This window comes from Sciurus vulgaris (genome assembly GCF_902686455.1).
Source record: "Sciurus vulgaris genome assembly, chromosome: 11".
NCBI classification, from domain to species: domain Eukaryota; kingdom Metazoa; phylum Chordata; class Mammalia; order Rodentia; family Sciuridae; genus Sciurus; species Sciurus vulgaris.
The window spans coordinates 86,695,209-86,767,297 of record NC_136472.1 but is presented as its reverse complement, the minus strand read 5'-3'; the positions used below and the strand labels follow the sequence as shown (position 1 = coordinate 86,767,297).

Sequence of the window (72,089 nt, the reverse complement as noted above, 5' to 3'; positions counted from 1 at the left end):
AGTGATCTGATCTGCTGTGTTATGTTTTCCATTAAATTTTTCATTCATTTTATTTTTTCCTTCATTTCAAGGATTTCTGGTTTTTTTTTTTTTTTTTGAGAATCTCTATCTCTTTGTTGAAATGATCTTTTTCTTCATGCAGTTGCTCTTTCAACTGTTTATTGGAGTGATTGTTTATTGCCTGCATTTGCTCTTTTATCTTATCATTTTCTTTTTGAATCATTTTAATTAAGTATATTCTAAACTCCTTTTTTGCCATTTCTTCTACCATACTGTAACTGGATTCTATTACTATATAATCTTGGTTTTTTGCAACAATTTTTTTCTTTTTTTCTTTTTTTTTTTTTTATGTTGTTCACATATCTCCCCCTCTCTAGCAGTGCAGATCTGGGGTATTCAGTTTTCCCCCTATAGGCTTATAGTGACCCTTCAGGTTTCCAAAACCTCTTCTTTAAGTGGGAGATCAATATTAGCAGCACCCAGTACAGACAATATGCAGCCCTAAACTAATTAGCCCCTATAAAGATATTAACAAATTGTTGTAATAAACAGAGAAGATGAGTTCAATTATTATTACAATTTAACAAATAGATTTGCAATAAGGTCTATAATATCTAAAGGTGGACAAAGAGGATAGGGAGGGATGTAGGATGTGACCATTAATGGAATAAGGAATGAGTATATAGAAGTTCTAGATTGTAGGATGAGTGAAAGTGTAATCAAAAGAAGTTGGTTGTTAGCATGAGAAAAGGGAGAAAGAGACTCTGAGGAAACAGGTAAACAAAAGGAAAATAAAGAGAGTGAGAAAAGTAAGGAAATAAAAATGTAAGAATTTTCAAAAAGGAGAAAAAAATTCTACACTATGACAGTCCTATACTCTTCAAACCTCCAAGTCTTCAGTATCCTGATGCATGAGAGGTACTGGTCAATGAGCTTCTAGTCTCCAGAAGGGGTCTCAGGATGGGATTGGCCCCATCTAAAGATAATGTCAGGATAATGTAAGATGGCTACACTGGTTTCCAAATGTGTTGGGAAATGGGGAGTTGCAGAATGGGGTGTGGGCATCGAGTCCATGTGGGGTGCAGTGGGTCAAGCAGGGTGTTCTGGAGGTGGGGCGTGGTCAGTTGGGCCAGGTGAACTGCAGGTCCTGACTGTTGTCCAAAAATGGTGGCAGCTACATATAACCAAACCTGCAAGTACTGTGACAGTGGACTTCCAGGCAACAGTAGGCAGCTGGCAATCCACTGACTGACTGCGGTCAGTCCAAAGGCTACCAGCAGATGATTGGCAGGTGGATCTTTGGTGGTGGGTGATAGGTAAAAGTCAGGCAACTTTCCAGACAAATGGTCAAATGGTGAATGATAGGTGGCAGTCAGTGAATGATCTGTACTCAAAAAATAGTCAATATGCTGGCAGACTGTGGGTGATCAAGGTAAACTAATGGGGTAAACAGGGGATCCATAGCAGCAAAGACTGCCTCAAAGAGAAACAATTTTGCCTCTTCTTCAAACCCTAGTTATGGAGCAACAAGGAACAGCCTCTCTCTATCCTGCCATCTTGGATCATTATCTTTTTTCTTTTTTAAGGATATTGAAACAATTGCAATTTTTTAAAAATTTTTTTAAATTGAAAATGCAGTGATTTTATAGTTTATTTTTTCTTCTCAGAGATATCCTCACACTTAAATATTTTTATTTTTTCATTCATCATTTTTATCTTCTACTATGGAGGATTCTTTTGTATCTTCTTTTTGGGGGGGGGGGTGGTTACTGGGATGCTTAACCACTGAGCAACGCCCCAGCTTTTAATTTTTAATTAGAGACGGGCGCTCACTAAATTGCTTTGGACCTCAATAAATTGCTAAGGCTGGTCTTGAACTTGAGATCCTTCTTTCTCAGCCTCCCAAGTTGCTGGTATTACAGGCATATGCCACTGCATCCAGTTTTTTAAATCATCTTTATGCCAGGCATGGTGGTGCACACTTGTAATTCCAGAAATTTGGGAGTCTGATGTAGGAGGATTGCAAATTCAAGGTCACCTTGGCAACTTAGTGAGATGTGGTCTTAAAATAAAAAAATGTTTGGTGTGCTCACTGTGAGAATGCTTGCCTAGCAGATGTGAAGCCCTATATTCAATCTTTAGTACTTTAAAAAATCTTTTTTCCTAAATGGTAAATATTTTATTCAAAGTTGTACTTCTTCAAAAAGAGTAACAGTAAAAAAATAATTTAAGAAATATTGGGGATATAGCTCAGTTGGTAGAGTGCTTGCCTTCCTAGCACAAGGTCCTGGGTTCAAATCCCCAGCACTGCAAAAAAGAAAAAAAAAAAAAAAAGAAAGAAAGAAAGAAAGAAAGAAATATTTACAGACTGGAGTATAATATCTTGGATGATAGTTTTTCTACCTCATATATGGAATTTAATTTTGCTCTTAAATTTTAGAACATTTGATCTTTTCTTACACAATCATTATTATTTGTCCCAGCTTTATTAAAATACAGTCATCTCTTGGTATCAGGTGGATCTGTTCCAGGAAGACTGTGGATATAAAAATCTATGAATTCTTGGGTCCTTTATGTGAAATGCTGTAATATTTACACTTAATCTACATACTTTAAACCATCTCTAGGTGGCTTATACAATCTATTAAATATAAAAGCTATAGTTTATTGTTCGGGAAATAATGAAAAGAAAAATGTCTATACATTTTCAATTTGTGCATAGTATTTTTTTTAACCTGAGACTGAATGCATGGATGCAGACCCCACAGGTCCAGAGTGCCTACTGTAACTAGTCTATTGATATTAGTATATTGAGGGTATTTAGAAGATTTACTGTTGAATGTTTTAAATGCTGTCCCATGATAGCCTTCTGTTTTTCAACTTGATTTTAAAGGACAAAAACAATGGTGAGAATTGCAAAATAGTGGCAATAGGGGAGATGAGAAGTCTCCCTGAAATACCCTACACCAGAAATCAGAACCCAAGTGTTTGACCAATGATTTATTTCAAGGCATAATTTTATGAGGCTGATTGACTTTCATTTCATGTATCTTATGTTATAAAAAATTTTCTGGTTAATGATTATGAATAACCTCTGAAGATTATTGGCAATTCCAAGATTTTTGTATTTTCTTCCTAAACTCATCAGTGTTAACAACAGGAAGGTCAACTACACAGCATTGCCAAAATAAAGATTTCAGTAAAGGCATAATTATACATATTTTAGATTAAAATAAATCTTCTCTTTTTATTAAAAAAAATGAAGTGATACATATAATCTTAACTGTGCTCCAATTTTCCTGCCAGAAATCAGGTTCATAATTGTTAGAGTAACAACAAAGTAGGGTTATAATGAAAATAACATGTTAATTTTAAGAATACTACATTGTTCAGCGTTTGTAACAAGCAAGAAATTAATTTAATCCTCAAGAAGATTAAAAAAACAGTCCTAGTTTCTCTCATTTCTTTACCTTGAAAAAAATATAGATTGGTTCAATTTGTTTTCTTTGTTTGGTTCTTTTGGGTGTTTTTCTTTGTTTGTTTTGTTTTACTTTTAAGGAGCTGGGCTTCTTTATCCTGCTCTTTAAAGTTACTTCATAGAAGTTTCTTGCGACCTTCTCATAATTCATTGGCCCAAATAGAGGTTTTCCCCTACTCCTGCACCATTTTGAGTTATTGTAAAGAGGAATGGGGACGATTATGATTCTCTGTAGAGCACTTATGACCAAAGTCCCATACCCACATCCAGAAGATCACTACTCCATCAAATTTCTATTTGGTGGGAGCAGGAACTTGGTGTGGATGGGATGTGATTTATCCAGTCAGAATAATGTCTGATTCAAAGCTGAAGGTTCTCCTTCTTCATCAGTCATTATTTTGTGTCATAGAATGGAGTTTGTCCTGCATTAATAAGAATTTTCAAGAAAATAGAATGCAGTTATTACTCCCCATGCATGCTTCTTCAGAACCTTTTTGCCAAAGCAAGTTCAGAAATGACCTGTTTGTTCTTCCTCAGAAACATGGACTCCTGAATCATGCAAGCCTTTTAGAAGGAAATCACCTGCCCTATCTACATGAAGTACTTCCTAGACCCAATCACCTTAGACTGTAGGCACAACTTTTGTAGGCCCTGTCTCTACCTTGGCTGGCATGACGTCCCAATTCTTGCTCCCTGCTCTGTATGTAAGCAGAAGATAGAGAAGAGAGACTTTAAAACCAATGTCTGTATGAAGAAACTGGCATCCCTTGCCAGAAAAGCCATGCTTTGGCAATTCCTGAGCTGTTAGGAACACATGTGTTGGGCTCATAAGGAGATGAAAAAAAATCTTCTGTGAAGAAGAAAAGAACCTTCTCTGTTTTCTCTGTTCTAACTCCCAGGAGCATGAAGTTCACTGACACTGGCCAACTGAATGTGCTGCTGAACAGCACAGGGTAAGTTATGCCTCTGAAGATCCATGTCTGTAAAGAACATAGAAAATGAACACAGGTCTTTTTCCTTGGGGAATGAATGAATCCTTCTATTTTTCCATTCAGAATCTCTTTTGGGTTCCAAGTCTCAGGCTTTCCAGATTTGACAAATATCTGAAGAGAAAAAAAGAAATAAAAGACCCTGTTCTTTACTTTTTTGAATATTAAAAATCTTTTTAAAAATTTATTATTTATTTATTTATTTTGATTCATTGTACACAAATGGGGTGCAACTCTTTTCCTCTGGTTGTATACAAAGTAGAGTCACACCATTTGTGTAATCATACATGTACATAGGGTAATGATGTTCATCTCATTATGTTATTTTTCCTTCCCCCCTCCTCTATACAATCCATACTTCCTCCATTCTTGCCTCTTTCCCACCCCCAATTATGTATCATCATCTGCTTATCAGAGAGATCATTTGGCCTTTGGATTTTGGGGATTGGCTTATCTCACTTAACATGATATTCTCCAACTGCATCCATTTACCTGCAAATGCCATAATTTTATTTTTCTTTGTGGCTCAGTAATTTTCCATTGTGTATATATACCACAGTTTCTTTATCCATTCATCAATTGAAGGGCATTTAGGTTGGTTCCACAATCTGGCTATTGTGAATTGAGCAGCTATGAACATTGATGTGGCTGTATCTCTGTAGTATGCCGATTTGAAGTTCTTTGGGTATAGGCCAAGAAGTGGGATAGGTGGATCAAATGGTGCTTCCATTCCAAGTTTTCTAAGGAATCTCCACACTGCTTTCCAGTGTGGCTACACTAATTTGCAACCCCACCAGCAATGTATGAGTATACCTTTTCCCCCACATCTCACCAACACCTATTGTTGCTTGTATTCTTTTTTTTCATGTAAAAATCAACTTTTATTGAATACATATGTTTGCTCAATTCCAGAAGTCACAGATATTTGCAAAATGTTTTGAAATTTTGTTTTAAAATTTTCAAAAATATTTCAAATAGATCAATTTATCATCAAATTATTCTCCAAAGTAGTTTTAAGGATATGCCATGGAGGCTTTGCTTACACGTTGTCTAAACTAAAGAATTAAGTTTATTTTTAGAAATTTCATAATCAATGTTTTATAAACACTAAATTTCTTTATTGTTTAATTCAGTTTTGGTTCAATATGTAGTCAGTTAAAGATGAAATTATCACAACTGATACAGTAGACATATTTAGCAAAGTCAGTACTTTGTTAGTTGATTTGCAGAAGGGTTTGTGTTTGAGAACATGTTTGTTTATGCATTATTACCAGCTCATATCTAAATGTTCTTTAGCTTGCAAAACTGCAATGGGAAGTAATTCACATTTAATTACATTTTAACTAATCATTCTCTTGCCACAGGAACCCATGAAATTGGCCTTAAACCAAAGATTTGAGAGGAGTCTAGAAAAACAAAAAGAATATTTGATGAAATTACCAGAATTATAGAATTAGTGTTTAGTTTAAGGGCTCAGTGTTTAAACTATTGAATTAGACTCCTTTTGTTGATAACAATGAGAGTTAATATAGATTAAATTTGCCAGTTAAGAAATATAATTTTCATATCAGATCAGAAAAGAAATTGGCAATTTATTGCATAGAAGAAGCACCAAAGCATTTTGATAAGGGTCACTTGAAGACAAAAGACTAGAAAATATAAAGAAAACAACATTTCTGACTTTCTCCCTGCTAAAATATTATGTGATATAGTCTACCTGGTCTTGGAATCCAGTTGCTAGAGAGGATGAAGCAGGAGGATGTAATGTTTTAAAAATCCTGGGCAATTGATTGAGACCCTGCCTCAAAATAAAAGAAAAAAGAGTTAAGGGTATTGATCAGTGGTATAGTGCTATCTAGCATGCGTGTACCTTTGGATTAGATCTCTAGTACCATTAAACAAAAAAGTTGGTTTTAAAAGGATAGTGTATAATGAAGAATGTTCAATTCAGTAAGGTATTCCAATTCTAAATACAAAAACACTTGAGAGATAGTCTCAAAATTAAAAGCAGAAAATGGATAGAAATGCAGATATCTGACAAACCTCCACTGCATTTGAAAATGAATGTTTACTTATGGGTAAGTCAAGCACACACACACATAAAGTTCAGTAGATATATAAAAGACTAGGAATGGAATCACAGTATAACCAAGCTGTCCCACTTCATGGTATATATCCATTGGCCACTAGGACATTTCTTAATAGAATTACAGTAATGTAAAGTTACTTGCGTTTGTTTCTCAAATTTCTTTGGAAATGGACTAGTGAAGCAGGAAGAAGATGAAAGATATTCAAGCGGCTGGGGTTAAGAGAACACGTGAATGAGCAGGTGATCTTTCTCCAAGATTGAATTGAAGGATCTGGGAGCATTGGCATCTTCCTGTAATCCCAGCTGTTGTGGAGGTTGAAGCAGTAGAATTGCAAGTTCAAAGCAACTTAGCAAGTCTCTGTCTCAAAATTAAAAAAATAAGAAGGTCTGGGAATGTGGTTCAGTGTTTGAGTGTCCCTGGGTTCAATTCCTGGTACAAAATAATAATAATAATAATAATAATAATAATAATAATAATTGGAAGAAATAATTATCATTGATCTCTTTTCCACATTCCATTTCCCTCGGGTTTCTGTTCACTCTAAACCTTCTTCCTCTTTCAAAATGGTACTTCCTTAGGTTTCCACAATTAAGGAAATGCTGAATTTAAACTCTCAACTTAAAGACATCCTTGCCATTTTGAGAAAACAGCCAGAACCCGCCCCTGCCTGACTGAGCCCTGGTCTCTCTAGGACCCCTCAGCCCAACCAATCACTTCTTACCTCCAAGGCCCTCAGACCAAATGACTGTTCCCAACCACCAGGACTCCCAGACTGACTGACTGTGCCCTACCACCAGGACCACCAGACCAATCTACTGTGCCCTGCCTCCAGGACTCCTGCCTAGCCAACTGCACCCCACTTCCAGACCTCCAGCTGACCACACCCGCATCTTCTGCTGAGCTCCCCATTTGCCAAAACATGTGGAAGCCATAATAGCCATCTTGGATTATCCTGGAAGCTGTATCTCCCATCTTTATGTGGGGCAAATATCATCCTGAACCACCTGCTGGAGACTGGAAGCTTATTGTCAGGTACTTCTCATGCATCAGGCTACCGAAGATTAGGAGGTTTGAATACTATATGACTGTTATAGTCTAGATTTTTTTTCTTCTTATTGAAAAATTTTAAGTTTTCATTTTTTTACTTTTCTTGCTCTATTTTCCTTTTGTTTACCTGTTCCTTTATCTCCCTTTTTGCATACTAACAACAAACTTCTTTTGATTATACTTTCATTCTTTCTACGATCCAGAATTTCTATATTTTCTTTTCTTATGCCATTAACAGCTACATCCTACACCCCTTCCCATCATCTTTGTTCTCCATTAGAAACTGCAGACCTTATTACAAATCTATTTGTTATTCTGTAGGTAATAATTAAACTCATTGTTTATTATGACAATATTATTAACATCCTCATAGGTGCTATTTGGTTTAGGGTTGCATATTGTCTGTACTGGGCACTACTAAAATTGATCTCCCCCTTAAAGAAAAGTATTTGGAAACATATAGAGTCACTATAAGTCTATAGGGGGAAAACTGCAACACCCCATATTTGCACTGCTAGAGGGGAACATACATGAATAACATGAAAAAACAAGGGAAGAAAATGATCCAAACAAACCTAGATTTATATAAATAGAATCCAGTGACAGCATGGTAGAAGAAATGTCAGAAAAGGAGTTTAGAATATACATAATTAAAATGATTCATGAAGCAAAGGATGAGATAAGACAGCAAAGGCAGGCAATGAATGATCACTCCAATAAGCAGTTGAAAGAGCAACTGCAGGAAGTAAAAGAACTTTTCAACAGAGATAGAAAGGTTGGAAAAAAAAAAAAAACCCAAAGGAAATCCTTGAAATGAAGGAAACAATAAGCCAAATAAAAAACTCAATGGAAAGCATCACCAACAGATTAGACCACTTGGAGACAGAACCTCAGACAATGAAGACAAAATATTTAATCTTGAAAATAAAGTTGCCCAAACAGAGAAGATGGTAAGAAATCATGGACAGAATCTCCAAGAACTATGGGACATCATGAAAAGATTAAACTGAAGAATTATTGGGATTAAGGAAGGCACAGAGATACAAACCAAAGGAATGAACAGCCTATTCAATAAAATAAAATAAAAAAATTTCCCAAACCTGAAGAATGAAATCGAAAATCAAATACAAGAGGTTTACAGAACACCAAATGCACAAAATCACAACAGATCCACACCAAGGTACATTATAATGAAGATACCTAACATACAAAATAAAGATAGAATTTTGAAGGCTGTGAGAGAAAAGCATCAGATTACATATATGGGGAAACCAATACAGATATCAGCAGATGTCTTAGCCCAGACTCTAAAAGTTAAAAGGGCCTGAAACAACATATTTCAAGCTCTGAAAGAACATGGTTGCCAACCAAGAATCCTAACCCAGCAAAACTAACCTTCAGATTTGAAGACTAAATAAAATCCTTTCATGATAAACAAATGTTAAAAGAATTTACAAATAGAAAGCCTGTACTACAAAATATTATCAACAAAATATTCCAGGAGGAGGAAATAAAAAACAACAATGTAGGTTAGCAAAGGGAGGAACTACCTTAAAGGAAAAACCAATCAAAGGACAAACAAAGTCAAGTTAAAAAACAAAAATGAGCCCAAATGACTTGGAATACAAATCAAATCTAACTAATAACCCTGAATGTTAATGGCCTAAACTCATCAATCAAAAGACATAGACTGGCAGATTGGATTAAAAAGAAAGAACCAACAATATGCTTCCTGCAAGAGACTCATCTCATAGATAAGGACATCCACAGACTAAAGGTGAAAGAATGGGAGAAAACCTACCATGCACACAGACTCAGTAAAAAATTGGGGGTTTCCAATCTTATTTCAGATAAAGTGCACTACAAGCCAAAGTTAGTCAGAAGGGATAAAGAAGGACATTTCATTCTGCTTAAAGGAACCATAAATCAGGAAGACATAATGATCATAAATATGCTGCCAACAATGGTGCATCCATTACATCAAACAAATCCTTCTCAATGCCAGGAATCAAATAGAGCACAACACAATAATTCTGTGTGACTTTAACATACCACTGTCACACTGGATAGATCTTCCAAACAAAAACTAAACAAAGAAAACAGAACTCAATAACACAATCAGTAACTCAGTCTTAACAGATATATATATATAATATATATACATATATATGTGTGCGTGTATATATATATATATATAATATTCCATTAATCAATGAGTGAATTCACTTTTTTCTCAGCAGCACGTGGAACCTTCTCTAAAATAGACCATATGTTATGCCACAAAGCAGTCCTTAGTAAATGCAAAAAAATAGAGATACTACCTTGTGTTCTATCAGATCATAATGGAATAAAATTAGATATCAGTGACAAAAAAAATACCAGAAATTACTCCAACACCTGGAGACTAAATGATATGTTACTGATGAAGCATGGATAACAAAAACATCAGGGAGAAGATAAAAAAATTCTTAGAGGTAAACGAGAACGATGATACAACATATCAAAATCTATGGGACACTATGAAAGTAGTAAAAAGAGGAAAATTCATTGCATGGATCACATTAAAAAAAAGAATAAAAATTCAACAACTAAATGATGTAACATTGCAGCTCAAAGCCCTAGAAAAAGAAGAACAGAACAACACCAAAAGTAGTAGAAGACAGGAAATAATTAAAATTAGAGCTAAAATCAATGAAATTGAAACAAAGAAACAATTCAAAAAATTGACAAAACGAAAAGTTGGTTCTTCGAAAAAGTAAACAAAATAGACAAACCCTTAGCCACACTAACAAAGAGGAGAGAGAAAACTCAAATTACTAAAATTCATGATGAAAAAAGAAATATCATGACAGACACCATGGAAATACATAACATAATGAGAAGCTACTTTGAAAATCTATATTCCAACAAAATAGAAAATATTGAAGACATCAACAAATTTCTGGCGACATATGATTCTCCCAAAGTGACCCAGGAAGACATACACAATTTAAACAGATCAATATTGAGCAATGAAATAGAGGACGCCATCAAAAGCCTACTAACCAAGAAAAACCCAGGACCAGACGAATTCGCAGCTGAGTTCTACAAGATGTTCAAAGAACTCATTCCAATACTTCTCAAAGTATTCCAGAAAATAGAAAAGAAGGGAACCCTACCAAATTCATTCTATGAAGCTAATATCACCCTCATACCCAAACCAGGCAAAGACACATCAAGGAAAGAAAATTTCAGAACAATATCCTTGATGAATATAGATGCAAAGATCCTTAACAAAATACTGGCAAACCATATCCAAAAACATATTAAGAAAATCGTGCACCACGATCAAGTGGGCTTCACCCCAGAAATACAAGGTTGGTTCAACATCCATAAATCAATAAACATAACCCAACATGTCAATAGACTTAAGGATAAGAATCACATGGTTATTTCAATTGACACAGAAAAAACCTTCAACAAAATACAACACCCATTCACACTCAAAACACTATTAAAAATAGGGATAGTAGGAAAATACCTGAACATTGTAAAGGCTATTTATGCTAAGCCCATGGCCAACATCATTCTTTTTTCATTTGTTTGCTTTATTTGTTCTTTTTATATATAAATGCCAATAGCGTGTATTTTGACACAGTGTACATACATGGAGTTTAACTCATTCTGATTAGGATCCCATTCTTTTTTTTTAATTTATTTTTATTGTAAACAAATGGGATACATGTTGTTTCTGTTTATACATGGAGTAACAGCATACCATTTGCATAATCATACATTTACATAGCTTAATGATATTTGATTCATTCCGTTATTTTTTCCTCCCCCCTACCTATCCCACCTCTCTCTTCCCTCTATACAGTCCCTTCTTCCTCCATTCTTGCCCCCCTCCCACCCCCCATTATGTGTCATCATCCGCTTATCAGTGAGATCATTTGTCTTTTGGAATTTTGAGATTGGCTTATCTTACTTAGCATGATGGTCTCCAATTTCATCCATTTGCCTGCAAATGCCATAATTTTATTATTCTTTATAGCTGAGTAATATTCCATTGTATATATATATGCCACAGTTTCTTTATCCATTCATCAATTGAAGGACATCTAGATTGGTTCCACATTCTGGCTATTGTGAATTGAGCAGCTACCAACATCGTTCTTAATGGAGAAAAACTGAAAGCATTCCCTTTAAGAACTGGAACAGGACAGGGATGCCCTCTTTCACCACTTCTATTCAACATCACCCTTGAAATACTAGCCAGAACAATTAGACAAACTAAAGAAATTAAAGTGACATGAATAGGAAAAGAGGAACTTAAGCTGTCACTATTTCCTGATGACATGATTCTCTATTTAGAGGATCCAGAAAACTTCTAGACCTCATAAATAAATTCAGCAAAATACCTGGTTATAAAATCAACATGCATAAATCTAAAGCACTTTTATACGTAAGCGATGAAATATCTGAAAGGGAAATGAGGAAAACAACTCCATTCGCAATGGCCCCCCCCCCCAAAAAAAAAAAAGATTAGGAATCAATCTAACCAAAGAGGTAAAAGATCTCTACAATGAAAACTACAAATCATTGAAGAAAGAAATTGAGGAAGATCTTAGAAGATAGAAAGATCTTCCATGTTCTTGAATAGGCAGAATTAATATTATCAAAATGGCCATACTTCCAAAGGCACTATGTGGATTTAATGCAATTCCAATTAAAATCCCAATGACATTTCTCATAGAAACAGAAAAAGCAATCATGAAATTCATCTGGAAGAACAAAAGACCCAGAATAGCTGAAGCAATCCTGGGCAGGAAGAGTGATACAGGAGGTAGAACTATACCAGACGTTGATCTCTACTATAGGGTAATATTAACAAAAACGGCATGGTATTGGCACCAAAATAGACAGGTAGATCAATACTACAGGATGGAAGACATGGAGACATACCCACATAAGTACAGTAAACTCATACTAGACAAAGGTGCCAAAAACTTACAGTATGCAGTAAAACGAAATTAAACCCCTATCTCTCACCCTGCACAAAACTCAACTAAAATGGATCAAGAATCTAGGAATTAGACCTGAGACCCTTCACCAAATAGAAGGAAAAGTAGGTCTGAATCTCTATCACCTTGACATAGGACCATACTTCCTTAACAAGACCCCCATAGCACAAGAAATAAAAGCAAGAATCAATAAATGGGATAGATTCAAACTAAAAAGTTTTTTCTCTGCATAGGAAACAATAATGTGAAATGAGATCCTACAGATTGGGAGAAAATCTTTGCCCCACAATCTTCAGACAGAGCACTCACCTCCAAAGTTTATAAGGAACTTAAAAAACTTTACACCCAAAATGCAAAGAACCCAATCAATAAATGGGCTAAGGAAATGGGCAGACACTTCACAGAAGAAGATATACAGGTGATCAACAAATATAGAAAAAAGTGCTCATCATCCCTAGGAATTAGAGATATGCAAATTAAAACCACTCTAAGATTTCATGGAACTCTAATAGAATGGCTATTATCAAGAACACAACCAATAATAAGTGTTTGTGTGGATGTGGTGAAAAAGGCACACTCATATATTGCTGGTGGAGTTGCAAATTGGTGCAGCCACTCTGGAAAGCAATATGGAGATTCCTCAGAAAACTTGGAATGGACCCACCATTTGACCCAGCTTTCCCACTCCTTGGTTTATAACCAAAGGACTTAAAATTAGCATACTACAGTGATGCAGCCACATCAATGTTCATAGCAGCTCAATTCACAATAGCTAGATTGTGGAACCAACTAAGATGCCCTTCAATTGACAAATGTATAAAGAAACTGTGGTATATATACACAATGGAATATTATTCAGCCATGAGAAGAATAAAATTATGGCATTTGCTGATAAATAGATGAAGTTGGAAAATATTATGCTAAGTGAAATAGGCCAAGCTCCAAAAACCAAAGGCTGAATGTTTTCTCTGATAAGTGCATGATAATATATAACAAGCGGTGGTGGCAGGGGGAAGAGAAGAATCAAGAAACTTTGAATGGTGGAGGAAATGGGGTGGGAGCGGGTGCAGGCAGATAGTAGAATGAAAAAGACATTATTTCCCTATGTATTTGTATGGTTGTATGAGTGGTGTGAATCTACATTGTGTACAACCATAGAAATGAAAAGTTATACCCCAGTTGTATACAATGAATCAAAACGCTGTCTGTAAGAATAAAAAAGATTTTAATAAAAAAATAACAGACATCCTTGTAAGTTTCTAAATTCTCAATTGGTGAGAACTTGAGATTCAAAGAAGTATATGTTTAGCTGACTTGTCTCAGCCTTTTCTTCTTTTTTCTTCACTCTTCCAAATGAAAGACTTCAAGCTGATAAATGAAGGAACTGGGCCTGCAGCATCAGTAGGGTGCTTCTATACCATATATGTAAGGCTCTGGGTTCAATCCCCACCACTACCAAAAAATAATGAGAGATTAAAGTTAATAAAATCATAGAGATTTGACACAAATATTTTCTCATATTTAATTGGTACACTATAGTTTTACATTATTAAATGTTTTTAAATGTACATTCTATCTGTTAAATAAAATGGATAGGGGTCTAATGATTTGAAATAGTCCTCAATAGTCCAAATTAAAAGTGAAGTCACTTGTGCTAATGTTTCACGTGACTAAATGAAAACCAAGTTGTTTATTTGACTTTTTGAGAAACCAGGAGAGCACTGCCAATCATCTAAACAAGCCAGTTTTAGCTAACCCAGTGAGAATATTCTGTGCCTTATTCCACAAGGAAAGTAAGGTTATGTTAATCAGTTCACTTTGTTTCTGCCCTTCCCTAGCTTCTGCTCAAACTACCTTATAAAAACCAACTGTTCTGTTGCACTGGAATTGTGCCTCTCTATTTCTGTTTTTTAGTTTCTTTTTGCACCTCTTTATTTTTAGACAAGATGAAATTCATGAGTTGCAAATAAAGTAAATTAGATTTATTTAACCGAATTGGTTGAAATTTAATCTTTTAATGTACCAAAGAAAAATCTTAATTAAATTCAGAAATATTTATTTGAGCAATTATAAATAAAACGGAGCAATGCAAAACAAAACAAAAGCAGTTCTCAAATAGAAAATTCCCAGAACCAAAACAAATTCAGGGAACTATGACCAGGACTTCATCTAACAGCATTTATAGAAAATGGAAGTGAGGAATAGCCATTAACTGGTTAATGGGTTACAGTGTTCTGTGATTAATTGAAGCTCAGATAGTGTGGTAAACTCTGTAATGACTTGGTCTGATAGTTTCTCTCTTTTTTTAAGTCCTGAGAATTGAACCCCTTTCAAACCACTGGAATTACCAGCATGGGCCACAGTGCCAGGTTTCTTCTGTTAGGCTTAATTTGAGAGCTCAGTCCAAATCAATGGCCTCCCATGAATTTTATTTTACAGACATATCCAGAGGTATAAGAAAAATAAAAAATAAAAAACAAGAGAAGTGAAGAAATTCAAACCCGGTAACACACACACACTACCAGTAGTTCAGCTGGAAGCGAAAATAACATTTCTGATTTGAAAGCAGTGCAGTTTAAATCATCTATGACATTAACACATAATCCTGAATGAGGTCATCAGCAATGAATCAAAGTAGAGATGACAGCAGGGCAGTGGGAAGACATTCCTCTTAGTCCACAGGCTCCTCAGCCACAGTGGGAGCAATAAACTGGATACTGCTAGTAATAGGGAGGGCTCACCACAAGCACTCAAGTTGTACTCTTAATATTTCCTTTGCTTGATTTTGCTACAGTTTTCTTTTTGCTAGTATATTTGCCAACTCGATTAATTCTTTGATGGTCTGTTTTTCACAGTGTGTCCTTCTTGTTAGGAATTTATCAGCATTGTATCATGGGGGATGTTCTTTTTCAATTCGTCACTCTCCCTTTTAAAATTTCATATGCTTTGTTAAAACTCCACACACAGCTATGTTCTCCACATCATTTTTTTTCACTTCTATGAAGAGTTAAACTTCTGCCTAAAGATAAAAAGAAGTGAATGGGTAAACAACACGGAGAGCCTTGTATCTTTGATGTAATTGGCAAGGATTCCAGTGTTCTCACCTTGATTTCACTTCTTTGTTGTATATCCCAGTTTATAATAATTCTAATATAGATCTTCAAAACTGAAAAATAGAATAAGTAAATGTGACAAACTGGGCATAGGGGTGCACACCTGTGATGCCAATGACTTGCGAGTCTGAAGCAGGAGAATCACAAAATTGAGACCAATTTCAGCAACTTAGTGAGGTGCTGTCTCAAAATTAAAAAAACAGAAAGGATTATGGATATAGCTAAGTGGTCAGGTACTCTTGGGTACAACAAAAATGTTTAAAAAGCAAATGTAATTAAATATTTTCAGAAGCATCATTAAAGTTGGAAATTCTTGTTATAATGGTTCTAAAAATTTACCATACAGGGCTCGGGTTGTGGCTCTGGGGTAGAATACTTGCTTAGCATGTATTCAAGTATGCTAAGCACTGGGTTCAATTCTCAGAACCACATAAAAATAAATAAAGGTATTTGTCCTTAAATAACTAAAAAAATTAAAAATTTACCAAATAGATACATAATTTTCTCTTCTTTTAAAATCAAAGGCACAACATAAATGTCCCTATTACCTAATTTTCCCTATTTGAATAAGCAAATACAAGTTAAATAAAAATATTAGCTATGAAATTTCTTTGAAAAACAGAAAATATTAGCATTGAGAAGATGATATTTAGGGTGCAGTGGCTGTTGTTTATTTAATTTTAGTGTCAATAGAAAGCACATGGGAATGTTAGAGGAAATGGGAAAGAGTGTACAACTGGAGTCTCAGAGGTTGAAATTACATAATCTGAGCTCACTTAGATAGAAACAACTAGTCAAAAAAAGCTAGTGGTTGCTGGGCATGATGGTACATGTCTATAATCCCAATGACTTGGGAGGCTGAGGCAGGAGAAAGGCAAGTTCAAGGCCAGCATGGACACATTAGCAAGACCACCCCCTGCCTCCTACTGTGTCTCAAAATTTAAAAAATTAAAATAATAATGGACTAAGGATGCAGCTCAGTGGTAAAAACTTCTGGGTTCAGTCCCAAGCACCAACTCACCACTCCCCCAGAAAAAAAAGAAACACTAATAATAAACACCCTTTCTTAGTGTTGTGGTTTCTTGCCCCCCATGATGGGAGCAACTTCCCTCTGCTGGGCCCTTCCTGCACAATGTTCTGCCTAACTCTTAGCCTAGAGCAGTGGAATCAGCCATCCATGCATTAAGACCTTTGCAAACAAATAATAAACTTTTCCTACTCTAAGTAGTTCTTGTGAGATATTTTGGTTACAGTGAGGGAAAATTTTACTAAAACACTTTGCTAATAAAGGATTGCATAAAATGAATGGGAGGAGTCGGAGAGAGACAATTATGGAATCTAGTTGGTACAGACAATAAGAATAAAGAAATATTTCTGATAAGAATTTTCATAATTTGGACAATTTTCCCTGTTTTAGTCATCTATTTGGGAGATCAAAAACAAGTAAGCTTCTCCTTGCCATGTGACTCTCACTTAGCCAGGCAATAACTAAGGAAACACTCAGCAAATCAACATGGTTGAAAAGCAGAGTTTACTCACTCTGGAATGTAATTCACTCCTGGCTGAAACTGAAGGTATCCACGTATCACTGATTAAAGATTACATTACTCTCAGCTGGGCACAGTGACATACACCAGTAATCCCAGTCACTTGGGAGGCTAAGGCAAGAGGATCACAAGTTCAAAGCAGCCTCAGCAAAGTGTTGAGACCCTCAGCAACTTGGTGATGTCCTGTCTCAAAATAAAAAATAAAAAGGACTGGGGCTGTGGCCCAGTGGTTAAGAGCTCCTCGGTTCAATGCCTGAAATAAAACAGAAAGAGAAAAAAAAAAATTACCTTACTTGCACTGAACATGAACTCTTCAGTATTCTCTTGGACCTGTCATTTAATTTTTTCTTCTAAATAAATAAAATAAAGTCCCCATCATTGTGTATCCAGCATACCCAGAAATATCTTGCAGCTTGGTGTGCCATAAGGATAAGTTTGAACCCATAGGATGGAAACAGACATGATGTGGAAAACACCAAGCCATTTCCCAATTCAGGCCCTCCTGCTCAGGATACTCTTCAGCTTTCCTACTGGATGGTACATGGCAACAAATTGCCCTTTTTTTGCACACATAGATAAAAATCCAGTTGTTGAAAATCTTCCTTTTGACTATCTCCTCTATTTGGAGAAAGCATTGAGAACACACTGTCCAATCCCTTTAAAATTGGCTTCTGTCTTAAGGCAGATTGGCCTGTGCCCTAACAGATCCCATGAGAGGCTTTAATATACACTGAGTGTCTGTGAGAAACAAACTCTCAGGCCACATGTTCACACCTATAATCCCAGCAGTTTGGAGACTGAGGAGCACAAGTTTGAGGCCAGTCTCAGCAGCTTAGTTAGGCCCTAAGCAACTTGAGACCATGTCTCAAAATAAAAAAATTAAAAGAGCTGGGGATGTGACTCAGGGGTAGAGTACCCCCTGAGTTCAATTCCCAATACCAATGTGAAAGAGAGAGAGAGAGAGAGAGAGAGAGAGAGAGAGAGAGAGAGAGAGAGAGAGAGAGAGAGAGAGAGAATAACCCTCAGTTTGGTGGAATCGAACCTATTATAAATGATACAATTTCTCTACAAATCATTATTTTCCTCATGGATATACCCCCAAGATAGATATTTTCTTTATTAATTAAATAGACATAGATATCCCATTCGTTTTAAAAATATGTTTTCTCTTTCATTTGTATTAGTCTTTAAAATGTAGGAGCATTTTATGTTTGCTACAATAAAGGAGATTTATATCACCTTAGACCTAGTGATTTAATAATATGTCAATTGATTTGATTGTCTCCATTATTGTAAGTTCCATTTTATGCTTTCTTATCACTAGAGATCTTCATATTCCACTGGTACATATTTTTGTCCCTAGGGAAATTTCAATATCAATCTTATAGCACAAAATAAGATAATAATCTCAAATTTCAAAATATGGACCCTCCTTAACCTTTGAATCTGGAAATCTCTCTCTCTTGGCTTTCCTTAACATTGTTCTCTAATATTTTTCTGTCCTCTTATGTTTGCTACACTTTGAAAACTTTCCTCAAGCTAGCATAATATGACTATACTATGCTTTTGTTCTAATGTGAGAAGGGGAATAACAAAGACTGTGTAGATCTAGGACATAAAAATTCATCTTAAGCCTAAAGCAGTAGTTTCATAAATATGTACTCTACATGAAAAATATAAAGTAACTTTAAGTTTCTTTATTTGCATACAATTGAAATGCAGTAATGAAGCTACTGTCAAGGTGAATACATGAGTATGAACATGAATGTAAGAAACTGCATAAATTCCATTTTATTAGCAGGGTAGGCTGCAACTTCATGTACTGAAAATAAAGAAGTTAGACAGGGCTTGCTGGTAACCCTTGAAGTTGCACATTAGCCAGTGGTAGGAAGGAGTGAGTAAAATGCATATCAAGAAAACTAAAGTAGGACTGGGTTGTGACTCAGTGGTAGTGTTAGTCGTAGAGGCACTGGGTTCCATTCTCAGCACCACATATAAGTAAATAAATAAAGGTCAATCAACAACTAAAAGTTAATTTAAAATTTTAAAAAGCTAAAGTAGTAAATCATTTCTATTAATAACATTTTAATATTTGTGGAAAATATTTATTTTTGTATACTGTTAGGTACTAGAGTAAACTCTACTTGCATTATATTATATCATCTCACAGTCATGGGAATGAATGTTGGTCTATCACTTGAGCTGATTCACATGAGAAGAAACAGAGAATTCAAAGTTAAAGCTCATTTGGAGATCATCACCTTCTTTCAAGTCTCTTAAATTCCTCCTGTCTCAGCTTCTTCTTCATAATTATTATAGTATAGGTGGTTTTCTTGTTTTGTTTCATCAATACTGGGTATTGAATCCAGGGTACTTTACCATTGAGCTGCACACCCAACCCTTATTTACTTGATAAGTTGCATAGGACCTCACTAAATTGATAAAGGTAGTCCTGAGTTAGAAAGCTTACTACCTCAGCCTCTGAAGTCGCTGGGATTACAGGTTTGCTCCACTAAGCCCAGCAGTATAAGTGTTTTTGTATTTAAATCACACAGGATATATTTATATGTAAGCCACACAATGTGTTTAATAAATGGAAATGCCATAAGTCTTTGCACCAGGACTGATATGTAATGAAACTGGCAAAGTGAATGTAAGTAACTTCAAGGTTGCATAGTGAACACTCTTTCCCAGGTATGGCAGACAGCAATGTCTACCAAGCTTTACATTTTAATTTTTTATTAACAAACATTTGTTGATTTCTATAATACATTGAGGAAGAACATTTGATGGCAGAAGTATGTCAATTAATATATCATTAAGTATGGTATGAAAGCAATTAAAAATCAATGGATTATTACCTGATGGTGAGATGGAAAAGTCAGTAAGGACAAGTCTATATTGCATTTTTCTATCCTCCCACCTCTTGCCTCATGCCCTGGGAGATTATTGTAAATCTTAAATCCTCCCACACCTCCACCCCTGCTAGAAATGAAACCCTGAATGCTGGACAAATATTCTACTACTGAGCAACAGTCCCAGCTCCTTAAATCAACATAAAATTTCTGCGTGCCCAATATGATTTTAACACACACACACACACACACACACACACACACACACACACCCCTATACTATGTTTTCCACCCTTAGGGTGAACTGATTCATAGCACTTATCAAGAGGGAGATTTCAAACTGATGGGTGCATTATAGATAGTCAGATCTGTCTAAATGTGCAAACTGTTGTGTTCCTGCATTAGAACTTGATTTGGAATCATGAACCCATGTTTTTGTAATCACACAGAGAACACAAAACACTGAAACAATCATAGCCTATATTGTAGATGATGGGCCACTAAATATGATTTTTATTAAAGGAAAATTGAGCCAACAAAATTTTACATTGTATCCTATCTTCATATTTAATAAAATGAGGTTACATAAAGATAGAGGAAAAAAATAGCTACAGCATTATTACTTTGCTTCAACTGAGGAGGAGTCCCTCAAATATGGAGTCTCCACACAGAAGTCAAGCTCCTCAATTATCCATAATTGTTTGGCCTGCGGAAAAAAAATGGCCTGACAGGGAAATTCAGGGACCCAGCAGGTGATCTCCATATAAGGGAACTTTGGGCAACATTCAAAAAACCCACACTTTCATTTTGAAAATCGAGGAACACACCAATACATCCCAGAGGTTTCTCTATATGCAGAAAAAATATTGGGGAGGTAGTCAAGAGACTGGAATGTTTTTCTTCCTTCACACTTAAAAGGAGAAACACGTCCTCTAATTCTATCATGGTGTAATTCTTCCTTACCACAGAATCCCTACAGACTCCTACAGCCCAGTCCCAGGAGTCATTCACATCCAGCTCCCAGTAATATTTCCCAGAAGCAAAGGCCTGATCTCCCCATGCGGCAAAGAAGTTTGATCTGTCCGAATTCAAAGATTCATCTTCATTGTCTTGTCCAAATATCAGACTTCTCACATCATCAAACAGCATGATATTGCTACTGTTTATTTCATTATGGAAGGAAAAGTTCACTGTGAAAAGAAGAGAATATTTCAGACAAAATAAGCCTTTTTGAAAATTTCATATGAGATGAGAGTCTATTTAGAGATTTACATAAAAAAACAAGGAAGGATTAGCGAAACAGCTCCGGCTAGAACAATATCAGATTCATGGGCTACCAGTAAGTCTGAACATTTTCTAACTACAGGGAAAAATATTCCTAAAAATTCAGACATTATAAAACTTAATTCTGTTGGTTATTTTTCATGACACCTGAAAATCTAGAAACCTGAGCATTCTCAAGTCCATAGCAATGTGACTAAACTTCATTACTGTTTCCTAAGAAAAATAGAAAATAAAAAAGATCAAATTAAATGCAATCATTCTATCAGGGATATTATGATATTCTAGTTAAGAAAGCACATTTAGAGCTGGGGAGATAGCTCAGCTGGTAGAGTGCTTGCTCTTGCAAGCACTAAGGCCCTGAGTTTAATCCCCAGTACCACCAAAAAAAAAAAAAAAAAAAAGCATGTTTATGTTTAAGAAAATCTAAATATTGTATAATTGATTTCCCAGAAAGAATTTTCTGCCTTTTAAACTTGATACCATCTGAGCCTTAGTCTTTTTTCGATAAACTAACCTGTAAGATTTAGGTCTACCTTGGAGTTCCATATACTGTCCCATTAACTGGCAACTGACTTCATTACATTTAATAAATTGTTCTGTGCATTTGTTATTTTGTGGCAGGTTTATCGTATCGAGTGTGATGTATTACAAATTCAATTACTGAGAAACATTAAAGGAAAGCATTTTAAATATAAAATCAATAATTTCATCACCATAATTAATTGCACCTGAAATTGGAATGCCTTGACATGAGTCCATTAGTATGACTCAGTGAATATCTGCTATTTATATTTGATAATGTTTCTGGGGCTTAGTGAGTCTTTTTATTTCCTTTTCCTAATTATCAGTTTTATGACAGGGTTTTTAAAATTACGCCAGCTTTCATTTATGTTTTTTCCTTTACATTGTTCCATAATATCAGAGGTATGTATATCACTAAATATGGTTTACATTCTTAGTTGCAGGCTGTTCCCTTTTGCTAGGTGCAAGATCAATAAAGAGGGAATGATTAGCCATAGAAAACTATCATTGAAGGGCACAGTGCACTTGTCCCTCAAACAGACTGACACTCACCTTGGAAGTGTTTAAGTGTGTCTACCAGTCCAGTGATGGGTTGAGCATTGAGCTGTGGCCTCACAGGCTGAGGCATGTGCATCACCACTAACTCACACCTGCAAAGAAAAAAATTAAACTGATCTTTCTGGAACCAAGACTTCGTCAATGCTGGTTTCAAACAGTGCTAAAAGAAAGACATAATTACTCAATTGAAAATTCTTCTTCAAAATCATATTCCAATTAAACCTAATGAAAGGGGTTTGCATTTTGTTGAGTGTGAAGCCATGGAGCATATCAGAATATAAAAGAATGGAGAAATATTTATTACTATAGGGTTTAAGGAGTATGGTAGTTGTCCGAAAAGCAATGCTCTCTCCAAAGAAAGTAAGCTTGGAGACTTTATTCTGCAGAGTCTATATATATTCTCTTTGGGGGCCATTGTATTAGGATGTATATTTCTGAACTGGAGATGTTGCTCAGTAAAATTGTCTGTCATGGATGAGGCCCTTCTTTCAATCCCCATGAATAAAAAAGAAAGAAAAGAAAAAAATGTACATTTCTTAGTGGTATCTCTCTCTCTCTCTCCCTCTCTCTCTGTCTCTCTTTCTCTTTTTGGTACCTTGAATTGAACCCAGGGACACTTTACCACATATAACCCTTTATAATTTGAGAGGGTCTTATTGGGCTGACCTCGAACTTGCCATCCTTCTGAGTTGCAGTCTCAGCCTTACAAATTGCTGGGATTACAGGCCTGCAGTACCGTGTCCAGCTAAAATATATACCTTTCTGAGCATGCTCAATTAAGGATCATAGTTCAAGATGAAAAGATGGCATATATTCTTTGGCATGCTCAAGTGAAGGTCATAGAGCACATAGTAAAAGGTTAAAATGGCAGATGTGAACTCTTAAAAATGCAGACACAAACACTTCTCAGCTTGCTCAGCTAAATGCTATAATGAGTTGAAAAGAAACACTTAGAGTGCTAAGTGATCTTGGATTATCATGGCTCATTCTATGTAAATTTCTCCAAAAATTTGTAGCTGAGACAAAGGAAAGAACACTTTGAAGGTATGTTAGTGTACAAGATTTTTTTTTCCGTAGATGCCTAGATCACTTAAAGGTGATGGTATCACTTAAAAGCTGACATAACATTGACATTTAGTGCAACTACATTATCATGGGGTAGGATAGTTCCAGATTTTTTTTTTTTTTTTTTTTTTTTTTTTTTTTTGTACCAAGGATTGAAAGCTAGAGTGATGAGATGACAGGCATGCTTCACGGTGACCAACTCAGGATTTTCCTACACTTAAGGAATCTTTCTTACTCTTTTTTATTTTTATTTTTTGGCCTATTTCTCTCACCTATCGTCTGGGTATAACCTCAATATATTTGACTTAAACTCTACTATCATAGATAGCTGTCTTTAGAAACCTCTGCTTAAGCTCAGCAATAAATATACCCCTCAGCCACAGGGAGGGAAAAGCTAACTTTTGATAAAAAGGGAACAAGAAATCATACTCAGTAAAACACAAACACATAGGGAAAAGGCACACGATCTCAGTAAGTACTCCCTTCATTGTCAGAAACACATGGTATTGGTATTCACATGGAACCCGAGGTTTCACTGAAAGCCAAACTTACATTGCCAATGTGTCTTCTAAATCCTGTAAAGAAAAGACAAAGAGAAAGTTTAAACTTCATCAGAATTTGCTCTTCTTACCTATCCAGGTTTTGTATTTGAGAATGTTAAAAAAAATAACTACTACTCCAACCCTTTGTGTAAATTAATTTTCTACCATCAAAGTACAATAGGCTGAATCTAAACTCTTGCTACATTCAGAACTCTGAGAATGACCGTGCATTGCTGCAAATCAGAAGCTGTCTGCAAAGGGGTCTTTTGCAGGAATTGTCCACAAAAGGCCATTTGCTAAAGGCAATTTGAACTAAGGACATTCAAATCAAAAAAGAATGTAATAAATATTAGCTATTTCCAATTTCTTATATTGCACAACTGGAGACAAAAATGGAATGTCCATGAATAGATGATTCCCTTCTGTGTTTTAATGAAGTAACCTAAAAAAGATAATTTTAGAAGGAAATATAACCTGAGGAACCTACCATCACAATTTAACAAAGCTTGCTTGCTGCATGAACATAGAAGTTGCACTCTGTCAATTATTTGCAAATGAGGAAGATCCTACCAAAAATGTAGGATTCATAAAAATAAATCTTTGGTACCCAATAATGTGTACAAGTCACATTATAAAATATTTTCAATCATATCCTCAGTCCTTACCTGGAGCAGCTCCACATCTGGTTTATGGCACATTTTCATTAGCTCCTTAAAGACTTTCTTTAGCTGTTTCCTCTTCTGAAGCATTTTCGCTTTGCTTTTCTTAAGTTGCTGTACAGTAATTTTGTGTTCCTTTATAAGTGTCTCCAAATGTTCTTTTTCCTCCTCATGGACATCTGGATGCACCATTCGATAAGCTGCCTTGGTAGCCTCTCTGTGCAAATGCACATACCACTGCAAGGACATGGATTTCTTAGATCAAATACCAGTCCTACTTTATCCTCCTCCACTTTAACATCATCTATGCATTTTGACACATGTCATATATAATAAGTTACCAACATAAATTTATGTCCTGCTTTTCATAAATCATTAATTCATTCTTCTTTTCCCTTAATTTTTCATTCCTTATTAACTACATTAAGAGCCAGATCTGTCCTCCCTCAAACTCATCTATTTCATGAGTTGCTGAAACAAGTGGAAATAAAGCTTTTCATTGATAATTTTTATATATATATATATTTGTTCAAATCTGAAAGGTTACATGCTATCCATTGGAATTTATGAATGATTCATAAATTGTATGCAACTCTGTGATTTCTGTCAATAAAGATGTGGATAACATCAAACCTCCCAGCTCTGGAGTACAATTATTCTCCCTGAGAAGCGGTGTTGCATTGTACCCCCACAAGTGGAAGCCATCAAGAAAGATCTTGATAAAATCCTGTGATGGTTCCAACTCACATGATGAATGGATAAATTTCTACCTTTCCTGTCTTAAGTTGATTCTCAGGGTAATAGACTCTCATACTTACAACCCATTGGTTAATTTTTCTGTTCTCCCTTTTTAGATTTCTCTGGTTTTCTTTCATCTGTTTCCAAAAAGATCTCATTTGTTTTACAAACTTCTCCTGTAAGAAAACAAAATTTGAGTACTAGACAAGCAAGTAGATTATGGTTTCATACAAATATGGAGAATTTCAAGTGATATTAGATAAAATTTAAAAAAGTTTTAGGGAGAACAAAAGACTGGTGTTTCCCTGAAAGGTATGTGTATCAATTTTAGCAGATTCAGAGGATGGAATTGCACAAAGTGATGAAAATATTTTCCTAAGGAAATAGGCAAATACCTAAGTACCATTATGTCTAAGGTAGTGTGGCAATTTGCTTCAGAATTTGGATCTACTGGGACTAATGTTTTGTGAGTTCCAATGCATTGTATTCTATATGGAAGTCTTTTGAATTTGTAGTACCACTCCCCTGCCCACCATGCTAGCAATTAAATCCAGAGGTTCCTTCATGCTAGAAAAGTGGTGTACCACTGAACTACACCCCCAGGTGTTTTTAAAAGCTATTATTATTCTGTTTAGAGATAGGGTCTAAATTTCCCAAGCCATCCACCAAATGACTATTCTTCTGCCTCAGTCTCATGACTAGCTAGGATTGCAGGTGCGCACCACAACATCCAGAAGAACATTTAGTTGTGTTAGTTTTCTTTTTTTTGTGTGTGTTAGTTTAGAAACACTTTATGATCATGAGAGCTTTAAGGTGCCCTAAGCATTATGCCATATAATTGATTTATTATAAAGTTATAATAAATTATCTTCATCACTCTCCCTGGTTCCATTAAGGCAGATATACTTACATGCTTTATTCACAAATTTATCACTGGCACCTATAGCCGTATGTGGCATTCAGAAAAAGAATGATCATTCATGTGCCTTACAATCTTAGTCATCCTGCCCTCTAGCTTCCTCAGTGCCCTCTGAAGCATCACTTACCCTGTATTCCTCAGCAGCCTCCTCAATGGGACAGTGTCTGTGAGCCCTGTGCTCCTCAGAGTTGGAGCAGAGCAAACAGAGCAGGTTCTTGTCCTCTTCACAGAAGATCTTATTTCTCTCCTTATGTGTAACACACATGTACTCCTTAGAGTTCAGGAAATGCTTGAGACTGGCCTGTCTGGCAATAGATACCAGATTCTTCAAACGAATATTGGTCTTGAAGTCTCTTTGCTGTGATGGCTCCCTGCACATAGGGCAATGAGCAGGAGTTTGAGCTTCTTCCCAAAAAAGGCAGAGACATGGATGACAAAAGCTGTGCCCACAACCCATGGTAACTGGGTCTACAAGGTAGTTCAGGCAGATGGAGCAGGTGAGTTCTCTCTGGAATGCTTGCAGGATGTCTGAGTCCATTTTTCTTTTTTTTTTTCTTTTCCCTGTTTTTTAAGAGAAGAGAATCAGAACAACTTTATTATTCCTACCCTGGGAAGACAAAGACCTAAGCAAGATTTTATTCAAGTTATTACCCAATAATAAGCCTATGTCTAGAGAAGACTAGACTTTATTTTGCATATGACACAATCAGAAAACTGAGGCACAAAGAGAGCTCTCAAAATCTGTAAAAAACATTATTGCTTGCCAAGTCATCAGCACCCCATCCTATTTCTTTCTCAGCATAAAACAGAACTTTATAAATCCTAGTGCTCTTCCTTTCCAACTTGGGCTCAGGCAGAATGGCTTCCACAGAGAAGAGTGGTAAGGAGAAAGACATTTCTACCATCAAGGAAATGGTGACCAAAGAATACCCCATCAGCAACCACCAGCCCATTTAGTGAGTGGGTTTCAAATCATGTATATGGGCACTCAAGATCCAGAAATTTGCTACAAAGGAGATGGGGATTCTAGATATGTGCATGGATACATGTAAGGTTCATTAAAACTCTCTACAAAGCAAGACCATGGAATGTATTGGTATCCATGTTTACTTGTCCAGAAAACATATGAAGGTGAAGATTCACCAAAGGAGCATTATACTTTGGCATCCTACGTCCCAGTTTTCACATTCAAAAACCTACAGAAAATGTGATGAGAACTAACTGATAATTATCAAGTGAAGTTATAAAACTGCCTATGTTAGCCAGGCAAAGTGACACATACCAGTAATCCCAGGGGCTCAAGAGACTGAGGCAGAAGGGTATTGAGTTCAAAGCTGAGGCAGGAGGATATGGGGTTCAAAGTTATCCTCAGCAAAAGTAAGGTTCCAAAACAACTCAGTGAGACCCTGTCTCTAAATAAAATACAAAATAGGGCTGGGGATATGACTCGGTGGTCAAGTGCCCCTGAGTTCAATCACTGATCCATGCCCCCCGCAAAAAAAAAAAATCAGCCTTTTATAAAAAAAAGAAAGAACCATAGTTTCTGACAAGAATATACTAATCTGTTGTAGTTTCTTCCTATTTTTCTTATCCATACTCCTGTATTACAACAAAATACACACAAATTATAACTAAAAGTATATCTAGCAAGTTCTTAAAACTATTTCCAAGTACTGTTCTCACTGGAAAACACATGATTATCTTAACTGGCACCAGGAAACAAGCAGTGCTTTCTGACAGAATGTATTTTGCCAGACAAGACTTCCAGATTAGGACCTCCATTGCTCAGAAAATAAGAAAAATCAATAAATGGGATGGCATCAAGTTAAAAACTTTCTACACAGCAAGGAAACAGATTAAAGAGAAACTATGGAGCAGAAGACAATCTTTGTCAACTTCTTGTCTGACAGGATTAATACCCAGAATATAAAGAACTCAAAAAACTGAGCACTATAAAAAGAAATAACCCAGTTAATAAATATGCAAATTAACTGAATAGATAGTTCTCAAAGTAAAAATGGTAGACATTTATATGAAAAAATATGATCAGTATGCATACCTGTAATACCGGAGACTGGAGGTTGAGGGAAGAGGATTGCAAATTCAAGACCAACTTCAGCAATGTAGTAGGCCCTAAGCAACTTGGTGAAACCCTGTCTCAAAATGAAAAATAAAAAGGTCTGGGGATGTGGCTCAGTGGTAAAACACCCCCATGTTCAATTGCTAGTACTTCCCCAACTTTCACAATACAAAAAGAAATGTTTAATATCTTAAGCCCTCCAACAATTGCAAATGAAACCTACATTGTGAGTCTCACTCCAATGAGAATGGCAATCATCACAAATACAAAACAAATAACAATAACGTCTGATGAGAATATGAGAAAAAGAAGCTATTAAACACTTTGGGGAGGATGTAAATTGGTTCCTTTAATACATAGGAACAATAGAATACATAAATTATTGAAGTATATTTAATCATCAAATTAATTCCAAGGTATGTAACAAGACAAGATGACAAATAGCAGTCTAATCATTTCTAAGTAAGCTAATTACATAACTTCACAGAAAACAAGTTCAGTTTGCTGATCATTAACGATCACACATTTGCTTGCTTTGATTTGAGAAAGTAGCAGGAACTACTCTTCTGTATACTCACCTAAGAAATATGCATGTGGCTCACCAATACTTGCTGCAGAAGCAATAATATGAAGTCTATGCAGGAATCAGGGCCTCTGTGTGCTAGTGGCAGACTTCAGAAATCTCCCAGCCAGTCCCAAAGACACTCTGTGGGTTCTGGCGAATAAAGAGTTTGGCTCCTGAAGTGTCCTTTTATTGCTGCTGAAACCACACCCACTTCTTCCAAGTGACTGCATTTCTTGGAGGGTGGGGTAGATGCTTGAATGGATGATTAGGTTTGATTTAACACCTTTGCTAATCTCTATAAACAATCTTCTATAAACGTCCTCTCATCAACAACCCTGATTTTACAACAATTGAACCTTCAAATGTCCACTTTATATGTAATTTTCTTGGAATATTTTTATTGTTGTTTATAAAATTATAGAAAAGAGATGTCATCAACTTATACTTTTATCAAATATTTTAGAAAATTTGAAAGTGTTTTGCTTGAAATTAACTTTAATTATATCCTGTCCTATAGAAAGTGATGCAGTTATTGATTTATTTTTTATTTTAATCTAAGAATATCTTTGATTCCACTCCACACCAGAGATTTCTCCAGCTTTCATATTCCAGATCAGTTTTCCCAAGGTATCCACCAAGGACAGGAGTTCTGCTTGACCCTGCCTGACCCATCTAAAAGGTACAGGGAACAACTGCCAAAAAATTTTAGCTCAGGGAACTTTCTGGGGCTTTTCTTAATTTATAATTTGCCTTGTAACTATTTATTTTTAATCATTAAATAAATAATAATTATAATTATATATCTCTTTATTTTTTTGATATAGTGTCAGCTCCTTGGGCTGCTCTTGAACTTGAGATCCTCCTGACTTCACCTCCAGATTAGTGGAATTACAGACATACACCATTGTTACGGACAGCTGTAATTTGCTTATTATTGTAACAGTGGTCCCCTTTATGCTTTGAATATAACCCTTGTTGCTCTGCCACTACAACTTATTTTTAAAATGAGCACATTTCTTTCTCTTCCTTTCCCCCTGCTTCTTCCTAATCTCACCCCTCCCTAATCTCAGGGGAAATAGGATTACCTTTCTTCCCCATCCGAGGCAGAGTTATCTGTCCCTGAGTACACACCCATCGAAGGAAGGAAGTAATTCACACTTTGAAGATGGCACCACAAGATCTCAGAAATGATTATCTGCCAAATTAACAAGTGGATTACAACGCCAACAGAAAACATGTGTAATGTAGCTTTTGAATCACCTCTTTAAAAGCCCCCTGTTCCTACTGATGGATAGAATAACAGCATTTGGGACAGGAGTCCCTGTGTTTCTCCTTTGCTAGGAAAGCAATAAATCTTTTTTCCTTTTTCTCAAAACTTTGTCCTGGTAATTGGACTGGCATCAGGGACAAGGACCGAACCTTCAGCAACATTATAAAAAATGGGAAACAACAATGGGAAAAAAATGAGAAATAGTTTCTTTATTTACTGATTTTGAGAAATAGCATTTTGAAAAGGAATAACTCATATTCCCACTCTACAAAATTTGATCTTTAAATCTGGGTGCCTGTCTTTCCTGGTGTACTTCACACCAAGATTTAGTTTTGAAACATAAAGGTTTCAAAAGAAATGAGAATTCTTACCTGATCTTTTAGTCTTCCAACTTACATATTTGTACATATACAATTCACAGTCTGGTAAGTATTGACAACTGGGCTTTCTAGAAATGATCTTGGATTCTAAAAGCACAGTTGCAGTCTGAGGGTCCATAACTGTTAAACCAAGGGCTTTATTTCCAGTTCTTAATCAATTTTTCTAGCACCTTCCTCTCAGTAAAGTAGAAAAATCTGTATTTATTAAGAAAATACTGCCTGGGCAGGTGTGGTGGCCTGAGTCTGTAATTCCAGCCAATCAGGAGGACCACAAATTTTAGGCTAGCCTCAGCAATTTAGTGAGGACCTACGAAATTTAGCTAGGCCCTGCCTTAACATTTAAAAATAAATGAACAAATGAATAAATAAATAAGGCTGGTGATGGGCCTCAACACTTAAGTGCCTATGAGTTCAAATCCCAGTACCAAAAACAAAATTAAAAACCAGATTAAAGTGAATTTTTAAAAATGATGAAATAATAAAGGGCTAGAGATTTAGTTCAGTGTTAAAGCATCCCTATGTTAAAACACAAGAAGAAAACTTAGAAAAGGAAGAAGGAAAAAACAAACTACTACGTATTTCCCCAAAGTATTCATAAAGTTACTGTAGGGGTGATGAGAGTAAAATGATTTAATTTTATTATTTTGTTTTCCAGTATTTTATGAAATGCTGGTTGACAGTTTATGATTGTTGTGTAATTGCAAAGTATATTCTAAATATGTTTCTGTACTGTTTGGGATTAAACAATGGATGGTTCATTTACAGTTTTCAAAGCTTTTCAAGCTAACTTTTAATTCTGCCTAGAGAAGTAAGGACCACCTTTCTCTGAGAAAATCTACATAAGACCCTTCCAAGCTGGATCTGAGACCTCATATCGGAGTGAGAGGAAAGGTTCAGGTTTATTTCACTTTCCTTGGAACCTTCACTGGTATCTACTGCCACCATACAAATGAAAATGAAATTGGACTGTTTATGGCAATGTTCTCGTCAAATGATGATCTGTTAATTTTTTTCGGTAAATCTTAGAACATGAAACCAAGATTGGTTGGAAGTTGCAGGTGGGTAGATGGTAGAAGCCCACAACGGGCAATAATTAGGTGTGTGAATTTCGTTTTTCCACTTTACGTGCATGTTTTCACACAGCACTACGTGCTCTCTTGGGGCTGCTCCTTAATGAATTTCCTTCTGCAGCTCTAACCATGAAGAGCAGTCCAGCTGCGCTGCGTTCCTGCCGCGAACTCTCCCGGGTTCTCCCCTGACACAGCCCGCGGGCTCGCTTGGGCTCGCAGAGGCATGATTGTGGCGCCACCGCAGCTGTTCTGAAGCAGGTGCCCCAAATCCCGGGTCCGCCAGAGGGGCCCGAGTTCTGTCTGCCCTCCGCCCGCCCCTGGATGCCTGAGTCTATCATTTGCACCCTCCTCCAAACTCTGCTCTGTTCAGTGTGTTTGAAAATTCTGATTCCTTTCATGAATCGGATGGAGTATCGTTGCGTGTGTTTGGACTTTTTTTTCATTTCCATTCCCCATCTTGTCTTTGCTTTGTACGAACTCTTTAAATATTTAAGAATCTCAGTCTATAAATAGGCTGTGTTGTCTTTAGGTTGTATTAATACATCAACGAATCATTTTTATATAGATGAAAGAGGCAGGAAAATGTATTGAAAATTAAAAGACTTTCAGGGATCCCCGTGGTCCTGAATATTCTGACTTGTGCCTACTTCATAGACTTAATTATCCTGCTCTTGTATCAGGGTCACTCCGGACTGAATGGTTTTGTACAGACATTTGAACTTACACTTTCTCTCACTTAAATATACCTCTCCACCACACTCTAATCATGTTTTATCTCGAAGTTCAGATTTATATTTCTTGCAGTAGTCTAGGTACACTTCAGGATTTAGGACCACAGTGACCAGTATTTTCCTTCATAATATTCTACCTCATTGACAGTATGTGATTACTCCTATACCTATCTATTGAATGTCTTGCTCTAAAAGTAGACATATCTTCCATGAGAGCAGCTAGCTTTCCACACAGTAGCCTCTTTATTCATGATCTGTCCTTCATGGCTGGCACATGTTGTTAATGAATAAGGAATGAAAGAATGCATTCCAATTTATTAGTCACTGAACAAAATACAGTTTAAAAAACAAAAGTCTCCAATTACTGTTAAAGCAGCCCACATTAGACTATCAATCTCTAGTTTATATGAATTTGATCATGTAGTTTGAGGGAGTGATACACTTCTTGGGACAAACACAGCATTTATTTATGTATTTTAATTTTTTTTTTTTTTTTGATCTTGGCAATTGAATCCAGGGGTACTTAACCAGTGAACTTTGTTCCCAGAACTTTTTCTTTTTTCTTTTTGAGACAGGGTCTCTTAAATTACTTAGTGCCTGACTAATTTGCTGAACCTGGCCTGGAATGTGTGATCCTCCTGCCTCAACTTCCAGAGGAACTAGATTATAAACAGAGGCTGTCTCACCTAAACATTAACATTTTAAGATTCATATAGGGTGGGCAGCATGGTGTGTGCCTGTAGTTCTGGTTCAATTGAGCACAGGAATTTTAGACTAGTATGAGCAACATAGTGAGACCCTCTCAAAAAAATTTTTTTAAAAATTAAATACAGTACAGTGTTACATCATTTATTTCGCAAACTTTTTTAAAATTTATTTTATATTTTTAATTGACAGATAAAATGTATGTACTTATGTACAACATACTTTGAAGTACATACACATTGTGGAGTAAATAAATCTCTCTAATTAACCTATGCATAAACTCCCATAGCCATTTTGTGATAAGAATACTTAACATCCACCAGGTAGTGCATGACTGTAATGCCAGCAGCTCAAGAGACTGAGGCTAGAGGATCACAAGATCAAAGCCAGCCTCATCAATTTAGTGAGGCCATAAGCAACTCAGGGTGACTGTGTCTCAATATAAAAAAATAGTAGGACTGAGGATGTGGCTCAGTGGTTAAGCACCCCTGAATTCAATCCCTGGTACTAATAAATAAATAAATAAATAAATAAATAAATAAATAAATAAATAAATGAGAGAGGAGAGGAAATGGGTTTAGGAAAGTTAACGAAATGAGACAGATATTATTATCCTCTGTACATGTATGATTACACAAATGGTGTTAATCTACATTAGGTACAACTATAGAAGTGAAAAGTTTTACCCCTTTGTATCCCATGAATCAAAATGCAATCTATAAAAAAAATAAATAAATAAAGATACTTGACACCCACTACTATAGTATTTTCCAAACATGTAAAATATTGTTATTAAATATAGTTACCATGTTAGACAATAGATCTGTTGAATTTATTCCTTCTAACTGGAATTGTGTATACTTTGGCCAATATCATGCATACTCCCATCTCCTTCTCCAAGGTCCCACACTTGATAACCGTCATTCACACCTTTAGTTCTGTGAAACTACTTTAATAGATTCCACAGGTGAATGAGATCATATATGACGGGATTTCCTTCTTTTTATGACTGAATAGTATTTCATTGTATATATAGTCTACATTTTCTTTATCCATAACCTTGAAGGTGAGACCTCAACCTTAAGATAAAAATACATCTATAACTCAAGAGAAACAAAGTGATTCTGACAGAAGACCAAAGGAAACTTTAGATTTTGTGTGAAAAGTAGGAGGAAGAGACAGGGTGAGATTGTGTATGATGATAAAATTATCTTAAACCACATGTTTTAGATCGGGTAAAGGACTACATATTATCATGATCATCAAAGCAGAATGCTATCATATCAAGCCAAAAATTAGAGAAGAAAAAAACAGAACTTTTTACTGCAAAATAGCTACCCTGACACACAGTATGCAACCCTGTTAGTGTAGCTAAACTGAAGGAATGTTGTGCTTAATGTTCTGTCCTCCAGTTATTGACAAAATAAGTGCCAGTGGGTCTAGTTAAGCATTGGTACATTACTATGACATAAGGTCCCTAAGCAACTGCCTATCAAGGCAATTGATTCTCCACCAAGACCAACTAACTCTACCAATCCTGAGATCAATGCCTCACTCACAGTCAGAACACCCTAAATTCTTTGTTACATCAGATTACAATTCTCTGCCCTCGAATTCTTTGATTCTCCTTCATCCCTCTGGAGAAGATGTAAATGAGCAGCCCACCCAAACCAACAACAGTGGTTCACTGTAGCACAGATTCTCAGTATGAGCAGATTCAGATTCATAACCATAAAAGGATGACTACATTCAATAAACAGCCTCACAACAAAACTGCAGAGGTCTCTGTTGCCAGGATCAACTAAGGACTGTTGCTCTAATTCTTTGTCATAAATTGATTATACAATGTATAACAAATTTTGTGTCTGTATATAAATGACTTTTAAAATCTTTTAGGATTTTGTTGTCTTAAAGATAGCTAAACATTTATAGGGCACTTACTATGTTCCAGGTAATACAATAATCCTGGTTCATTATATTCAGAACATTTCTGAGGTGCAAATATATGAATAAAGAAACTAAGCTTTAAGAAGGAAAGAAATTAAGTTTAAAAAAGAAAAATAAATAAAAAAGAAATTAAGCATGGAGAGAATAAATTGTTTACCTACTAATGAGACTACTTGATGGGATTGTCTCAGAAAATAAAGTATAAAAGCACTTCACTAAGCTTCTCATTAATCCTTTCCAACTCTGATAACATACACCAGATGTTACTTAAGACTGAGAACCAGAGGTGGACATGGTGGTGCATGCCTGTAATTCCAGCCACTGGAGAGTCTGAGGCCACAGGATTGCAAGTTTGAAGTCAGACTCAGCAATTGTGTGAGGCTTCAAGCAATCTAATAAGACTCTGTCTCAAAATAAATAATTTTAACAGACTGGGGATATAGCTCAGTGGTAAAGCAACCCTGGGTTCAGTTTCCAGTACCTCAAACACAAACAAACAAACAACAAAAAACATGAAAAAAATTCAGAACAAGAAAAACACTGAAGAGTACTTGAGACTGCTCTATTTGAGGTAGAATTATTCACTAGACTTCTAACACCATGATTTATAATGCTTCATCATTCTTATTACTACATGACTATGGACATATATGTGTATAAATATATAAATAATTATATATATATATTAAAAACCTGTCCATCTGAGTAAAGGCTAATTTTTCTCTTTGAAATTTCCTATGTCACTTTGGTTTTATAGAAACAAAATTTTGGAAGATGCAAAAAAAACAAAAAAAAAAACAAAAACAACAACAACAAAAATAAAAAACGCAAGGTGGGTGAGCTGTAAAGTTTACATCTATCCCACTGCCAAACTCCATACCATTTTTTAAAGATAGTCCTTAACTGAATTCTGCCACAGGTCTGTCTTTTTTAAAACTAAACAATTGTTAAAAGTTGAGTAGAAAAAATTTACCTAAACTGTTCTGTAGGTTTGAGGAACCTCTCTATTCCTTAATACTTTTGGGGTGGGGGGTCTTAGGAAAAATATCCCAGGGTCTTTAGCAAAATCTGCAGAAGTTTTACCACTGAGCTGCATTCCCATAGCTGAGGTCAAATGCCTGGTACCACCATGCCTAATTATTTTTTTTTTTCCAGTGCTGGGGATTAAAACGAGGACCTGGCACAATAAAGGCAAGTGTTCTACCTGTAAGATTTGCTCAAGGGACCTCATTTTATTATTATTTTGAGAGAGGATATCACCAGGTTATACAGGTTGGCCTCAAACTTGGAATCCTCCTACCTCAGCCTCCCACGTAGCTGGGAATCATTCCTGGTTTTGGGTGTGACCACACCCAAATCCTTTTTTCTTTTTAAAATCCGATCTTGTTGAAGGAATTAAATTTTGTCCAGGTACTTTCTCTGAAATTTCTTTATCTGACATAGGTAGCTCCTTTTCAAGTTCAGTAGGTAGAAAAGCATGAAAGAAAGAATATTGTAGTGGTCAATCTGACCTGTAGTTGCAAGAGATTCTAAAATGCTTTTGAGTGGGGAGGTTCATTTTGTTTTTTGTTTTCTTTTTTAATTTCATTATTGGGGTTAAATGCGGGGTATTAAATTCATGTTCAGCAAGAATTCTTTACCACTGAGTTACATCTGCAGCCTTTTTTCTTTTTTTTATTTATTTTTATTGTAAAAAATGGGATACATGTTGTTTCTGTTTGTACATGGAGTAAAGACATACCATTTGTAATCATACATTTATATAGGGTAATGGTGTTTGATTCATTCTGTTATTTTTTCCTTCACCCCACCCCTCTTTTCCCTCCATACAGTGCCTCCTTCCTCCATTGTAAATTGTCCAGCCTGAACTCTAACTTGCAACCCTCCTCCATTAGCCTCCCAAGTTGCATGAACCACCACTGCAGTTCATTCTCTGGTCTTTATTTTCTGGCAGAACTAGGACTATCTATTTCATTCACTATAATTTTATTCCCTATTATTAGAACATTGTCCTCAGTTAAAACAAAAAGCAAAAATGTCTTCAGTGAACATTTTTTGAGGGAGCAATGAAATATCTAAAGTAGAAAAACAGCCAGGTGTGGTGGCATACACTTGTAATCCTAGTGATTTGGGAGACTGAGGCAGGAGCATTACAAATTCAAAGCCAATCTCAGCAGTTTAGTAAGGCCCTAAGCAACTTAGCAAGACCCTGTCTCAAAAGAAAATGAAAAATAAAAATATATAAATAAATAAATGGGTCTCTTTCCAAAACGTAAGTCATCTGACCTTTCTTGCTTCTGACGCCAAATCTCATCAGAGTTGTTTACTGCACTTCACAAACGGAATCAGTGAGATCTAATAAATCATTTCTACCACTTTCGGAAGAGGTAGGCCCACAGTGGGTGTGGTCTTAGGTGAGCCCCAGGCATTTAGGGAGGACACTTGTCTGGGCATTCCTCTACCTCTAAGGAGCAGACTGAATTTTCAGCTGCTGAGCTTTGGAGAACGGAAAGTTACTGCTCACAGTGATACTGAGGAATCTTCCAGAACTTCTCGACCTGAGGTCTCCCATAGCTGACTGGTAAGCAGGGAATTTAGAGTAAAGCCTTTCAAGCTTACTTTTTCTCATACAAACAGTTTAAATGTACTTTTCAGCTTAGTTGAGTTTTGTCCAAGTAAAAAACTACTTGTTATTTTTTTCCTAGTTAAAATGTATATAACTAGAGCATTTGTAAAATATCTGTAGTGGAAAAATAACCAGGTGTGGTGGCATGCACTTGTAATCCTTGTGACTTGGGAGGCTGAGGCAGGAGAATTACAAATTTGAGGCCAATCTCAGCCATTGAAAAAGCCCTAAGTAACCTAGCAAAACCCTGTCTCAAAATAAAATTAAAAAATAAATTAACAAATAAAAGTTTGGGGGATGTAGCTCAGTGGTAAAGAACACTTGGTTTCAATTTCCAGTACAAAAAAAAAAAAAAAAAAAAGAAAGAAGAAAGAAAGAAAGAAAGATAAATCAGAGATTTCAAATTTTAAAAATACTAGGGGAAGAAAGCAATTTTTTTTTAATGTGAGGATGTTGGCTGTATAACAAACTATTATTTAATAAAATAATTGTTTCAGTTAAAACGTCTCTTTGCAAAACCTAAGTCATGTGACCTTTTTTGCATCTGTCCCCAAACCTCATCAAAGCTGTTTCCTCTACTTCACAAATCTAATCAATGTGATTTAATAAATCATTCCCACCACTTTCAGAAGAGTTAGGCCACAGTGGGTGTGGTCTTAGGTGAGCCACAGGTATTTAAGGAGGACTCTTGTCTGGAGCATTTCTCTACCTACAAGGAGCAGACTGAATTTTCAGTTGATGATCTTTGGAGAAGTGAGAGTTACTGCTCACAGTGAAACTGAGGAATCTTCCAGAACTTCCAGACGTGAGATCTCCCATAGTTGACTCAGGTGAGTTGGGAATTTAGAGAAAAAGGTTTCAAGCTTACTATATCTCATAAAAATAGTTTAAATTTACTTTTTGACTTTTGGCTTTTGTCCAAGTAAAAAATCCTACTTGTTTTTTTCCTGGTTTAACCAGAGCATTTATAAAATATTGGTTTCCATTAAGTGATTTGAGTAATTTTGATTCTATTACCTTGTATTTTACTAGATTTGCAGGTCTTAAATAAAATATTTCTGCAGTATTATCAATTTTGGAAACCATAAAATGCTTAAAACATTCCGTGTAGTGTATGCATGTAATAGTCTTTATGCAAATCAATCTAGAAGTGTAATATATAAATTTGAGTGTAAAACCCTTGATGTAAAGGTTCTATTTGCTCTCTCTTTAAAAGCTTCAGTTTGCAAACTGGATTTGAAAACTATCCCAATAGATGCAATAAATTTGTAGAAGTTTCCAAGTTGTGGGTACTTGATCACTAGAGAAAAATACGAGAAGTTAAGATGAATTTGATCATGCTTCATTAACTGCATCTCCAAACTGAAGAATAGTCTCTAAACTCTAGTATGGAGAGCAAAGCACCATTGTTACCATTGCTAACATATTCTCTCTCTCTAATTATTTTTTTTTTGGTGAGGGTACTGGGGATTGAACCTGGGGTGATCTACCACTGAACTACAACCCCAAATCTTTTTATTTTGAAATGGTCTCAGTAAGGTGCCCACACTGGCCATGAACTTAGTTTCCTCCTGCCTCAGACTCCCCTGTAGCTGGGATAGTAGGCATTCGCTATAGCACTGGGCTCACCTGTTGATTTCTTCAAAATAACAATTGATCAATTGTTGATGATTATTACTGAAGCATGAGTATCCATCATCTCAATATATGAAGGCATTCTGATAGTCAGAACAGATCCTGGGGAAAAATTATTTTTTTTTTAATGAGAAGTAACAGAAAATATTCACCTTTTGTTTTTCCTTTTCAGTACTGGGGCTAAAACTCAAGACCTGACACATGCTAGGCAAATGCTCTACCACTGATTACATCCTCAGTCTTACATTTTATTTTAATTTTGAAAATTTAAAAACTTTATTTATTTATTTATTTATTTATTTATTTATTTATGTATTTATTTATTATTTATACTGAGGAATGAACACAGGGTTGCTCTACAGCTGAGTTATATCCCCAACCTTTTTTTATTTTTTATTTGGCGACAGGATCTCAAATTGCTGAGGTTGGCCTCACACTTTTAAACATCTGCTTCAGCCTCCTAAGTAAGTAGGATAAGAGGCATGCATCAAAATACCCTGCTTGCATTATATTTTTTGAACGAAATTGCCCAGTTAAGATTAGAAGCATAAATTCAAGTTTGTAGTTTCAGGATTTGGAAGTTGAGCATAATACTGATTAAATTAAGTCATCTTCAAATGAATTAAACTTAAAACTTTTAACTATCTTTAAGAAAAGTACATCTGTTGGTTGAGAGGCAGAGAGCATAGAAATTTGGAATGAATGCTAACTTTCTCTATGTTTGTTACAGTTATTGTGTCAGAGAGTAAAAATACTTTATACGGGCACCGGAGTGATCAGCTACTGTAAGTAAATCTGCTCTCATCCTAATCTTTCCTTTTTGTTCCTGTATTAAACTTGCCGAAATGGTTGAGAAAGTTGGTTTTAAAAATAAAGATCATGCTCATCTCATTTTGTCATTTGTGTCATAGAACAAACTGATCCTGTCTATATTGTCCATTTCTTGGTTTGTACTGCAGGAAGTTAATAGAAAGATTAGGTAGAACTCAAGGGAACAAGCTGGACTATCCAAAGCCCTTTCATATTTCTTATTCCTTTATGAAGACGGAAGAAAACATTTTTCATCTCACCCCCTCTTTCTATATATTTCATTTACAGAAACATGGATTTACATACCTTCCAGGAATTCCAGAGTGAACTCACATGCTCCATTTGCATGAACTATTTCTTAGATCCTGTCACTATTGACTGTGGGCACAGCTTTTGTCGACCCTGCCTCTGGCTCTGCTGGGACGAAGCCCAAACGCCAAGGTGCTGCCCCGAGTGCAGGGAAATAACAGACAAGGCAGTCTTCAGCACCAACATCGTCCTCAAGAAGCTGGCTTCCCTCGCCAGACAGGCCACACCTGGCCCCGACAGCAGCTCTGGGGAGCAGCTCTGCACCGCACACAGGGAGGCACAGGGGACCTTCTTCGATGCCCACAAGAGCCAGCTGTGTGCGCCCTGCTCTGACTCACCCGAACATGCGGTTCACAGCCACAGCCCCAACCCCGTGTCATGGGAGGCAGAGGAGTGCAGGGTGAGTGATTGCTTAGAAGTAACTTAAAAGCTGCTGGATCAGAAAGATGAGGACTCATCATAATGAGGCAGATGAGCATGCAGACGGTGGGGGTGGTGATGTTTCAGTGTAAATCTAAAGATGTATATGTACCTTTAATTGTTCAACAGTTTAACATTGTAATCATTACTAAGTTGCATGCTCTTGAATGTTCCCCTAGAATCATTATCCAAATAACAGGGCATGGGGGCCAGGCCAATAATCCTTGCTATTCAGCAGACTGAGGCAGGAGGATCCCAAGATTGAGGCCAACATGGGCAGTTTAGCAAGACCCTGTAGTATTTTTTTATTTTTTTATTTTTAAGGGACTGGAATATGGCTCAGTGGTAGATGCTTCCCTACCATGTGTGAAGTCTTGGATTCTATCTCCAATACCAGAAAAAGAAAAAAGTAAAAATAAATGTACTTTCTAAATATGTGGAATTGTGGCAGCAGTAGAGCAGATGGGTAGCATTAAAAACATGGGCTTCTTTACTGCAGGCTGGACACTTTCATAGTGAGGTTATGTAAACACTGATTTCTCAGGAAATGGACTGTATTATCTATAGGTTCCCTTCAAACACTCATGTTTCTGTTGCTTCTGATATCCCAAGTTGTAGGATCAAATTAGACTGATTTGTAAAAATGTGACTCTCTTCTAACTCAAGATTACTGTTCTCCCAACCACTGTTTTTTCTAATACTCATAAGGATCAATCAATAAGACTGCCTTCCCTATCACTAAAGCTTATAGTTATTTTGCAGGATAAGCTTCTGAAGAAAATGGATCCTTTATGGAAAATGACTCAGGAGATGCAAGATAATCTAAATGAGGAAGTTAGCAAATCACTGTCCTTTCTGGTAAGTACAAAAAGGTTTTAATTTTTTTTATGCAGAATGAAATGATGTTCTCAGCTAAATTTGAGTTATCACTGAATAATAGTGTTTTCCTCTCAGAAAAAGCAGTGATTTCTGGTAATATTACAAATGTACTGGCCAACACATGCTAATGTGAACAATGCTAGTATATGGGGAGAATGAGGTATGACTGGTATTCCTAGTCTGTTTTTAAAAATTTACATAAATCTTCCCAGATATTGATGAAAGACAATACTGAGCTACTTAGTTGTGAAGAAGAGAAGGGAAACAGAATTCTACTATGGGCAAAGTGGAGTGTTTTCTAAAATGTATAATATTGTGTGTATGTAACTATTTAAAAATATTTAGAAGAATCAGACAAAGAAATAAAAGAAAAGGGAGAAGATTCAAGTAAAAGAGGAAATAATGCATAAGAATCCTGGAAAAACATCATAGGGAGATACCCTGGGACTGCTCAGAGGTCTTGATTTAAACAGGAGGATGGCAAGAAACAGAAAGGGCAGTAGACAGCATTAGTACATATTAAAGACACTTGCAGGCATGAGACAGGAAGTGCATGATGTACATGCTTGATGTTAAGACAATAATAATTGAAGTTTTACATTTTCTGTTGAGAGTAAGGACATTTAATCCTTTTAAATGAATATCTCTGCAGGAATATATGGATTTAAGGAAGAGCATGATTCAAGCCCAATATCAGATGATGCATCAGTTTCTCTTTGAGGAGGAGCAATTTCAACTGGTGACACTAGGTAGACAAGCAGAGGAGATTTTGCAAGAACTCAGGGACAGCAAAATCAGAATGGTCCAACACAGAGAAAAGCTGAAGGAAATGTACAGGGAGCTGACTGAGATGTGCCACAAGCCCGACATGGAGTTTCTCCAGGTGAGCAGGGAGGGTCCATCCTCAGACACAGGAATCCTTGTCTGGGCAGTGTTGCCTGCAGAGAGCACTATGCTCAGCTGAGCGACACGAGCTCCTTCACTCCTATCATTGTCCAATCGCTTCTTTCTGTATATTCTGGTAATCATGGGAGTTTTTTAAAGCCTTTTAGAAGATAACACAAGACAAAATTTTTATGTTATCAAGAGTACTATTCCCACAGGGAAATCTTTCAAGAACTCAGTGGTCATAGGAAGGTTAACTTTGTTGAGGAAATACTCAATTTTGTTTCTCAAATCCATCACCACTCTGTTATCCTGCACAAAAGCAATTGAAGCTTTGCCCCTCTCCTAGGCAAGATGGACAGAATTTGGTACCCAATTTCATGCACTATTCTTTCAAGTAGTTCACCGTTTAGTTTTAATTGTCAGACGTGGTCAGATCTCTCGTTGGGAATAAGACTGGGAGGTGAGGGACATTGGAACCTAAGTCCTATTTCATCACTGCACAGCCCTTTCTAAGCTCCATCCTCTCAGTGCACATCAAGACCATCTTTCATGTTTACTTTGGGCTTTGTTATTAACATACCTTCAGGTGATTTCTCAGAGGGGAATTAAAAAAAAAGTTACAGAAAAGAAAAAAATACCAGAGGGTATGGAGAAGTATAGTGTTCTCATTTTTAACATTACTTTCTTTTTTCCTTTTAAGGCCTTAGAGAACGTATTTGAAAGGTGAGTTTTATAATAATGATCTCTGATTTATGAGAAAGTTGTTTTCTCATTAAAGAAGTGAATATTTATGTGTTCCATTATTATCTTTTTCTGAGGTTATTTAATATTTTGTTTCAAAAAAGACTCTCAGGCAATATATTCTTTGTCTCAGTAATTTTCTTCTTATGTGGGTGAATTCAAATATACTTAGAAATGATTTGACATTCTGGGCTTAATTTCACCCATTCATTCTATCTTCTCCAGCCAAGCCCCAACAAAGCTTGATAAGGAGATTTTCCTAAGGTATCAAAGAGAAGCATCCTGTTCTAGTAAGGTAGAAGGTAGAAAAGACAGAAAAGAGTAATGTTCCTTAAGGATAGGAAGGGGAGGGGCCTTCATTCTCATGAGTAGCAATGACCAGATACCAGATCCCGTTCCATCAGAGCACACCACAGGTGTGGGGAGATCTCAGAGGGGAAGGGCTGCCTGAGAACGCTCAGGATCATACCATCCTTCCCATCCCCACTGCCCCATCCCTCTCCTCATTCCCCTCTGCATCATCCAAAGTTCCTTCATTCTTCTATACACACCCCCCACTATGGATCAGCATCTGCTCATGAGAGAAAACATTCAGCCTTTGATTTTCTGGGACTGGCTTATTTCACTTAGCATGATATTCTCCAGTTCCATCCATTTACCTGCAAATGCCACAATTTAATTCTTCTTTAAGGCTGAGTAAAATTCCATTGTGTATATACATCACATTTTCTTTATCCATTCATCTTTTGAAGGGCATCTAAGTTGGTTCCAGAGTTTAGCTATTGTGAGTTGAGCTGCTGTAAACATTGATGTAACTAAGTGACTGTAGTATGCTGATTTTAAGTCCTTTGGGTATAAACCAAGGAGTGGGATTGGATTTTAATACATTAAATTTGGAAACAGTAGCATCTGTGTCCCTGAGAGTGTTGAATAAAACGTATACCTAATTCACCAAAAAGGGAGAATTCTGATGAAATATCCTGGAATAAAAAGTGGTACTTTTGTAATGATCTTGTGGTTTACCTGTGGTTTTGAACCTAAGACTGATGTCATTCTTTACAGGATTGAGTTGGTGCAGAGACAGAAGCCCCATCCAGTGAACCCAGAGCTCTCTTCATTGCACATCACTGGAATCCTGGACATGCTGAACCACTTTAGGGGTAAGAGTGAGTCCTCTGGCAGTCAGGCTTAATTGTTTTAGGGGGTTCCTGAGAATCAGCTGCCTACCATTTTTAGTTTTCTCACATGAAGATGGTATGTGGTTTTCCAAAATATTTCTATCTTCCTTCCCTGCCTAGTCATAATACAATAATAAAGACTGCATGTGTTAACTTATAGCTCAGATATATATTTTAGTTCTGATACAGAGTACCAGAAGAGGAAAAGCATTTAAATATTGTGGTTATTAAGATATACAAAACTTACTTCTCAGAGTAGTAATGGATATTTTGTGTTATTTCAGTTCATTCTAATTTGAAGTTTTAAATATGGTACTGATGGTTTTTAATCTATTCTACATCCCATATACATTTGGGATACACATTGAGCACATAGAAATTATTATAAAATCCAAGTTTTAATGAACAAAAAATGACTTAATTTGCCATAAACAGAGCAATTTTAATACCATCAGATGGATTTCCAATCAACTGAAGGTTGAGTGGTATGTGAACATGACCCAGCCATGTTATTGCCCCACTAGAGAGGAGGTCTAGAAAGCAGAAGGATGTAACCCAAGTTAGAGTGAATCCATGCTCTCAACAAATAGGGATAAATCAGAAGATTCTTTTCAGTAAAGTGTGCGGATGTTGCTTTCTACCAAATTAATTGATGTTTGATAATGCAGCAGGCAAATTAATTGGAAAGTGATGTCTATTAATGGTATCAAAAACACTCAAGAAAAGTTTTTACTAAAGAAAAAAGACTTTTGGGTGTGTCCTGAAATGAACCATGCAAAAGTAGATATTAAATTACCCCTTCACACAGCACAGGATACCTTTGGTTTTCTTTCACTTGGCACTACAGTGTGAAGATTTCTGGGTGTTACAGAGATGATAGTGACCCTTCTTCATACTTGAGTGCATCTGAACTCTCTCTGTTCTCTACCATTCCTTAGAGGAGGGACAAATAAAGAGATTCCTTGGGTAGACAGCTTTTGCCCCAAGACAGGTAAATGCCTTTTGCTGACCTGATGTTTGTTTTTTCGTGCAGTGAATAATGGAACGATTCAAGGATGGGCCAATCGCTATATGAGCCTTTCTGAGGAAGTTCGAAATATGATATTTGGAGATGATGGTGCAACTGAAGATCCGCAGAGTGTGGAGAGTTATGCTGCATGGGGTGTTGAGGCCTTTACTTCTGGTAGACACTACTGGGAGGTGGATGTGGCAAAGGCCTCCAACTGGGTGCTGGGTGTCTGTAAAGATTCCATGACAAGTGGCAATTATGAAGGGGAGAGAGCTTTTCTCCTATTTTCCTTGAAGAAGAACAACCACTGTAGTCTCTCCACCAACTCTCCACCTGTAACTCATTTTGTGCAAAGGCCTCAGGGTCGGGTTGGGGTGTTTCTGGATTACGACAATGCAACTATGAGCTTCTACGATGTTTGCCGAGGTTCCCTCATATGCACTTTCTTTTCTTCCCCCTTCACTTCCCCTCTGAAGCCGTTTCTCTGCCTAGGTTCCCCATAAATAGTGAGGTTTTACTGGACCTGATATCACATGCCTAAAACCTTAGGTATAAGGGATGTGACACAAGAAGACTTCATGTTTTGAAGCTAGAATGGGCATTTTAGGGAGATTTTAAAAGCGGAGAAAGAAGGGGTGTGGCCCAGTAGTAGAGCTCTTGCCTAGCATATGGGAGACACTGGGTTCATTCCGTGGTATTAGGAAAAAAAAAAAAAAAAAGGAGAATTTATTGGTGAATGCCCAAGTCTGAAGAACCTGTGATTCTTGGGCCTTCTCATGTCAGATTAAAGGTCTACGTATGATGTCTGTGGGCTGATTGTAACTTCAGGAAGCATAATCACTTTATGGTCATAAACTGTTATAACCACACTGAATTTATGAATTTGTTTATTAAATGATTTTTTAACCTTTATTTATTCATTTATTTATATGTAGTGCTAAGAATTGAACCCAGTGCCTCAAATATGCTAGGCAAGTGCTCAACCGCTGCGCCACAACCCCTAGTAAATGTTATCTTATTATACATTTGTAAAACCTATGGATAACCGCCGCTCCCAGCCTGGGTTGCTTCAAGCAGCTTGCCGCTGCCACTTCTTGCTCTTTCAGCCCAACCAGCGGGACAAAAGACATGTACTCTTCAGAAGTTCATGAAGCAGCTTCCGTTTATTCAGATAACACACTCAATATATAAGCAATCTCATGCATAAGCAATTGTAACCAGATATGTCCATCCAATCCTGTTAAAGGTCAAGCGATCACTCGCTCAAGCACACATGTAAAGTATATCTGTCCACACGCTAGGCGGCTGAACTGATTATCACACAGCCAATTGTAAATGCTTCCTGCCTTTCTGCAGGCATAATCAGGATGCTGTTTGCTCTCTGCCAGTCACCATCTTTAGATGCACGTGGCATAACCCTGGGTCCCGGGTCTTGCCCGCCACAAAAACCTCTACTATGTGATTTAAGGTTATTTTTCAGTCCCTTCAAAGAAACTCAATACCTACTAACATTAACTCCCCATTATCCCCCTTCCCCCAGAAATCTCCTATTTAGATCTTTATGGATTTCTATATTCTAGAAATTTCATAAAAATTGAATTATATCTGTGACATTCTGTGTCTTGTTTCTCTCATTTAGTATAAATCTTCCAAGGCTCATCCACATTGCAAACCAAGTGTTTGATCTACATATTTGAGCAAAGCTGTGTCAGAAGAATGAAGTGACTTATATCTTAGCTTACTAAAGAAAAGAAACTATCTAAGGGTGCTTAGATTTCTCTTAAGTTTGACCTAGTTGGGTACATCCCAGTTTCTGAGAGATTATCATTTCATCATTTCTCCACATCCTACTCATTCAGCACATCTCAGCCCAAAGTTGTTTCAGGGAAGCCATCCTGCCTCCATAGACCAGGATAGTTCCTCCGATCACACACTCCAAGTGTATAACAGCATCTCCTAATATTTGACAAACTCATCAAATTGATAGTTACTTATTACTATTAGATTCTAAATTCCAAGATAAGAAGGGCAGTGTTCATCATATTTACTACTATAGTCTCATTATCCAAAATGTAATGTTTAGAACATAGTATATGATACAAATATAGTGAAAGGGCAGACTAATGAAAAATGTATTAATAAATACTATAGTAGCATTAAGAATGCTTCTCAAAATGCAGCTAACTAATTAGGACAGGAAATACTAATGAATAATATCAATTTAAGAAGTAATAAATTGATTTCCAGATTCATAATCTGCTGTGGGTTGGATCTGAAAGTCCCTGAAAGGGCTCTGTGTTTAAAGGCTACTTCCTGAGATGAGCTATTGGTTCACCAGGTATTCAATTTTTTGCTGTATGCAAGATGAAAAGTGATTCTTCAGATGGATGACCCAGCACTGTGAGACCTGTTGAGATTGAGTTGCAGACGCTGTAAAAGCATTGAAGATGGGACATGGATTTTTGTCTTGGCAGTAAGTGAGTCAGATCCCTGAGCCTTCCTCACCTAGGTGCATCTGTGCACTTCCTTGCAAATCCACATCCACTCAACATGATTGCCATTGCTTAAAGGAGAAAGCAACAAAGCCTCAACTTTGCTCCCTCCTGTCGCCTTCCTCTGTCAAGTGACTGCCATCACCTTAGTCGAAGAATAGAGGTAAAAGCAAAAACATGGTTGAAACTGAGAAGGAATCTGAGCTGCTGTTCCAAGAGGACCACCTAGAGAACACTCAGGTCATCCAAATATGGGGCAAGAGGTGGACAAGCAGGAGCATGACTGGAGGGTTGGCCTGAAGAGTCTGAGTGTCGGGTACAGGTGGAAATGGATTTGCACGCACACCCAGGCATCACAGTGAATGGTATCTGGCACTGTCAGGATAACAGAGCTGACGGTCTCCTGAAGACTTCCTAGAGGAAACTGAAGTCTTAAGGCATACTTAGGGCCAGGCTTCTGAGTGTCCTCAAATCAACAACCTGATACATCTTGCTTGGTGTGTGGAGATTTTTATGCTAACTTGTAGGTCATTGACATCTCTTTCATGATCGTGTTTTCTCATGAGAAACATGAAGACAAGAATATGGATATGGATGTAGTGATATGTCCAAATGGGACTGATTGTGGAATTCCGTATGGAATATAGATTTTGAAATAATAACCTTGGCAGTTGCAGAAACCAAATCAAGGGAGCTCCAGTGACCTTGACTTTGGAAATGCCGAGCTCATTTCTAGCTCTTTGGGATCACATATATGCAGGATTCTCTTTTTAACTAAGCAGAAAGGTTATGGGAATGACATGATTTTTAGAAGTCACACACATGAAGTCTACACTTTAAGCACTTTATAAGCACATGAAATAAACTTCGTCAATTATTTAATTTTGTGACTCCAATTTATGAATGGAAGAGCAGTAGCTGAGAAATATAAGAAAGAAAATGTCATGCTTCCAATGTATTAAACCCTTACTTTTCCTTAGGGAGACATTCTATGATGTGCAAAAAAGTTTTTAGAAATTTATTTTTATATTGGGTATTTAGGCTTGCCCTTCCTTATTTAATTTTTGTCATTGGGTCCTCCACTAATATAAACTTAGGAGTGGGATAGTTAGGCCTTATAACCACATTGGAAATTATAACACCTTTTTCTTTTATTTTTTTAGTTGTGCTGGGAATGAATTCAAACTCAGGGCCCACCAGAATCCCAAACTCCCTAGGTTCGGCAAGCACTGTACCACTGAGCCCCAGCTGCATTCTTTCCTGTGCAACTTTGAGACTCATCCAGGCTGGGTAGGGTGGGGCACAGCTCTAATCCCAGCTGCTGGGAGCCTGAGGTAGGAGGATTGTAAATTCAAAGCCAATCTTTGCAATTTAGTGAGGCCCTACGCAAATTAGTGAGTTCTTGTCTCAAAATTTAAAAAAATTATATAGAGTCAGGAATATGCCTCAGTGTTAAAGTACCCCTGGGTTCATACCCTGTATGAAAAAAAAAAATAAATAAGAAAGAAAAAGAAAAAGATTTATCCATCATGCAGCTTATGAAACTTTTATTCTCTTGTTCTCTCAAGAACTGTTAAGAGATGAAGAGTAATACAAGACAGAATTATCTTCACATAACTAAAAAACAAACAAACAAACAAATCTCTGAAATTTTTGTTTGAAGTCTCTCTGTGTTGCTCAGGTTGGTCACAACTTCCCTGGCTCAAGGCTGATCTCAAGGGGTCTTCCTGCCTCAGCCTCCACAGTAGCTGGAATTACAGGCTGTCACTTCATTTTAGAGTTTCTCAATCTTTTACTATGATCAGAATCCATCGGTAGTGCTTGTTATACACACATGGCTTAGTTTCTGATTCAATAGTTCTAGGATTGACCTGAGACCTTGCCTGGCTAACAGATTGCCAAGTGATAATATTGCTGTTGATCTAGGGATTTCAAGCCAGGAACCACTTCTCGTGATATTTAATATATTTTTTTGTATCTGGTTAGAGAAAGGATAAGTGTGGACTTTACGTGTGAAAATCAGACATATCAATGTTTTTTTTTGTGTATGTGGAAGTTTAACTATAGGTGTTATGATGTGTGGATGAATATTGGAAAGGCAAAAGAATGAACTATATAAACTTTCTAGTATAATTTTGTCAATTTGGCAAGCCTCAAACTTCCAGGCCTCCTGAGTACCTGGGACTACAGGTGTGTAACACCAGGTCCAGTCACATTTGCCAGACATTTGAAATTACATAAAAATTAAAAGTCCTCCCCAAATCAAACAATTGTTTTACAATGACCTGTTAGATCTAACAGTAAGAATTAAGTTGTTTGTTTACATTGTAAGGAAAAACTAATCATAGAGATTATAGATTCTCAACTTTGTTTTGACCTGTCTCCTAATTCTCTTTAATTTTATATATTTTTTTATTTCCTCAAAAAAATTTTGAATCCTTCTTAGAGAAGTTTCAGTTAAACAGATGCCTGGAAAATGTGTCTCAGATTCTATAACTAGGAATAATTGGGAAAAATGAAACTTATAAGGTCTTGGGAATTAATGACAAATATTTGATTCAAACAGTAATGTAATATTTTCTTCAAAGGAAGATGGAAAAGTATTGCCAGCAGGTCAAGTACTTTTATTGAGATTGTTTTTCCCATAAAAAACATTTCTTGTCCACTTTTCAGCTTTGAAGGAAAAACTGAAAAGTGTTCACATCAATCAACAATGTTGCTTTATTAAAGGTTCTCTGAAAGATGTAAATATTTGTTGAGATATTAATACTTAGAAACCATTTTTAATAGTGACCCCTTCTGTTATAAGCTTAAATAATATGGAATTCTGAATGCTTTCGGATTCTATTATTAACAAAGGCCAAAGACTTATTGAACCAGCTAATTGAACTTTTCATAATGGATTGTCAATATAGAGATTGCAGATGCTGTCTAATAGGGCATTGGCAAATTCACATTTGAGGAAATACTGTTCCTTCTTGAAAGTGTAATATTTAATACTTATTAATTATCTGTCTTCTCATATATTGTAGGTTTTGTAAGGGAAAGCATCATATTCTCAGGATTAAGCACAGTGAGTGGCATGCTATAGCTTCTCAATAAATGTTGATTGAGTTAGTAATCTAATATTTTTTTTGTCCCAGGAATTGAACTCAGGGGTACTTTAACACTGAGTAAACATCCCTAGCCTTTATTATTTTTTATTTTGAGACAGAGTCTCACCAGGACATCACTAAATTGCTGAGTCTGACCTTGAACTGGTGATCCTCCTGCCTCAGTCTCCCAAGTCATGGGATTACAGGCATGCACCACTGTGCTCAGTAGTAATCTAATTTTTATATGGGAAGATTAATCAGTTTGGAAAATTGTGCTAAATAATACAACAATTTCTTCTATTAGTTAAACCTAAATTAATTATTAGAATTAAGAAAGTAGTATAAAAAAGCAAATTCTACAAAAAGCTATTTTAATCATTAGTTTCCACCTTCTCTCTCCAACAAATCTTTATGTAGAAGTAATTTAGATAAGTCTTTTGAGAGCTATGTAGCAATAGCAAAGTTTTCATGAGCACCAGATTAAAAAAATAGCCAAAAAGTCTAGAAATAACAAATCACATAATCGATCCTCAAAATATTTATGTGCAACTCAAATAAAATTAGATATTATTTGTGCATTGAGGACACTCTTGTCCCAATGTTTGACACTATGTAGTTATTTAAAGCCATATATTCTATATTTTTAAAAAATAGTTTTTAATTGGACACAATGCCAGTTCTTTATTTATTTTTGTGTGGTTCTGAGGAGCGAACCCAGGGCCTCACATGTGCTAGGCAAGCAATCTACCACTGCCTTATCCTACATTTATAAAACAGATTAAATATGTCTGGATGCTCCATGTTTGAGGAGCATAGTTATTTCACCAGCTGTTGCATCTTTTGAATAATTTTATTCTAACTTGCTATATATGCTGCTGTGTGTCTGTGCAGGTAGGGGGTAACTTATTTTTTAAAGAAAATATTCATGGAAAGGTGTATGTCCCTGAAACAGAAAATGCTAGAGGCATCAGTTGAGGAATGTGTAAGGGACCAATAACTGAAGAATCTGAGGTTAGTTTGGCTTTAAACAATATGCAAATATCCTAAAAAATCAATTAGTTTAATAAAGGTGTTTGTTTTATAGTTAACTTTTAGGAAGTTTACAGAAGTTCTAAAAGAAAAAAGAAAAAACACATTAGCTATATCAGACAACAATTACACTGAAGAGAAATAAGATAGTTGCCTCCAATAACTTGTTAAAAGCAAAGGAAGATGCCTTGCCTATGGCCATCAGGACTGCAGACAATGCAGCAAAGGTAGGGCATAACCCTGAAGGTGCCATCTCCTTCCAATCCCACACAAAAATTTTGCTTTGACTGAAAAAGAAACTGGATTTGATTAGCTATGATTAACCAGCTGTGTATTTCTACAATTTTCCTCTGTGGAGAGATGGATGGATGCAGTAGTTCTGTTTGCAAACCTTCTAAACACCTTTAAAGAAAATACTTGGAAGGATGAGGTCTGGGCAATGACATTTGTTCAAAACCCATTGTCAGTAATAATGCTGAATGAATGGTTAATTATATTAATTTGAATCTATAACATTCCAGCGAGGACTGTGAAAACCTCAGGTGGAGAGGAATTACCCGAATTTGGAGACTGTGTGTGTGTGGGGGCGGGGGGGGGGGGGGGGTAAAAGAACTTGATTCCAGTTGTGGTGTTGATATATGATTGAGATATTAGTGAGTTGCAGTGGAGCAGTCAGGACCTATTCCCAAGTCATACTATTCCCAGGTCTGACAAGTTTGGAAACTGGGTCAGAGAATCTGGAACGGGAGGAATGAAAAATAATACTCAAATGCATTTTGCCGCCAAGATTCAGTAATTCTTGGGATGGGGTTGGCAAAGAGGCGGCAGTTTTATAGGAGGTGGGAACATTTTCAGCAGCTCAAGCAGCCCGCTTTGTCAGGTCTGTGCAGGGTCCACAGAATGGAAGTTGCAGGCCAACAGGAAGAGCGCCTCCTCCCTCTGCGGGGCTTCCTCTCTCTGCTCCAGGGTACCTGGCGCTCCTGTGGGCCAGGAGGAGCTCGGTGCTCCCTCCTTTTACTGTCTGTGTACCCACAAGCAGGGCGGAGGCGCCTTTGGGAAGGTCGCAGGTGGTCAGCAAGGTGAAAGCGGCCTGGGCCGTCACCGCCTTCAGGGCGCGCGAGCTCTCTGCTCTTCTGCAGCCTGGATCCTGGCAAGGGCATCTGGCGCCCAGATCCCAGAGCATAGGCCATGGCGAAGTCCAGGGGCCGTCTGTACCTTTGGATCTGTTTGATTGCAGTGCTGGCATCTTTTTTGGCGGGCTTTATGGTGGGTAAGTGTACAAATCATCCTCTCGGACTGCCTCTCTGCGGAGGTAAAGGGAGAAAGCCTGAAGCTGGAGCGACTGGGCTGGGCCCTAGGCTTCCCAGGCGGTGGCTAGTTAGGCTCCCGACATGGCGAATTCCACGAACAATGTATTTGTGGAAGAAATGAAAAAATAAATAAATGAACTCACCGAGTTCAGGTTTATTTGTGGGCATCCGAAAAGAGAATTTAGTGCTCTCACTGTTTATAGGGAGGAAAAAGTTATTTTCATGTCCAAGTAATAGTAGTAAGTCATAATTATCAGCTAGTATTGACTAAGAGTAATGTATAAAACTGCTCCCCGCCAATCAGGGGCAGCCTTTTTCCCTGCCTCCCAACCACTTGTCAATCTGTGAACATCCTAGTTAGCTATTGGTTCATCAGTCAGCTTGCAAGTATCCTTCACCGATATTGGTCCCCTGTTAGCCAGCGGAATTCACCCGTTTACTATAGCTTCCACCCATCTTTTTCCATTCTTCTGTCTGTCCTCCTCACTTTTCTCTATCCTCCTGGCTTTCACACTCTCTAGCATGCGGCCCTTTCTCTTTCCTTTCTCTTTTCCTCTCATTTTCTCTCTTACCCTGCAGGGACACACTCTGTTTGCTTAATAAACTCCCTTATGTGATTTCCCATGTGCAGCGTGTTTCCATGGGATTTCCCTTACACTAAGCACTGCCAAGAACTGCTTTTTCCTTATCCTTTAAATACATAAACTTTGGAATACTTCCTGTGTGTCAAGAACTGTTACAAATTAGATCCCCAGGGGAGAATAAGAATGGCCTTGCCTCAGTGATGCATAACATGTAAGAAAGGAAAGCACATCTCTCAAGTAAAACTTGTTTTAACCCACTCAAAATTGCATCACACATCAGAATGTAGAGGTTTTCTGCATTTTATATGAATCTTTTTAAAAAGCTCACTAGGATCTACTTGTTAGAATTCAGTTTGATTTTTTTTTTCTTTTTTTAAAATCTTTTTTAAAATTTCTTAAAAATTTTGAATCAGGGCCTGGCTAAGTTGCCCAGGCTGGCCCCACACTTGAGATCCTTCTGCCTCAGCTTCCCTTCCCTAGTCACCTGGCTTATGACTGTGCACCATTGTGCCCCAGCTGGTTTATACTTTCAACAAAGTCAAAAGTAATTGTGTATATGTGTATTTTCCCCATAGGTTTGTTTGTTTAGCCTCTCAAAGAAACAACCAGTGCCACACCATCATCAAAGTATATAAAGGAAACTGTTACCAGAAATGAAAGCTGAAAACATTAAATCATTTCTTCGGTAGGTTTCTTTTGCATTTTTATCCTAAAAATAGGGTTTAAACCATTATATACTCAAAAGTGTATTAAAACTGGTTATATTCAGTTGAACAGTCTTTGTGTGAAATTATGCATTGTTCATTAATTTGTGGTTGTTCAAAATGTCTTTTTAAACCATTCTTGCTGTGAAATCCATAACCTGTTAAGAAGTAGGTCTTTCTTCCCTAATTTCATTCTCCAGAAAAGTATCTGTTGGCTTATTGGGGCCTGTTTCAACTTCATGCAGCTCTGGGTGGCAAGTGAATGCTATTCTTTGTTCTTCACCATGGATATAATCAGTAACCTGGATTTAATCAGCAATTTTATTTATTTATTTTTTTACATAGCATATTCAGGTAGGTTGTTGTTCACTCAGTGATTTAGTGGAAAGGAGATAAACATTTCTGGTTCTGTCTGCCACAGGCTAAACCTTGATCCCATCTTGCTTATATAATTTTGTTGGTCAAAATTAGGGCAAGATGAAAATGATCTGTGCCTATCTTCCATCTTCTAAGTGTGAAAAAGAGTGATATTCAGTGTGATATTCAGTGATATTTGTGAACTTCTTAAAATCAATTAGTGTAACATTTATTTCCATGTTCAGGTTGTTTCAAAGGAGTGCTATTTTTAGAATCAGCTTTATTGAAAAATATTTACATCATATGAACTTTATTCCTATAAAATTTACAACTGGAGAATTGTTACAGATGTATGTGATACTCAACAAAACAACACTAAGTGATACAAAATATTGCTAGCAAATCCTCTAAAGTTTACTTCTCCCTTCACATTGGTCCTAGACAATCACTGATCAGTTTTACATCACTATAGATTTACTTGTATATTCTTGCACATTTTTACACATATGTGGTGTGTATATAATGTACTGTGTTTTTTCTGGCTGCTTTCACTCAGAATAATGATTTTAAGATTCACCCCAATTGTTGCATGTCAGTAGTTCAGTTTTGGTATCACTGAGTAGAATTCCATTGTACAAATATATCATAATGCATACATTTGGATTGCTTCTAGTTCTTTATTATTGTAAAGGAAGCTTATATAGACATGCGTTTACAAGTCTTTGTGTGATTTTTATCTTTATTTCTATTGGGATGATTGGGTTGGAAGATAAACACATATTTTGCTTTTCTCTCTGTGTGTGTGTGTGTGTGTGTGTGTGTGTGTGTGTGTGTTGCTGGGGATCAAACCAACGGCCTTGCACATGCTAGGGAAGTGCTTTACCACTGGGCTTTACATGCAGCCCTGTACAGTTTTTAAGAAAAGGTTAAAGAGATTTCAAAAGTGGTCATAGCAGTTCATATTTCTACCTATCAGTTAAAGTATTCTAGTTGCTTCACATCCTGGGCAATGCTTAGTATTGCCAGTTGTTTCAATTTTAACCAATCTAGTTATTGAGTAGTGGTATCTTATTGTGGTTTTAATTTGCATCTCCTCATGACTAGTGATATTAAACATCTTCTCATGTTCTTATTAGACATTAGTGTATCTTCTTTTATATATTTTCCCATACATATTCTGGAGTTAAGTCCTTTGTCAGATATATGTATTACAAATATTTTCTCCTGCAGCTGGCCTTTTGGTTTTCACATAGTGAAGTGTCAGAAGATCAGACATTTTTTAATCTTAATGAAGTCCATTTAATCAAATATTTTTGTTTGATGTTTCCTATTTTTTTGTCTTACCTATGTTTGCCTATGAGACTATTGTCTTCATGTTTTCTTCTAGAAGTTTTATGATTTTAGTTTGCACATTTGAGTTCAATGATCCACTTCAACTTAATTTTTAACTATGGCATGATCAAAGGATTGAAGATAATTTTAAATACAAATATTCAATTATTCCTGCAAAATTTCTTGAAAAATCTTTTCTTTCTGTCTTAAGAAGGTTTTGTTTATTATTTATTAAGACATTTTTCTCCATATTCTTCTATTCTCTACTTCTGAGAGTTCAGTTGACTTCTAGAGATCAATATGCAGAGTGAAGTGCATACTCTATGATCTGTTTCTTCTTTGTCCATGTTGTGGTTTAATGGGATCACACAATTCTATATTTTTCCCATGCATGAATTAGAGTTAGCTATAATGAGGAATGAAAACATCTACATTGTTCTTAGAAAATTTGAGCTGATTTATGACCAAGGCACATCAAATATCAAGAAGCTAACTCAAAACTTTTGTTTTACATACTTTTTGGAGTTACAGAAAAATCAGTGGGCAATGGGATGACTATCACTTGAAGTCTACATTGCTCATTCAGTGCTATAAAATGCACAGTGTCTTATAAAATGAGACAATATGCTTATGTTTAAATTTATATAACTTAAAAAAAATCAGGTAAGACGTTAAGATTATAGATCTCTGTAGCATATCATGAGTATCCAAAAGAAAACTCCTAGAAAATTATATGAGTTATCAGAAGTAAACCTTGGTGCTGGCACTTACCTTGAAAATTTATATTATGTTATTAGTACTTTGCTTTAATTTATAATGTATATTTAATATGGCATAGTAACATAATATACCATATTATATTGCCTTATATTACCTTGTATATATTACCATATATATGGTGATAAATAATATACTAAGAGTTTTCATGATGATTAAGCACATTCACTGGGATTGACTTTTCTTTCCTTTGCATACAACTGAATACAGAAATGCATACCAAGAAGGGTGGCAAGAATAGGAAAAGAAAGAAATATAGTGCATTAGTAGTCCACAACTTTTTAAAATTTAAAATTTTTTTTTTCCAAGTACCGGGATGTAAGCCAGGGGCTTCTGTGTGCTAGGCAAGCACTCCACCACTGACCTACATCCCCAACCCAGGAACCCAAGACTTTAATGAAGCAAAAGGATTGGCCCACAGTTTTGCAAATGAGAGCACCTATTTGGTATGAGCATCAAAACCAGCTATTCATTTGAAACAAAGGAAAAGTATGAGAAAAAAACAATGGAAAGTAAGAAGGGCTCCTTCTAACTCCAAGATTGGTGGGGGCATGGAAATGAAATAGCTTGCAGGTAAGCAAAGTCCTCAGAGGATACCTGTTAAGGCCAGTAGTCATGCGACATTCCATGAAGGGGCAGAGGATATTGGGAAATTATTGATCATAGGTTTAAGGAGTGCATACACACAGAAAAGTAGTTTAGCAGGGAAAGGATGGGTTCAAGTCTGGGTTAAAAGGATTAGTAGTGGGCATACTTCAGATAGAGCACTAATTTCCAGAATCTATAAAGAACTCAAAAAACTCTACACCAAGAATACAAATAACCCAATCAACAAATGGGCTAAGGAAATGAACAGACACTTCACAGAAGAAGATGTACAAGAAATCAACAAACATATGAAAAAATGTTCACCATCTTTAGTAATAAGAGAAATGCAAATCAAAACTACCCTAAGATTCCATCTCACCCCAATTAGAATGGCAATTATCAAGAATACAAGCAACAACAGGTGTTGGCGAGGATGTGGGGAGAAAGGTACACTCATACATTGCTGGTGGGGCTGCAAATTAGTGCAGCCACTCTGGAAAGCAGTGTGGAGATTCCTTAGAAAACTTGGAATGGACCCACCATTTGACCCAGCTATCCCACTCCTCGGCCTATACCCAAAGGTCTTAAAATCAGCATACTACAGACATACAGCCACATCAATACATCAATGTTCATAGCGGCTCAATTCACAATAGCCAGATTGTGGAACCAACCTAGATGTCCTTCAATTGATGAATGGATAAAGAAACTGTGATATATAATGGAATATTACTCTACCATGAAGAATGATAAAATTATGGCATTTGCAGGCAAATGGATGAAATTGGAGAATATCATGCTACGTGAGATAAGCCAATCTCAAAAAACCAAAGGACGAATGATCTTGCTGATAAGCGGATGATGACACATAATGGAGGGTGGGAGGGGAGCAAGAATGGAGGAAGGAAGGACTGTATAGAGGGAAAAGAGGGGTGGGAGAGGTGGGGAGAAGGGAAAAAATAACAATGAATCAAACATCATTACCCTATATAAATGTATGATTACACAAATGGTATGCTGTTACTCCATGTACAAACAGAAACAACATATATCCCATTTGTTTACAATAAAAAATAAATTTAAAAAAAGGATTAGTAGTGGTAAACATTTGATTTCTCCCAATCACTTTCTAACTGGCAGAATGTCAACTGTGTTTGTCTTCTTCCAGGAGGGCTTGTGTTGAGTAATGATTACCTTCCTCTCAACCCACGAATCTCTTGGTTCCCTAAGCCACTCGTTCCAATTCTCTTCCTTTTGGCAAAGATTGTTTTGAAAAGAAGTGTATGACCCTTTTATGCCTAATGAAATGGGAGGAACATTTAAGGTTTTTGACAGAAAGTTTTCCTCTGTTAAAAGAAATATGTAAAAGGGAGTAGTTGTTCTTGTTTGTACTTTTTGTCCTAAACATTGCCAAGGTAATATGTCATGCCCACTTTACATCACAGGAAGAGGTACAAAAGTAAATGATGTTATTTCCTGTTTTTTCAAGATTATTTTTGTATTTCTGCTTTTCATTTCAGTGGATTCTGTAAAAGATAAAAGGCAAAAGGTTATGGTTAATCCAACCTGTTATTTTCAGAAAATGCATTAATTTTTCCCTAATTGTAATATAGTATCTGTTCATTGTAAAAAATAAAATAATAGTATATTATAAAAAGTAGAAATTACATATCCCAGACACATTGTTTCCCTCTCTGGATACAAAATTACTTCTGTCTAAACATACTTATACTTTTTAAAACAATTATTTAAGCTATTAAGCACCTGTATCCTGCAGCTTTCTTTTAATGATATAGAGAGGACAAACTTCACATAGAAGACAGTCGTAAGGGATCCTCATGGAGTATTAACAGTTTGCAGGTAGGAAAAGGTGATGGAGAGAGATTCAGCAGATTAGACAGTATTTATGTCTCACAGAAGACCTTGTGTGAAGGCTGAAGGGTATGAGGAAGAAAGCATAATCATTGCAGGGAGAAAATAGGTGTGCTCAATGACATGCATCTGAGAAGTTAATAAAGAAAGTGGGAGGAAATGCAGCTGAAAATGTAGGACAGACATAAATGGACCTCAAATGCCACATTGCAGTATGAACTTGATAACAGAATATGAGGAGCAGTAGAAAGGTTTAAACAGTTGGGTAATAAGATCAGATGATGTATAGAGAAATATCGAAATTTCTCAAGATCACGCAACTATAATTTTAGCTTCTTTCCCCAGCACTTATTAGCTACGAAATTATAAACAAGTTATTCACCACTCTTTCAGTTACCCTTTTGTAAAATGGGGACAAAGGTAGAAGTCTGTGAGGTTTAAATGAGAGAACACATGTGAAAGTGCCCGTAGGGTCCTTAACATGCAGTAAGTTTTCAATAAACATTAATTGATCTTTACTGCCATATATTTTTTGTTCTCTGCTTTACTTAAAAACTAATTTATAAAACAATCTACTGTTTTTACTAACACCCGTGGGAAGTGAGAAGGTTGAGAAGATTTTAAAATACTTTTCACCTAAAAGAAAATATATCTCAGTAGGAGGTATGTTTGTGAGGTCATTTAATTGCTGTAACTCATTTGCACCCAGAACCAAGATGGCATTCCCAAACTCAGTCCAACCAGTCTTTACTTCCTTGGTAACTGGCAAGTGCTTAAGCACTGGAGAATATAAAAATCAAAATGCAGGGATCTTGACCTCAGTTAGATAAAAAAGCAACTATACACATGATAGAATCAATACTAGAAATATCTAAGTCAAGTGTGGAAATGCCTGACAGGTTCCTGGAAAACATTGAGAATTTTTTCTTCCCACATGTCCTCTATTTATTGAATAAGCAGCAAACAGCAAGGTGTACCATCAGCATAGCAGTATCACATTCTTCAGGGTGTCTTCTCATTTCAGGTCCCCTGCTGATTGTCTTTACCATCAGGGAGAATAATATAAAAACTGCAGTTGTACATAAATAATTGAAAAATTGCCATATCTAGAAATTGATATTTTTAACTGTGTCTTTTAATATCTCTGTTATATAATTGATAATTTAATGCATAAGAGATGCATAATGCATATAGAATATTTCTTAGGCACACAATCTGAATGTACTTTTAACCCACACTTGTATATTTCATTGTTCATTTGTTTCTTTTTCTCATTTTAGTTCTTTCACAAAACTTCCTTATCTGCCAGGACTAGAACAAAATTTACTACTTGCCAAAATAATCCAAGCTCAGTGGAAAAAATTTGTACATGATTCAGCCAACTTGGTCCACTAGGATGTTCTACCTTACCCTAAGGAAGCAAATGCTAACTGCATTTGGATTGTGGATGAACATGGAACTGAGATAATGGAGAATTGTTGGTACTTTTCGTATTTTATAATGCCACACTTTTATATGGAAGAAATGTAAGGTCAAGTAAAAATAGAAATTTGTTAATAGTGTGTAGAACTCACATTATATAGAAATGTTAATAGGCTGTAAATTATTCAGTGTCTGATATGTGTTAGGCATGGTGCTTGGCTAGGACTTCAGGCTGGAATGAAGATTAGGAGATGGATACTTTGCTTAACTAAGGTGAGACAGACAATAGGATCTGTGGTTTCAAATCAGTATGGTAAGTGCCATGAAGGGTATGATCAGGGCTCTTTATCTACACAGAAATGGGTCGTTCACCCCAACATCCATCCCCACACTAGGCATTAGAGAAGTTTTCTTTAATGAGTTGACACATAAGTCAGGCAAGAGCACAAGGGATTAACAATATGAAAAAGCAAGATAAGAAAATTCTAGGTGGAAGAAAATACCACAAAGACTTGAAAACATACTAGCTTAGTATTACTGGCAGAATTTAAGATCTTTATGTATTTCAAGACTGTGAAATACAAACTGGGCTATAATAAGAGATGGACTAGAAGATACTCATGGAGAGAATTATATGCTATCCTAAGGAGCTAAGACTTCAACTTCAATTTATGGAACCAAAGACGAGCCCTCAGCAGTGGAAGGACGTGACCTGAAAGACATTTTAGATAGATGGGGAATCTGCAGATTACACCTAAACTAGGCAAGGAATTAGAGTTACGAGTTAAAGATAGTCACTCAGATGAAAGATGATGAAGTCCTGAATTAGCATGCTAGCAGCTGAGGAAGAATGATGATCTTGAGAAATAGGAAGCGAATCAGTAGGACTTGATTAGTGTGTGGGAGGAAAGAAGTGAAGAGAGAGTTCAGAATGCCTCCTAGACTGTAGGATGTGGGTGGCTAACTTGGTGAGGCCTTAATGGAGGTAGAGAATGCAGAACCAGGAACAGGCCTAGGGGTGGGAGAACATAAGTCCAAATTTTAACATATTGAGTTTTAGACATCAAAGCTAAATGACCATTGGGCTCTTAATGTGTGAGTGTGAAAAGCTGGACAACATAAGCACATGGGCTGTTGGCAAAATTTTGACAGTCAAGTCAATGAAATCTCACAGGGAGAGAATTTAAAATAAGGTAAATGGTGGGCTGGGGATAAAATATATGTAATATATAAATGAAGATGAAAGAAAAAGGGACCACAAAGGAAGCTGAAAGGCATCGCCAAGAAATGAAAATTGCAAGTGTTCTTAGCAATTTTTTTTTCCCATGCTCAGAATGGAACCCAAGGCCTCACTGATAGATCCCCAATCCAAGAGTGCTGCCTTGAAGCCCTGTTCTTTTCTGTTTTGTTTTGTTGAGTTGGGTCTTCCTTTGTTGTCCAGTCTGGTCTCAAATTCTTGGCCTCAAATGGTCCTTCTGCCTCATTCTTCTAAGTGCTGGGAAATAGGCAGATGACACCATATCCAGCTTTGATGTCATTTTATACTGTATAGTAGCTTTTAAGTGTCCAGGACTGCATGTATTTATAAAAGTTACTAATATTTTGAAAAAAATTATAATAGAGCTCTTTCTCATCATCAGTAGAATTTACCTATTTAACTATGGAACCTATTTCTAGGATGCTTAATCTTAAATATACACTTGGAAAAAATTAAGTATACCTTAATAATAACCTGGAATTATTCTCCCTAACTTGACATGCTTTACTTCTTATTAGGTATTCAAAACATCATACCTTGAACCACCTCCAGATGGATATGAAACTGTTATATGTCTCATATTATATGTACCACCATATAATGCTTTCTCAGCCCAAGGCATGCCAGAGATAAAATAAGATACTTTTTATTCAGGTTTTATTTATTTTCATTATTTTTATTTTATTTTATTTTATTTATTTATTTTTGGGTACTGGGGATTGAACTCAGGGGCACTCAACCACTGAGCCACATTTCCAGCCCTGTTTTGTATTTTTATTTAGAGACAGGGTCTCAATGAGTTGCTTAGCCTCCTACTTTTTGGTAAGGCGGGCTTTGACCTTTTGATCATCCTCGTTCAGCCTCTGGAACTGCTGGGATTACAGGTGTGTGCCACCACACCCAACTATTTTTATTATTTTTAGTTCAAGTTTTTAAGACCTTCTTTATTGTATAAAAACTATGTAAAGAATAAAAGCAAGGGATTTGCATGGAGATTAGACATCCTCATCCATTGTTTTATGTTCAGTACTATACTTGCCCCCCAAAATAAAAATAATAATTAAAAAAGATTACCAAAAACAACAAAGAAAATAAAGACATTTAAAACAGACCACATTGAGGCAGGGGCCACTCTTTGAAATAAGAAACAGACTTCTAAAGATAATTTTAATTCAGCAAGGGCAATAGATATTATTATAAATTGCTTTCCATTTTTTAATTGAAATTTATGTACCACAGAAGCACTTAAATTAATGTTTTGGTTGAAAATTTAATGTAGTTGGGGATTGTTTAAATGACATTTACTCTAGTTCTTATGACTCTGTACACACTGATAATTTCGTCAATAGAAACCACACTACTTAAAATATGTCTATGGATTACAACTTTTCTCTAACCTTTTCAATTTTGTGACAGTTTTTCCAAAGACGTCTATGGAATACCATGGGTCTCTTTATTAAAAATTCCAAATAAGGAAAGAAAAGGACTGAGAATGTAGTTCAGTAGTAGAGTGCTTGCTTTGTATGTGCTGCAGGGCTGCCCTGGGTTCAATTCCCAGAGAAAAAATTTTTAAAAGAAGGAACTTAAACTTCTGCTAATGCAGTTTTGTGAAACCCTCTTATTTTTAAATTTTCTTTTTAATTTAGCAGTATATGGGGGGATATTTCTTCTTTTCCCTGTAGGGACATATCATATATGTGAACTATGATTGTACTGATGTCTTTTTCAAATTAGAAAGAGAGATGAGCATTAACTATAATGGAAAAATTGTTATTGCAAGATATTGGAAGATCTTCAGAGGTAATAAAGTATGGAGTAGCTTATCTAGAGGGAAGAGCAAGGACAGATACTGTCAACGTAAATGGTTTCAAAAATTGCTTTAAAATTTTTTTCTTCTTGCCATGGGGGCACAGAAAATTTTTGTTTTTATTCACCTCATGTGTCCAAAAAGGAAAATATTTTTATCAAAAGAAAAATATTTTTTTAAAATTTAATTGAAGAAATGTATAAACTAAAAACTTCCCCTGCATTATCCAACTTTATTGGCTAGATATAATCAATCTTAATAGCTTTTTCTAAACCTAATTCTGTGAAATAGAAAATGCATCTAATATTTACTATACACACATATAGACATAATTATTATTTATTAAACAAAGGTATACTGTATATTGCATAACTGTATAATTTATAATTTCACTTGGTCATGACTTGGGTAGTCTTCCATGTTACCACACTGAGAGGTGTTTATCTTAGTCGTTAAGGGTATAGTACCCTGGATCTATACCACCTGGGTCTGCACTGGTCTGGGCCCCTCTTTTTTACTGTGAGCAAGTTCCTTAAGCTCTCTGTGCCAAAATTTCCTCATATATAAAATGGGAATGTTAATAATAGCAACAGTCTCAGAGTCCTTACTAGGGCTAACTGTCTTTATGTTTTAGAGCACTTAGGGTAGCAGCTGCTTTTAATAATTTCTATATAACACTTAATAAATATCTCACTAATTTAAGTGGTAACATAATATTTTGCAGAATTGAAAAGGAATTTATTTAACCATTTTCCTGTTGCTCGGTGCTTGTCTTGTCTTGAATTGGTCACTACTACAAATAAGTCCATTGTGAACAATCTTGACCATATATGCTTAAAACACATGTGGGAAGATTTTTATAGTATATTCTTGGAAATGGTGTAGCTAAATCAGAGTGTAGCTTCTTACAGCACTTTGACAGGAATGATGATAACTGCCCTTCCCAAAAGTTGGGACAGATTATATTTTCACTGATACAACAAAGTCTTCTGAATATTGGGAATCTTAGTAAATCAAGACTGATAGTTACATCTTTTGCTATAATACTTTTGATAATGAAAAATTTAGTATCTCACAGGATTTTCATATTGTTGGCCAGTTTTGATTGTTAAAAATATCATTACAAAAATAGGCTGGGAAGTTCTTCAAACACTATGACTGTTTCACATAAAATTTTACATTAGTTTAATAAAACAAATATTGTTATTACTCTATGAGGAGTGATATTTGGAGGATGGCTATTTAAAAGTGAGGCATGATATGTGTTCTCAATAATATTTCAGTCCAGCAGGGAAGAGAGAAACTTAAAAGATATCTTAATGCAATATGATCTGTCCTACAATGAAAGTATATGCAAAGAGTAAATTCAAAGAACAAAGGAAACATTAATTTTTCAGTTTTGGAATCAATAGGAATATTTGACATTTGTTAGGCCTACAAAGAGGGGAACTGTTTTCAAAGAAGAGAGAACTGAATAGGTAATGGCATAATCAAAAGCAGTGTCTAAATTTCCTGACATTATTAATATAAATAGTCATATGCCACTTCTATACCTTGCTCCTGCAGGTTAAAAATGCCATGTTAGAAGGAGCCATAGGAATCATCTTGTACTCAGGTCCAGATGACTACTTTGCTTCTGGGATACAGTCATATCCCAAAGGATGGGACCTTCCTGGAACTACAGCCCAGAGAGGAAATGTGTTAAATTTGAATGGTGCTGGTGAACTGTTCACTCCTAACTATCCAGCTAAAGGTAATGTATGAGCCTATGAGCCTGTGATTGTACCATATTTACAAAAATATTCCTCGATGTTTTAGATGGGAAAAAACCTCCATCTGTAGAATAACATTAAAACTAAAATTGTATGCATTTATATCATTTGAATTATTACTACTAAGGAATCAAAATAATTTCCTTTGTGGTATGTTTGTATGTATGTGTATATGTGTTTGATGCAAGGAATTGAACCCCAGGACACTTGATTGCTCAGCTACATCCCCACACCTTTTTATTTTTTTTTAATTTTGAGACAGGGTCTCAATCAGTTAATTAAGACCTAAGTTGCTGATACTGACCTCAAACTTGACTCCTACTGCCTCAGCCTCCTGAGTTACTGCAATTACAGGAGTGTGCCAGTGGGCATGGGCTTTGTATTATTTTTTGGTTTAAATTTTCTTAAAGTGTAGGCATGGGAAGGGGACATTCAGTTAGTATTATTCTTCTACCTTTACTAGAGAAGAGTTTCAGAAATGTTGCTTCATATACCCAAAGTAATATTGCTCTTTATAAACTAGGATTTAGACTTTTCTAATTTATCTAAAGATTGTATGCTTCTTTAGATCACACTTCTAATTTTAAACATACAATGAGATTTTTTTATCAGTGTCATTTTAAATGCAAAATATGAAAAGGCATCTTTACAAATCCATTACCCCCCAAAATTCTCTCATCTCTGTGTAGTCCCTTCCTATCTACTCTTCTTGCCTTTTTAATACCAATGCCTAGGCAACCATGGATCTGATTTTTCTCAGCATAATTATTTTGAGATCCATCCATGTTGGCATTTCTGTCAATAGTTTCTGACTAATATTGTCTTGACTGGCTATACCATAGCTTGTTTATCCATTCACATGTTCATGGATATTTGGATTATTTCAGTTTAGAAACTTTGGCACATGAAAGTGCTATGAACAATTTTATAAGTATTTGTAAGTATGTGCACTTTTCTCTTGAGTAAATACCTAGAAGTAGAATGATTGGATAAGATGGTAAATGGATATGTAACTTATTAAGAGATTTTCAAATTGGTTTTCCAAAAGGGCTGTTCCATTTCATATTCTAATAAATGACCCAGTTCCTATAATCCTTGCCAACAGTTATATACTAATGGCTTTTTATCCTGGATTTTAATAGCCATGTAAGTCCTCTAAGTTACAACCCTTATTTTTTAAAATATTGTCAATTATTGGTCCTTTCCATGTGAATTTTAGAGCTAGGTTTCTAATTTCCCAGAAATTAGAGATTTCACAACTTTTTTTCTGTGAGTTTAAAATTGAAGGAAATCTACAGAATTTTTTAATCTTTTGGTACATGAAAAAGGAACAATTCTTTACTATTTAATTTCACTCAGCAATGTTTTATAGTTTCATTGTATGGATATTATTTAGGAACTCTAGAGGAACAGAATCAATGGAAAGTATGATTATAAAAGGTGATTTTTGGCAGGCAGGGCGCCTGGAAAGCAGCCAGCGGCCTGAGCGGGCACTGCGGGGGGCCGGCGAGCTCCCCTCCAGGAGCTTGTGGTCTTTGAGGATTTGAATGTATTTCATTCCCAAGAGGAATGTGTGAGCATGGATCCTGCTCAACAGCCCACATCAGACAAGGACAGTGATGTTGGAGAGATGACATTACTGGCCAATGACAGTAGTCCTGCAGGTGAAGATCTTCAGAAGGGGAATTGTAGAGAGAAGTCTTTAGATGGTGATGGAGGGGACTGTTCCTTGATCTCTGAGCAACTTCCAGGTAGCCAAGAAGAAAGGCTAAATACACCCATTCCACAGCAAATGAAAATGAGAAATCTTCTAGTTACCATTGAAAATGACACTCCACTAGAGGAGCTCTCGAAATTTGTGGACATCAATGTTATTGCACTTACTAGGAGTCGGAGAACAAGGAGATGGTACACTTGTCCACTGTGTGGGAAACAGTTTAATGAAAGCTCTTACCTTATTTCCCACCAGAGGACTCACACTGGCGAGAAACCCTATGACTGTAGCCATTGTGGGAAAAGCTCCAATCATAAAACAAACCTCAATAAACATGAGCGAATCCACACAGGAGAGAAGCCTTATTCATGTTCTCAGTGTGGGAAAAACTTTCGCAAGAATTCTCATCGGAGTCGCCATGAAGGAATCCATGTAAGGGAGAAGGTATTTAAGTGTCCAGAATGTGGGAAAACCTTCTCAAAGAACGAAGAATTTGTTCTTCACCTGCAGAGTCATGAGGCTGAGAGGCCATACAGTTGCAAAAAATGTGGAAGAAGATTTGGTCGACTGTCAAACTGTACCCGACATGAGAGAACACACTCAGCATGTAAGACTCGAAAGCAGAAATGAGATTGGGAACCATCCTTCCTTAGCCTGAGAATGCTTCACAAGGCTGCCTAAAACACAGATATGTGAAAACTTCATGATAGCCAAATTTGGATAAATACCCATCTTGGCTAACCCTCAGTTGTTAGAAAATTCACAGGGAGGGAAATATCCTCAAGGGCTATACCTCAGCATCCAAGCTTTCTGGACTAAGAAGCTTTCTTTGTGAAGTTGTACAACAATATGTAGATCACAGATCACAGATCGTTTCCCAAGAATTTAAATATGAATGAGTGTGGGGCTGTTTACCTGCGAGGTGAGCAGGACGAATCACATCTATTGAAATAGATCCATTTTCCCTCGCATGGGAATTCACACTTGAGGAAAGAGAACGCAAAAGTCTGTATCTGGAACTGGTCCTCTGGAAAGAACCAAACTACTGATTTGTTAAGTCACCAACTTCTAATAACAGTTCTATAACTCTCGCAGAACATCCTGATAAGACTTGAGTGTTGAATTGTTTACTCTTTGATACAAGAAAACTAGAGCATTTGATTATCAAAGACTTACCTTTATTTGTAAGTGATCTAAACTAATTATTAATAATTTCAATAATATTTGCAATTTGTGGCTAAAATGGACTATTTTATAGAAATCCTTTTCACAGCATAATTTGAAGGTCTCTACCATTCTTTCTATAATCTCTCCAGCTGTTAATCTCAGACATCTGTCTCATGCCTCTCCCTTGCCAAAAGAGGTTTGGATCACTAGGTCTGACCATCTAGGCCCACTGCTGGCTAGGAAAGCTCTTTAGCATCTTGTCCCTTTGCTATCCAAGATCTTCACTGTTAGGAAGGAAAACCTGGAACCTAAAGAAAAGGGACACCTGTGGACAGGAAAAGGTTGACTTGGATCCATGGCTAGGCATCACCTCACTTGGTCTTAATTCTCCTTTACAGTCAACAGACCTTTGGCAACTGAATGGTCACTACCTCACAAGGTGGAGTATTTAAAGACTGCCTCTAGTAGTTAGCTCCATTTTCCCTCAAGAAACGGGATTCCATGTCTTGTAGTGAATGGTTGTCGTCCTTCCTCCTGATACCCAGACCTCCTGTCCTGTCTGCCTGGAGTCAAGACCAGTGGTGCCTTAATATAGGACTCATCCTATGGTGTGATTCGGGATTCTTGGTCAGTTTTGTTGTTTTTGTCTCCCAAAGTTTTATATTGGTTATTTTGTTTGGAATGGGTTCATCCTATAAGCCATTTGGGAAGATTTATTTGTTTCACACCCAGAAACACCTTCTTCCTTTGTTACCATATTCTTTTCATTGAAATTCTACACAATTCTGTCATTGTAGCTTTTTCCATTTTTCAAATTCATTATTGCTCTTATATAGGAAAGTTTTTTAAAAATTATTTGTGTACCACCTCACCGAATGGTATACAGTTCTGTTTGTGGTAAAGGTTTACCATCTACAAATAAAAAAAAAAAAAAAAAAAAGGTGATTTTTTTTTTTATATTGGCTTACATGACCAGAAGCTGGATAGTCCACAATGGCTGTGTGCAAGGGAGAGCTAGAAGAACCAATAGCTACACAGTCCAAGAGGCAGAAGTCCCAGAACAAGAAGGATCAACAGTGCTACCATAGTCTAAAACCAAGGCTTCTGGAAACTCCCTGGAGAATCACTGGCAGAGCCTGCTTTGGAAGAATAAAGAAGTGAGAATCTGATATCCTTGGACGATCAAAGCAGCAATCAAGAACCCGTTCAAGAAGAGTCAAGCTTGCATTTGCATGTGCTTCTTCCTTCTTCCAACTTTTATTCCATCCAAGTCACCATCCTATTGGGCGGTGCTGCCTACTCTTAGGGAGGGTCTCCACTTCAGTTCCTATCCCATATTCCAGTCATTCCTAGACATGCCCTCATCAACACACCCAGAAGTCTCTTACTCATTGGCATCCCTTAATTCAATCAAGTTGACAATTCAAGTTAACCATTACAGTATGGATCATGTACATCTTTTGTTCACTTTGTTCATAAGCATTTCATAGTTTTGTACTATTATAAATTACATTTTAAATCTCAAGTCCTATTGCTCATTATTAATAAATAGTAATGCTGTTGTATTTCTTGAAAAAATGCATTACCCATTACCCTGCAAACTTCTTAAGTTCACCAATTATTCCTAAGGTTTTTGTAAATTCCATTAGCATAGGTGATTATATCATTTTCAGATAGAGAGTTTTCTTTATTTTTAACCTGTATGTGTTTCATTTCTTTTTCTTGCCTCATTATACTTGCCATCAGGCACTTTCAGTACACAGAGGTGTTAGATTAGACATCCTCGCTTTGTTTTTGATCCAACAGGGAAAGCATGCAGTCTTTCTCTGATAACAGAGTTTTTTTGAAATTTAACTTAGGCATCTCTTACATGTTAGACAGTGACTCTACCACTGAGTTGCATGCTGAGCCCTATTATAAAATTTTAATTTGAGACAGGGTTTTGCTAAATTGCCTAGGCTGGCCTTGAACTTTCTGTTCTCCTGCCTCAGCTTCCTAAGTGGCTGTGATTACAGGTGTGCACCGACATGGCCAACTCTCTGTTTAACATGATATTAGCTCTAGGTTTTTTATGAACATTTTTGTCAGAATGAGGGAGGTCACTTCTATCTTATTGTGCTTAGCATTTTTGTCAGTAACATATTAAATTTTGTTAAATACTTTTTCTTTGTATATTGAGATAATCTTATGTTATTTTTGTCTTTGTTGAATTATACTGATTTTTTTTTAATGTTAATCCAACCCTACCATCTTGGTATAAAGTATTTGGTCACAATGTATTTTGATTTTATATATTATTTCATGTGTGCTAAATTTTTCTTGAGAATATTTTGTTCATGGTTATAATCTAAAGTGGTCTGTAAATTTTTTTGGATTATTATTGTGTCATTTTGGAATTGGACTCATACATTTTTTCTCATTTTTCTGTAGGAATTTATATGGAATTGGTTAAATTTTGTCTGCAGAGGTTGGAATAGAATTTCCCAGTAATTCCTTTGGAACTCAAGTTTTATATGTAAAAAATTTTCTTTTTTAACTACCAGTTGAATTTCTTTAATAGGCATATGACTGTTTGGATTATCCATTTTGTCCTGAATGAAATTTGATAATTTATTTCAAGGATTTTGTTCATCAAAGTTGTCTAACTTATGGGTGTAGCATTGTTTATAATACTCTTATTGTTTTCTTTTTACTTCATCTACCAAGTCTGTAATGCTATTCACTCCTTTATTCTGTCATTAGCAATTTGTTTCCCCCTTTTGTTCATTATCTTTCTTGTTAGATTTATCAGTTTTATTGATCTTCTCAAATAATCAGCTTTGTGTGTTATTTTTTATCTCCATTAGTTTTTTTGATTCATATATTTAGATTTATTCTGATTTTTTTCCTTTGTCCTATTGTTTCAACCTTCATTTTTCTTCTTTCTCTAGCTCTTTAGGTGGAATCTGATTTCATTTATTTGAAAACATTCCTTTTCCTAAGATTAGTGTTTTAGTTCTATTATTATTCAAAGCACTGCTTTGTCTGCCCTCTACAACTTTTAATACATTGCTTTTATTTTATTCACTTCCAAATACTTTATCATGTCTCTTTGCATTTCTACCTTGGCCCATAGATTATTTATTATTGTGTTATTTAATTTTCAATTATTTAGGGT

The 72,089-nt window shown here is 36.3% G+C and overlaps 3 protein-coding genes across 3 annotated transcripts; 2 read left to right on the top strand and 1 right to left on the bottom strand.

Moving 5' to 3' along the window:
• Positions 1–20,809: 20,809 nt before the first annotated feature.
• Positions 20,810–26,947, bottom strand: LOC306639893 (tripartite motif-containing protein 43-like; the record flags this gene model as incomplete). Its single annotated transcript, XM_079103572.1, has 6 exons — positions 20,810–21,312; positions 22,481–22,578; positions 24,104–24,126; positions 24,759–24,989; positions 25,571–25,666; positions 26,537–26,947. The coding sequence occupies 6 exons, from the start codon at positions 26,945–26,947 to the stop codon at positions 20,810–20,812; spliced, it is 1,362 nt and encodes a 453-aa protein (XP_078959698.1).
• Positions 26,948–40,520: 13,573 nt separating this feature from the next.
• On the top strand, positions 40,521–46,155 carry LOC306639891 (tripartite motif-containing protein 64-like; the record flags this gene model as incomplete). Its single annotated transcript, XM_079103570.1, has 6 exons — positions 40,521–40,937; positions 41,702–41,815; positions 42,489–42,719; positions 43,425–43,447; positions 44,528–44,625; positions 45,677–46,155. 6 exons carry the CDS (start codon positions 40,521–40,523, stop codon positions 46,153–46,155), a joined length of 1,362 nt encoding a protein of 453 aa, XP_078959696.1.
• A 21,359-nt stretch (positions 46,156–67,514) lies between these two features.
• On the top strand, positions 67,515–68,952 carry LOC306639296 (zinc finger protein 200-like). Its single transcript, XM_079102733.1, has one exon. The coding sequence runs from the start codon at positions 67,631–67,633 to the stop codon at positions 68,393–68,395; it is 765 nt and encodes a 254-aa protein (XP_078958859.1). The 5' UTR covers positions 67,515–67,630; the 3' UTR covers positions 68,396–68,952.
• The last annotated feature ends 3,137 nt before the right edge of the window (positions 68,953–72,089 follow it).

Bases quoted from the DNA above. Each gene is read 5' to 3' on its own strand.
- LOC306639296 (XM_079102733.1), top strand. From the start codon at position 67,631: ATGGATCCTGCTCAACAGCCCACATCAGACAAGGACAGTGATGTTGGA.